Source organism: Equus caballus, chromosome 8 (assembly GCF_041296265.1).
Source record: "Equus caballus isolate H_3958 breed thoroughbred chromosome 8, TB-T2T, whole genome shotgun sequence".
NCBI lineage: Eukaryota > Metazoa > Chordata > Mammalia > Perissodactyla > Equidae > Equus > Equus caballus.
In genome coordinates this window covers 23421638-23492150 of record NC_091691.1, presented here as the reverse complement: position 1 = coordinate 23492150, position 70513 = coordinate 23421638, and the positions used below count along the sequence as shown (strand labels likewise).

The 70513-nt window shown below is 52.4% G+C and overlaps 1 protein-coding gene across 1 annotated transcript; it reads left to right on the top strand.

Annotated features, from left to right (window-relative positions):
• Positions 1-33903: 33903 nt before the first annotated feature.
• On the top strand, positions 33904-69784 carry CCDC63 (coiled-coil domain containing 63). The gene is made up of 12 exons (XM_023647156.2): positions 33904-34142; positions 37972-38069; positions 38462-38631; positions 41237-41426; positions 50463-50582; positions 54378-54559; positions 56068-56249; positions 56983-57203; positions 62642-62716; positions 66185-66377; positions 67807-68010; positions 69562-69784. Exons 2-12 carry the CDS (start codon positions 38061-38063, stop codon positions 69711-69713), a joined length of 1698 nt encoding a protein of 565 aa, XP_023502924.1. The 5' UTR covers positions 33904-34142; positions 37972-38060; the 3' UTR covers positions 69714-69784.
• Positions 69785-70513: the final 729 nt, after the last annotated feature.

The window sequence follows — 70513 nt, the reverse complement described above, 5'->3', positions numbered from 1 at the left end:
CCAGCCTGCGTTTGGCCTTGAAGACTGAATTTCTCTTTCCTTGACTGTCTGGACTCTTTTGGTTACTTTTCATCTTCAGCCTGCGTGGGGCCTTGTGAGGCTGGATCCTGACGGCTGGACCTTGACTTTCTGGGAAAGGCGCTCACTCAGGCGCTGAGTAGGGAGGACAGACCTGGTCAGTTCCAACAACAGGGGAGCCTGCTGAGGACGCACAGCTGCAGTTAGCATAGCTTGTCTCAAAGATTTTTTTCTGTAGGGAAGATTTTCTGACTTCCTCGTTCTTGGTTTCATATATAGGAAAATGGGTAATTCTTAAGTACAGATTGATGAATTTTCACCCATGTTTGTACCACGTAATCAACACTAAGATCAAGGTATGGAACCGGCAAGTTTGGGATCTTCCTAGATTTTTTCCTACTTATGGACCAATAATCATGCACACAGAGATGTATATACTAATATATGTCTGAATATATACAGGGATATGCTCATATGCAATATAATTTTATGTCTATGTAGTTATCTTATTTTTCAAACATAAGATCATTGCTGACAATATTCTGCAATATTCCTTTTCCATTCAACACGGACATTTTTCCATATGGATATGTAAAGATCAGGAGATAAAACACGACCTGGTTCATTCATGCATTTGTTCATTTACTCACTCATTCCACAAATACTTTTTTGAGATTCTACAATATGTTCAGCTGTGTGTCATTGAAGGGATTAAACGGAGGAGTGACATAAAGAGAAACAATAGGACTGGCTTTGCTTTTTAGGTAGATCATTCTGGAAGGAGTAAGCCATCCCCGCTCCTTTTGGTGGAAGAGCAGGGGTGAAGCTTTCCCCAAGGTGGGCAGCAGCTGCATTGTTCTTTTCAATTTTAAGTATTTATTTCTGAATAGGTCATACATTCAAGTAATTCGACAGTCAAAAGGGGCGAAGAACATTTTAGTGAAAAGCCTTCCTTTCCATCCCATCCCTCAACCACTGTTTCTGGTCCAGAGAGAAAACTGCTGTTGCTAACTTCTGCAGCATCCTTCCGCATCCGTGGCGTATACACAAACAGACACATGTGTATGTTATTTCTTTTCAGTTCGTCTTTTCTTACTCAGCAACCTCTCTTAGAGACCCCTCATCTCAGTGCGTAATGAGCATCCTCATTCTTTTTTGCCGATGTGTAGTTTTCTATTGACTGGAAGGACAACGTCTGTTTTCAAACCTCACCCCGGAGCCCGGTGTCTTGTAGTTGCTGGCAGACACCAGGGTGGGCCGGGTGGGAGGCAGGGCTCTGGGAGCTGGGAATGTCCTAACTGGGAGCATTGGAGGCTAGACCCGGGAGGCCCCTGGGAGACATCCTGTGGCCCCAAGGTTAGTCTCACTCTCTCTGTTATTTCAAGAAGCTGCCCTGGCTTGTTTATGGTCCTTTCTCCTGTTCCTGTGGCCAAGTGGGTCACCAGTTGGCCTTAGGGTCCTCCTGCCCACATCTGTCCTTGATCTCCCTCCCACGCAGGCATCCAGCTGTTCAAGGCCTGCCTCAGAGCCCCCAGGCCTGGTCCACATCTGCCTCAGAGCCCCCAGGCCTGGTCCACATCTTCTGGCAGCCGGGGAACCCCTGGTCACGGGATGAATGCAGTCACTTAACGAGTACCTGCCGTGTGCCAGGCTGTCTGGAAGGCTTTTAGAAGTTAGTTCTCGTAACAATCCTAGCATAGAGGTATTGTTGTCCCCATTTTATGCATGAGGAAACAGGCTCCGACTGGGGAAGTCAGAGCTAGCTGATGGCGAATCTGAACCGCAGATACCAGATATCTTGGTTCCCCTTGTCCCTGGGGCTCTCTGAGTCATTAAGCAGCAGCGAGCACTGAATAAATACGTGCTGACTGACTGAATGAATGAATTTGAGAGGTACTTCCTGCGCAGGTCCTGTTTGTCAGGCACTGGTCTAAAGGGGCTGGGGATGGAGCAGTGAACCAGACAGCTGAAAGTCTAGTAGGAAAGACAATCAAACAAAAATACAGTAATTAGATAGTAATAGGAGCTATAGAAGGATCAGAATAAGATGAGATACTAGGCAGTGACTGGAGCGAGTGAGCGTGGGTGGGCCAACTGTAGATAAGGACAGGGTGTGTGACAAGGTGACCTTTGGACTGAGATCTGAATGGCATGAAGGAGCCAGCTACATAAACAGGTGGTAGGGAGGAAAGGATTCCAGGCAGAGGAAACAGCACATGCAAAGGCCCTGAGGCTGGATCAAGCTTGATGTGTTTAGGGAACAGAAAGCATGCCAGTGTGGCTAGAACAGAATACAAGGAAGAGTGGTTGGAGCTGAAGTTTAAGGTGTAGGCAGGGGGTGGATCACGCAGGGGCGTGTCAGCCACATAAAGACGCGGTGGGTTTAAGTAGGGGAATAATATCTTCTCAGGTTTGCATGGCGAACACTGTGGGGTAGCAACAGAGGAAGCCGGGAGCAGAGCAAGGAGGCTACTGCATCCGCCTGGTCTGAGATGGTGGTGACCGGGACCAAGGTGGGAGCTGCGGAGACAAGGAGAAGAAAACAGATTGGGGATACATTTTGAAAGGAAAGCCAATGAAATTTGCTGATGACTTATAGTTGGGTGATGGGAAAAAGAGAAGAACCAAGGATGATTTCTTGGTTTCTGGCTTGAGCGGCCGGGCGGATGGCGATGGAACGGTTGCTGAAATGGGGAAGATGGGGGAGGAGTGGGTTTTGGTGAGGGTGGTTAGGGAGAGAGGAGGAGGAAATGGAGTTCCATTCTGGACGTGGGAAGTTTGCTGTGCGCACTCGGCAGCCCAGTGGACCCATCAGTTAGCAGCTAGATGAGCCTGGGCCCCAGGGGAGAAGGCAGGGCCTAATGAGTCATCATCTCGATGGTATAAAGACCCCAAGACTGGAGGAGATTGTGTGAGGCACGAGTAAGACAGACCCGGCCTCAAGAGACAAGAGGGCGACGGGGATGCATGTCGCCCAGGCAGCAGGGCTGGTCTCCAGAATGGTGACCAGGACATCCAGCAGCTCAGCCTCAAACCCAGAGGGGCGCTGAGGGGCCCGAGGTCGCAGCAGTGTTCTGGACGATGGATCTTAGATGCCATCCACAGGGCCTTTGACCTTCTGCTCTGCCCTGGTTCTGAAGGCCCTCAGGCGGCATTACCTGGATTTGCTGTTTACCTAACACTTTCCTCCAAGAACTCCAAAAGCCTGGCTGGGGTCCTGAGGGAGCCGCTGTTCTTCCCTTTGGGCCTTTAGCAGGATGCAGGCCAGGAAACTGGGACCCTGAGTACCTCATTCAAGGTCGCAAGGGCTGGGGTGAGCTGCCTGCAGAACCAGGCAGGCAGACCCCTCATCCACCCACATCCAGTTGGTTTGTTTTTCTCACAAGGCTTTTGTTTTGCCAAGTGGGATATGAAAACAAAAAAGAACTCCCCAGAATAATAAAGATGTTTAGCAGAAGAGGATTGGAGAAAGACACTGAATTACAGAGCTCGAGGGGGAGAAGTTTAACATAAATGTTTGATGACATTTGGCTCGTACTATGTGATGCAACACCATCCCGGGTCTCCGCTCGGAAACTTCAGCAAAATCTGCTGTGCGCCAGTGCTTTGGGGGTTAAATCTGTGGCTCGGGGCTGGAACAATGTGCCCAACTGGTCTCTGGCAGCCCTGGCGTCTGACCCACATACGGGTTATGTTGGGAGTAGCCTTACGGAGCTTGAGGAATACCATGGAATGCTTCCTGCTCCAGACTGGAGCTCCTGCAGGTTGGGGAACGCATGTGACCCACTTCTTGTCCCCGGTGACCAGCACTGGACATGAACAGAGTAGGGGATCAGGAATGAAGGGATCAGGAGAGGAGGGAGGGAGGGAGGGAAGCGTAAAGAAGGTTATGCACCGGAGAGGAAGGGGAGTGACAGTTTCTGTAGGTTAGAAGTCCCCTGCTCAGGGTCTCACAAGGCTGAAATCAAGGTGTTGGCGGGCCTTTGATCTCATCCGAGCCTCGGAGTCCTCTTGCAAGCTCCTGGGTTGTTTGCAGAGTTCATTTCTTTCTGGTCGTGTGGCGGAGGTCCCGTTTTCTCCCTAGCTGTGGTCAGGGCGACACTCTCAGTTCCTACAGGCTGTTCTCAGGTCGTTGCTAAGTGGCCTCCGCCATAGGCAGTTCATACATAGTTATTTGCCTCTTCTAGGCCAGTAGGAGAAATCTTTTCTTTTTTTGCTTTGAATCTCTATGATCTCTCTCTCTCTCTTTTTTTTTTTTTTGCTGAGGAAGATTTGCCCTAAGCTAACATCCATGCCAAGCTTCCTCTATTTTTTAGTATGTGGGCTGCCAGCACAGTATGGCTGCTAACAGAGCAGTGTGGGTCCATGTCCAGGAACCAAACCTGGGCCACCAAAGTGCAGTGTGCTGGACTTAACCACTAGGCTGCTGGGGCTGGCCGTCTTCTGATCTCCTTTTGTTTTGTTTTGTTTTTCTGAGGAAGATTAGCCCAGAGCTAACATCTGCTGCCAATCCTCTTGTTGCTGAGGAAGACTTGCCCTGAGCTAACATCCGTGCCCACCTTCCTCAACTTTATATGTGGGACGCCTACAGTGTGGCTTGCCAAGCGGTGCCATGTCTGCGCCTGGGATCCAAACCGGCGAACCCCCAACCAGCAAAGCAGAATGTGCGAACTTAACTGCTGCTCCACCGGGCCGGCCCCCGCCCTGAGCTCTTTTTTTTTTTTTTTAAAGATTTTAGTTTTTTCCCTTTTCTCCCCAAAGCCCCCCAGTACATAGTTGTATATTCTTAGTTGTGGGTCCTTCTAGTTGTGGCATGTGGGATGCCGCCTCAGTGTGGCTGGATGAGTGGTGCCATGTCCATGCCCAGGATTCGAACCGACGAAACCCTGGGCGGCCTGCAGCGGAGCGTGCGAACTTAACCACTCGGCCACGGGGCCGGCCCCTCTCTCTGATCTCTTTTAAGGGCTCATCTGATTAGGTCAGACGAGTTAGGGTATTTTCTCTTTTGACTAACTCAAAGTCAGCTGATTGGGGACCTTAATTACATCTGCACAATCTCTTCTGCCATAGGATGTAACATGAGCATGAAAGTGACATCCCATTTATTCACAAGCCCCACACACACTCAAGGGGAGGAGATTCTGCAGGGCACACACCTGAGGGGGTGGGAGTCGCAGGGGCTGTTTTAGAACTCTGCCTACCACAATACCTTTGTGTAGGATTCTCCCACACTGCAGAGGGCTGACCTGTGTAAACAGAAGGATATTGCAGAAACGCTGGTGTGTGAGTTCCACGACTAGGCTTCCACCACACTCTCTGTGTCTCTCTCTCAGATTACTCGTTCTGGAGGAATCCAGCTGCCATGTTGTGAGGATGCACAAGCAGCCCTGAAGATCACGAAATAAACAAAGAGAGAACGTATTAGAAAACACACAGGGCAGCTGTCCCTGGGAGTCTGGCACCCAGAGCTGCCACAGAACAACCTGTAATTGTCAACATCCACTCTCCTGATTAACATGGTTCAGACCCCAGGTAAAGCTTCTCCACATCTCTCAGACTGGCACCTCAAACAGCAGGTCCAGAGGCAGGGAGGGTTCACGGCCCGCTGCTGCCAATGGTGGAGGCGGACGTTCTGGTCCTAGTGCTGGCGCAGGGAGAATTCGAGAGTGGGAAATGTGTAGACAAGAGCAAAGACAAATGAATTCACTTGCCAAATCCTCCCTCTCTCACAGCACAAATGCATGAGGAACCCTCGGGCTTCTCTTTGTGCTCCAGGTTGTGGTTCTGGAGGTACTCACATAGTAGAGCAATCTTTGCAACGACTGCACGTGGAAATGCAGGGGACCGATTCTGAAATGCCCTCTAGCGACTCCGGCCTCCTGGCGTTCACACTCCTGTGTAGTCCTCTCCCCTTGAGTGTGGGCAGGACCTGTGACTTCCTTTTACCCAATAGAATGCAGCAAAGGTGATAGGCGTTCGCATCTGTGATTGCCTTGCATAAGATGCAACTGGTTGTGCGCTGCATAAAGACGCTTCAGTCCGCGATGGATTGCATATGCGACAGTGGTCCCATAAGATGAGTACCATGTAGCCTAGTTGCGTAGTAGGCTATACCATCTAGGTTTGTGTAGGTACACGCTATGATGTTTGCACAATGATGAAATTGCCTAAGGACGCATTTCTCAGAACGTACCCCTGTCATTAAGTGACGCATGACTGACTGTCTTGCTTGCAGGCTCGCCCTGTTGACATTCTCCTTTGCTGGCTTGATGAGGCAAGCTGCCATATGGAGAGGCCCATGTGGCAAGAAACAGAGGGGCGCTTGCAGCCAACAGCCAGCAAGGAGCTGAGGTTCTCAGTCTGACAGCCCATGAGGAATCGAGTCCTGAACCTCCACGTGAGCTGGAAGCAGGCCTGCCCTGGTTGAGTCTCAGATGACACCCCAGCCCTGACCGACATCTTGGTTGCAGCCTTACGAGAGACCCTGAAGCAGAGGGTGCAGCTAAGCCATATCTGGGTTCCTGAGCACAGAAATTGTGAGATAGTAAATCTGTCTTGTTTTGAACTGCTAAATTTATGGTTACTTATAACTAACATGGCAATAGAGGATCATCTTGAAATATTAAATGATTCACATTACTCCTAAATTTGAACATATGTAGATCTAGACGTAAAATGCATGAAGCGTGATACGTTTCTTTACATTGACTACCAGGCACTGAGCCCTAGGATTGTTCATAGTTTTATTTTTTATTATTATTATTTTTTTTGGTGAGGAAGATTGGCCCTGAGCCATCATCTGTGCCAATCTTCCTCTATTTTGTACATGGGATGCCACCACAGTGTGGCTTGAGGAGCGGTGTGTAGGTCTGCACCTGGAATCTGAACCTATGAACCCTGGGCTGCCGAAGCAGGGCACACGACTTAACCACTACACCGCCGGGCCAGTCCCTGTAGTTTTATTTTTTAATATTTATTAGCATTTAATTAAATTTAAAAATTAACATTTGTAGCTTTATTTAAATAATTTATTTGATGAGCCAGCCCTGATGGCCTAGTGGCTAAAGTTTGGTGCTCTCACTGCTCCGGCAGCCCAGGTTTGGTTCCTGATGGCGGAACTACACCACTTGTCTGTCAGTAGCCATGCTGTGGCAGCGGCTCATATGGAAGAACTAGAAGGACCTACAACTGGAATATACAACTATGTGCTGAGGGGCTTTGGGGAGAAAAAAAAAAGGGAAGATTGGCAACAGATGTTAGCTCAGGGTGAATCTTTCCCAGCAAAAATAATAATAATAATTTATTTTAAAATTCCTTTTTAATTTTATGATTTGTATTTTGTCTTTTGATTTTAAAAGATAATTTAACAGAAAAAAATTAACAAAATATTTTAGGAGAAGAATAACTTTAAAAAAACACAAAAGAATTTTAACTTGTTAATTTTTTACATTTACCTTAATTTATATTTCTGATGAAAATATATTCAAACTTTGTGTACTTTGATATAATTCCATTTTGTTTTTCATTCCTTTAGATCATCCCTAACTGTCAATAGCACACAAATTATGTAAAAGTCTTGTTTATAGCAACACAATCAGTGATTTTGCTAAAATGAGGGCAAGAAAATTAATGTTATGGAGTAAATATATTATAATTTATTAATTTTGTATGTCTTCTTAAAATTATACATTTAGACATTGCTGGCATCAATACAACATCCAGACATGCACTGTCATAATTTAACGTGATCTTTTGCAAATTTTCAGACATATCAAAACCACAGCTTTACAGATTTTTTTCATCTGTTGTGATGAAGGTATAGTTGTTAAAATGAGAGGTTAGAAGATATTTTATTTGACAATTTGTATCTTGATTTACACCATGAAGAATTTTAGACACATGGCCTAGGGCCTCCATTTGCACTCTCGCCCTGGGCCCTGTGGATGTCAGGGCAGGCTGGCTCAAGGTTCCTCAGCTGGTAAACTGACCGAGATTCAAACTCCCGTCTGCCTGGACTCCAAGGTTTGGGCTGTGTGAGCTGTGACCTTCCCTGGGTCAGTTCACAGTCCAGTGGGGGAGCTGCCACCCCAGCAAGCCCACAGAAGCCGGCATACTCTGCGGTCAAGGGGAGGAGGGCCACAGAATTTGTGGGGTCCAGTGCAAAGTGAAAATGCTTTATAATCATAATGAATAAATCACGAAGAATTTCCCAATGCCGACAGGAGAGCACAAAAGGAGGCAGGAGGCCTCTCTAAGCACAGGGTGCTGTGCAGCTGCATGGGGTGCATGCCATCGGTCGGGGGGCTTCCTGGAGGTGGCGGCACTCGGTCCCCCTCTCCCGCTTGTAATTGGTAGGATTGGGAGTGGTAGAGAGAACGGGGAGAGCGAATGGGCAAGATGAGGGCCATCTATTTATAGCACTGTCCTTTCAAAACAAATTTATCTAAATAAAAATGTGAGTCATTTCAAGAAAAAAAATTAAGGAAATAAGAGCATATGTGACATGCAGATATGGAACAGACTGTGCTGAGTCATGTGAACGACTGGCGTTCGGGAACGCGCCGTCTGGGTGTGTGCGTCCACAAGCACGTGACTGTGAGAGTGTGCACGTGAGTCTGTCGGTGAATCTCTGAATCAGTGATAACGAGTGTAAGTGTATGTCCGAGAGTGGAGGCGTGATATGTCCGTGGAAGTGTGTCTGAGTGTGCGTACTATCGTGTGAATGTGTGCGGGGAGGTCTGTGAGGATGTGCACATGCAAACGCCTCTTATCCTGAACTTCTGCAAGGAGAAAATAAAATCGAGGACATGCCTGCACTGGACCCTTTTCTAACACCTGCGTGTATGTCAGCCGTGGCCACAACAGCACTGAGTGACAACCACCAGAGAAATGCAGAAAGACAGCTGATGCAACGGATATGTGGTTTCCTTTTGGGGTGATGAAAATGTTCTAGAACCCATCGTGGTTGTACAACTGGGCATATGCTCAAAAACCCCAGTGAACTGTACTATTCCAGTGGGCGAATTTTATGGTGTGTGAATTACGTCTCAATTCAGCTATTAAAAAGCAACTACAACAAACGTGTATTTTCTTGCTTATTCATCCACAGGTGAACAGTAGCCCGGCTGGAGTTGCCTGGACTCGGCTCCCGGCTCCAGCTGAGTTCCAGCACCTCAGCAACAGCTCAGGCACATTCCTTTCGTGGTGAACAGCAGAAGTGCAAGGGGGCGAGCAGACGCAGGTCAAGTTTCTTAAGACCTTGGCTCAGAACTGACGCATCACCTCTGCCCGCATTCCATGGGCTGAGAAAAAAATCGTGTGGTCAAATCTAAGTTTAACATCAACACGGCAGGGAAATATCCTTCCCTCCGTCTCATGCTCTTCAAGGCCACACGGGGGAAAGGAAGGAAGACTTGAGAATGACAATCCAATCTGCCCCACCTGTGCGACAGGTGGCTCCCGTCCCTTTAGAGATCTGGTCCAACACGCACGACCCAAACTCCAGGTCTGTGGCCCCCTGAAGTCTCCCCACAATTCCTGCCGGCTCCTGTGTCTTGTTTCCTCTTGCTTCTCTCTTCCCCATGCTTCTCCCTGCTTAGGGCTCGTGTGCCTGTGTGGGCTACGCTGCTTCCACACTGAGGCAAACCCAGATGAGAAGCCCAGCCTCATCACTGTTTGAGAAGAAATCCAATCACTCATCATCCGGCACATTTACAAGTTCGATGGAGACTTCAAGGCTTACGGAGAAGGACCGCGGGGCAGTCACACAGCCTTCTGCCGTATTCACGGCTCCACCATGCTCCCATCTCTGCCTGGGGATGCAGGGGAGACTTCCTAGAGGAGGTGACATTCCACCAGATCTTGAAGGCCGAGGAAGAGCTGGGCACAAGATTGAAAGGAAAGAACGTTCCAGGGAGAAGGAACAGCATGGATAAAGCGAGGAAACGTCTGGTAGAGTTGAGAAAATGCAAGGAGCCGGCATGGCTGGAGTGGAAGGAAGGAGCTGGGGAGGGGTGGGGGCTGAGGCCGGAGTGTTCTACGGGCCCGTGAAGTGACTGGTGCTGTGTCCAGCTGGGCTAGAACTCCTTCTCCAGAACCACCTTCCCTGGACGGCTCTAGCTTAGCACTGGCCACAAGAGAAATTTGTGCGACGTTTGGAAGGTGGAAGTGAAACTCAAGCCATATTTTTTACGCTCTGAAGGTCGATGCAGGGCCCCAGGCCCCGTGGACACAGGCTCCAGTTGGTCCTCTCGGTTGTCCTTGTGGCTCCAAGTTCGTCCTCCCAGCTGCCGGTTTGTCCTTGCTCTCATTCACGGCCAGCCCTCCTCCTGGACAGCCGATCTCAGTGACGCAGAGACGAGGTCGCTGAGCAGGCTCCTCCACCAGCTCCCACCCCTGCGTGCAGTCTGATCCCTGCAGTCCTCGCTTCTGTGCGTTCACGGTGGGGCTCCGGTTGAACCCTGACTGATACAGCCAGGACCACAAAGACCTTTGTGCGCCACCCCGAAGAGTTTGGGTTCATCTTTTAGAACGGTTTTTTCTCAAATTTCAGTCATTTGAGGGTCACCGTGACAGAAGTAATGCTAAATGTTCACCAAACCCCCTTGTCCTGAGCACATGGCCCCATCGCCTGCCTCCCTTGCGGCTAGGTGGGGCCCCGTGACGAAGTTCTAGCCAGCAGAATGTGGGCAGAAGAGAAGTGTGCACGCCCAGCCCGGCCCCCGCAGCCTTCCACCTGACCCTGCAGACTAGCCGTCACTCCGGCAGTCTCTCAGCTGAACGGAGAAGGTCTCATGGTGGCCTCCAAGGCTGGAGGGTTTCAGAGCCACCCACTGGAAGGAGCCTGTGTCCATGATGACCCCATGGAGCAGAGACCCCCACTGCCCTGCACTGGGCTGTGACTTGAGAAAGACAACTTTATGGGGTGAGATTTGGAATTATTTGCTAGAGTGGGTAGCTGATCTTAATGAAAACAACCACCACCAGTTTTAGCCATAATCTTTTACCATCTGTACCATTATTGATTTAATCACTTAAAAAAACCCAATTTACTCTTTATAACCTTAATTTATTTAAAAAGAGAATTTTGTGTCACTATCCATAAATAGAAAAGTATTACTCATGGTAGAGAGAAGGTAATAGTAAAAAATAAATGCATTGAAAATCAAACAACGATATGAAATTCTTGCTATATCCTGTTCCTGCCAAGGGCTCCGGAGCCTGAGACCTGCTCTCATTCTGCTGTACAGAGAGATGAGTGCGTGTCCGAAAGGTGTTAAAGACAGGCTAGCACCTAACTGAGACTTTCTCTGGAACGTTGAGTCACCAGAGATGATCACACCACACTCTGTGAAACTGCATGAGTGAAAGAAGCGGAACAATTTTAAAACATTTCTTATTATGGAAAATTTCAAACACACGCACATAAATGTAATGAGAATAGTGGTCTAAAGCCCCATGTGCGCAGCACCCGGCTCCAACAGCCGTCAACATTTTCCATCCTTATACATCCACTACCCCCCTCCCACACTTCCTTTTTTTTGCTGGAATATCTTAAAATAGATCCCAGACATCAAATAATTTCACCCACAAATACCTCAGTATATACTTCTAACAATAAGACATTTAAAAAACTTCACAATACTATGATTGAACTTAAAAATCAACAATTCCTTATCGTTTAATCCTCAGTCTATGTTCAATTTTCCCTAATGACCAAAAATAAATACTTTCCAGTTTGTTTGTTTAAACCCAGATTGAACGAGGGCACGCGTTGCACTTGGCCGACAGGCACTGAGTCTCTCCCACCCTGCGCGGCACTGACTGCGCTAAACTCTCCGAATCCACAGCCTCAACAGCGCCACCGGCAGCGTCTCCTGCTAAGGGGCGGGGTCTAGCTCCCCACCTTGGAATCCCGGCTGGAGCACGTGACTTGCTTTGGCCAATAGGATGCAGCAGAAGTGATGCTGAATGACTTCTGGGTCTGTGCCTTGAGATGTCTTGCGGGATTCCTCCTCTTCTCTTGGACCCCTGCCTCAGCCAGGAGAGCAAGCTCGAGCAGATTCTGCGGGGTGAGGGACCACGGGGGGAGGACTTTCCTGGGTGAGGCCATTCCAGACTGGCCCGTCCCCATCTGACCAGTCAGCTGACCACAGAAGCATGAGCGAGCCCAGCCCAGATCAGCGGAGCCTGGCCCGGACCAAAAGGACTGCCCATCTGACCACAGACTCGCGAGAAATAATAAATGGTTATCTTAAATCTCCGTGTTCTAGTGTGGTTTATTACATAGCTTTATTGTGGCTGATACACATTGACATGATCTGTGCATAACTGATGTGCATAACTGATTTGTGTACATAAATGTCTGTAACTGATACAAATCTAGAAAACTTCCCGTCCTCTAAAAAATGTCATTTATTTATTAAAAACACCAGGTCATTGATTCTTTAGTTTCTGACATTCTCGATTTTTGCTAATTACATCCCATGTCATTTAAGGTTAGTCCCCATATTTCTTAAAACCGTGGTTAACTCGAGGCTGGATTTGATTTGGGTTGGTTTTTTGGTGAGAATACTCTCTAGGGCTCCTTCTGCGTCCCGTCAGCAGGCACAGGAGGGCTGGTTATCTCACTCCGAGTCATGTTAAGATTGATTAGCGGGGTCAGTGAACAATTTTAGACGAGGTTGGAATATCCGAGGAGACTTCCTGGAGGAGTTGGGCTTAAGTTGCACCATCTCTGAAGGACAGATGAGATTTAGATAGGCCAGGAAAAGGAGGAAATATTCCAAGAGAGGAGGGAAGTGTGGATGGTGTGGGCCACAGAGTGTTCTGAAAACACAGAGCAAAAACTGGTTAAGCCTTCCTCATATCTGCTTCCGTCGTTATCCTCTGGTCTAGAGGCGAGGGCAGGAACCGGCTTTCGTCTCAGGTTTTGATCCTGATAGTTTGGTAACGGGTACATGGAGAGCTTTCTCGGGATACCTTGTGAAATCACATTCCTGCTCAGCGGCAAGATTGCTGTGATTGACTAGTGATGTCTGTCATGGGTCTGGGATGCTGAGTGGTGGTATGATTGCTGTGAATCTGCCTGAGATGATGACTCTGCCCCCACTTCAGGGTCTTTGACATGGGACCCTAGAAGGAAATAAGGATTGAATGGGATACCTCACATGGATTGTGGCAGAACTTTTTGGTTGCTTACCAACCTCTATTCACCTTTTTGTCTTGGCTAATGGAACCTTAGGTATTGGATGGCAGACATTGACTTAGACATGAACAATGACCATGACCCAGTTCTGGCCAATGAAAAATAAGGGGAAGTCTGTTCCTGGGGCTTCTACAGAAGTTTTATTCCTAAATTAAAAGAAATGTGTGAAGGAATTCTTCCCACTTCCACTTCCTTTGGAGGTGTTTATATGAGAACACGATGCCTGGAACAGTGGCAGCCATCTTGCGACCAGGAGGAGACATGGCCAACATGTCAAGGATGGTGGAGAAGAAATACAAAAATAACTCGGGTCTTTGATGAAGTTGTTGAGTTATGAGCAAACTCTGGAACAACCTATTGCAAAATCTGTTGTTATATAAAAAGTAAACCTCTATGATTTAATCCATGTTTAGGCAAGCATTCTTTTATTTGAAGCCAAAGATAGCCCAAAGGACATGCTGACCATATTTCATGCTTCATAGTCCAGGTTAGCGTTTTCAAACCATAGCTGAGTCATGAAATCAATTTAGTGGGTCATGATCAACATTAAAAAAATGAAATGGCGTAGACAGTGTGAGAATGCACGACTTACAGAAAGGATAAATATCTCTTCTGCGGAACTGTTAGTTACGTGTGTCCCAGGTTAGCTTCTCCAGGGAAGCAGACCCTGAGACAGAATTCAGTGCTTGGGAGGTTTATTGGGGAGTGTGATTGAGATCATCTCCTGTGGAAGGGAGGGGGAGGAAGCAGGGGTGGGCAGGGGGAGAGGTCAAGCTGGGATGGAGGCCCAGCAATGACCTTGACTAACCCCACAGGAAGCCTGGGAGTTAAAATGTCTCTTCAGAATTGTCCTGAGTCGGGCCAAGATGGTCCTGCCTTTCTCCTCCCCTCAATCAACCACTGGACGTGAGCCACCCCTGGAAAGGGGTGTGACCCTGGACAAGGTGGCTCCCTATAGGTGAGGCAGGTGCTCAGCCCAAGGGGCTGAAAGCCTGAGGCTCCCTGCAGACAGCACTCCCAGAAGCAGGAGCAACAAAGCCTTCCTTGGAGGCGGATGGAGCATTTCATACCCATCACTATGTGTGTGTGTGTGTGTGCATGTGTGCATGTGTGTACATGTGTGCAAGAGTGAACCAGATTACGATGCAAATACCTTCTTTATTGTGGGTCCTGGTCCGAGCAGTTCAAAGCCTCTGGCTGGGTGGGGCAGCACCTCCACCTGAGCTGTCTTCCTCCTAATTACCTTTTGGGGTGCAGTTACTTTTTCAGAGGCTCCGCCTGCGAGAGGCCGCCCCATCCGGGTGAGACAGCCCCCTGGATATCTGAGCACCAACGCCAAGCTGAGCTCTTGGGGCCTCTCATGCATTCAAAGATGGCAGCGGCTGCCAATGCCTCTAAGTGAAAACGACTAAGGAGGATTAAAATCAGGTGACGTCATCGTCATCCCTGATGAAACACACAGGCACCCTCTGGTCCCCCGGGGTGCCCCTTTAGCCTGTCTTCGAGGGCTCCTCAGTTTCTTTCTTTTACCTCCCTTCCCCAGCAGATTGTCTGTGGCAAACCGTATTTTAAGCCACGTGATTATAAGTGGGTTAGAGGCTTGGAGCAGGCTTTGCTCTGGCAAAAACCTGGAGGGACCTCTCATGCTGTTGGTTTGCAAAACCCTCCATTAGTAGCGCCTTGATTGTGGCCTGGAGCAGTGGGGAGAGGAGGGTAAAGCCAGAGGGCTGGAGCCTCTGCCCTCTGATTGGCAAAGAAGGCCCCAGCTTTCCACAGAGCTGGAACGACAGTCACGCCTCCCGTGTGCTGGGATCCCCTGGGGAGCTGGCTAAATATGCAGACGCCCAGGCCCGTCCCGGGATCCAAGGAGTCGGCTCTCCAGGGGCATGTGACTCAGGAATCTGCATTTAAAAAAACGTTTCACTTCGAAAGAATTCCGCTCTTACAGGAAAGTGGCCAGAACAGCGCAAAGGATCCACACACACCCTTCACCCTGATTTGTGCCACATTTGCTCTATCGTTTCTCTTTCCACATAGAAACATGCATCTTATTTTTTCCTGTCAGCTGAGCTGTAAACGTGGTGCCTCTTTATCTGCGCTTATCTCCTAAGACAGGGAAATTCTCTTACACATCTGCAGCGACCTCAGGCTGTGGCGCGTTGATGCCGTCCTGCATCTAATCAACAGTCAGGAGCAAATTTCCCCAGTGGTCCCTCCTCCTTTTTAAAACAACCCAGAATCACACAGTGCTTTTGGTTGTCATTTCTTTTAGCCCCGTTTCATCTGAAACAGCTACTCAGCCTTTTTTTTTTTGGTCGTTCATTTTGAAGCGTCTAGATCGGTTGAGGGAGAATGTCCCTCAGTCTGCATTTGTCGGGGGAAACTGTATTTTCAACTTCTCCCTTGACCTTGACCCTTTGGAGCACTGGGCACCCCTGAGATGCAAATAGTCAAAACTCCTCTGTCTCAATAATTTCGATGCCCAAAGGACTGAAGAAAATAGCTTTGGGGACACCAGATTCAGCTCCTCAGTGGGGTTTAGAGTTTGGGACTTTTTTTTAAGATGCTATTTGCTCGGCTCAAATCCGAGAGATTTCTTGACCCTCCTGGGTTGCTAAGCTGGCAGAGTCTGAAGGGTCCCTCTGGGGTTTGAGTTTCTCCGACACCAAACACAGTGGCAGAGCTGGGATCCGAGCCTCCATCTGTCGGACTTTTCACCAACCTCGCTGTAAGTGTGGGGGAGCCATACAACCCTGCAGGACAGGTGCCGCCTTGGTGTGGGGGATGAGGGGCCAGAGGCCACATCATCCCTGATGGGCCTGCTCTGCCTGGCCCGTCTGACGTGGGGTCTGGGTGAGAGGAGGGGCCCCGCGTGAGGATTTGAGGCCACGGGCAGTGGAGGCAGAGGGAACTCACGCATTTGTTTTTCAGATGTTTGCTGAGAGCACACCATGTGCCAGCCCTGTGTTAACGCCGAAGCCTTCCAGGGAAGGGGGTGGGGGGCTGAAATGTGGCCCCAAGTGCCTCCCATCCCTGTTGCTTGCCCCTGGCATTGCGGTCTTGCTGTCCCTCGCGTCAAGAAATGAAGTCCTTTCTCCTGCCCTTGAGTCTGGACGTGGCTGGCTGAATTGCTCTGGCCCGCGAGACATCAGCGAACTCGGTGCAAGCTGGGGTTGGGCAGCGCTGATTCAGCAGCTCAGTGCCTCTGTCAAGCACCCAGGTTTCTCCATCTGTCTGCTCTGTCATCTTCAGTGTATTACTTGTTCCCTAACCTTATCCACTCATGCTGCCAAGATGGCTGCTGTGTGCCCAGGCATTATGTTCTAACACGACAGCATCCCAAGCATGAAGCTGCAACTCAGTGGGTAAGAGCGTTCTTTTTGTGCAGCTCTCCATCAGGTAAAAAAATATTTTCTAGAAGTTTTCACCTTTAGTTCATTGGCCAAAGCTGGCTGCGTGTCCACACCTACACCAATCATTGGCAAAGAGAAATAGGATTGGCACATTCAGCTTTGACTCATCATCATTTGTCCCCTGAGGTTGGTTGGACATATTGGTGCCCAAACAAAGTTGGGGTTCCTCTAGCATGCAAGGTGGGCGGGTGGCTGTTGGGGACGGTTCCTGCAGCAGTGTGACACGATACGAGCAGTTTCTGTGTTTGAAATTGCTAAGTGTGTTCAAGAAAGTGGCAAGCAGCCCCGTGTGGTCGGAGAGGAGGGGGCACCTGACAACCATTTCCCAGAAGACTGAAAAAGAGATTTTTGGTCAAGTCAGCTTGAGAAAGTGTGAGTTGCTCAATGGCCACCGTTTGTGTTGCTGTCGCTGTTACAGGCCTTCTGGGAGGCTTGAAAATGCTAACATGAGCCACGGATTTCCAGACACAGGAGCGAGGGGGCGGACTGTGCGTCTTTTCCTAAACCGGGTTGACCACAGAAGGTTATTTTCCTTAGAGCATCTCCTGGTACCTCCACTCAGGGAACAAGCTGTGGGAACCGCTCAGGGACAGCCGGTGCAGCGGTTCTCGACCAGGTGACGGTGCCCCAGGGGACACCGGGCAATGTCGGGAGGCAGATTTGATTGTCACTGTTTAGGGGGGTGGGGACTCCGGCATCTAGCGAGCGGAAGCCAGGGATGCTGCTAAACATCCCACAATGCACGGGACGCCCCCACAGCACAGAACTGTCTGGCTGAAAACGTCCGTAATCCACACAAAAACTTGTATATGAACATTCATAGTAGCGTTAGTCACGATAGCCAAAAAAGTAGAAACAACCCAAATGTCTACCAGCTGATGAAGAGAGAAACAAAATATGGCGTATCCTGCAATGGAATAGTATTCAGCCATGAAGGGGAGCGAAGTACCAGCACACGCCACAAAATGAATGACCTTTGAAAACGCGATGCTGAGTGAAGGAAGCCAGTACAAAAACACCGTATGCTGTGTGATTCCATTTATATGAATTACGCAGAACAGGCAAGTCCTCAGAGACAGAAAGCGGGTTGGCTGTTGCCGGGGGCCGGGGGAGGGGGTATGGGAAGTGACTTCTATAGGGTATGAGGTTTCTTTTTGGGTGATGAAAATGCTCTAAAGTTGATTGTGGTGACGGTTGCACAATTCTGTGAATACACTAAAAAGCATTGACTTGTACACTTTTAATGGGTGAATTGTAAGGTATGGGAATTACATGCTAATAAAGCTGTTCTTAAAAAGTTGGTGGTGCTGAGGTTGAGAAACGCTGGACCAGTAGGTGATTAGTCTGACAGAAGAAAATTAGGGGATCGGGGGGGGCACCACGCAGGCAGGCTAAGGAGGGTGAACTCTGCTACCACTGATGGGGGACAAGATGAGTGCATTTGTCGCTAGATAGACATCCGTATGTCAAGATGCTTTGAGCACCTACTGTGTGCAGGGCACTGTCGTGTACATCATCCCATGTAACCCCTGCAAGGGATCTGTAGTTGGGCCCGCATCCCACCGTGGAGATGAGTAAGCCGAGAGGTTCATCGCTTGATCGAGGCTGCACAGCTGGTAAATTGCTGAGCTGGGGTCTGAACGCATTTGGGTTTGCCCTTGACCCCACGGGCTTTCCGCTGCTGTGCCCTGCCTCTCAGGGAGCCATCTGCCTCGGCTCTCTGCTGCCGCAGCCCTGGTTGCAGCCTGAGGTCCTGGAGGCGCGCCAGGACGCCCTCCCTGGGGTGCTGACGTTCATCCCTTCTCCTCATCCTCTGCCCAGGCTGCAGGTGGCATCTGGATGGGGGTTGGTTGCCTAGCAACGTGGATGCAGATTCTGCCCTGAGCCAAGGGAACCATCTCTTCAGAGTCTTGGCTGCGGGAACTTCGAGGAGAACGGCCCCAGGAGGGCCTGAGGGAGCCGGGGCCTGGAATGAGTGGGGAGGGCAGGAACGGCTATGCCCCTGGGGGGGCTGGAGATGGGGGCTCGCCTCAAGGGGAAGACTCAGCTTCAGGGGACAGGGAAAGGGAGCCAGGAGACCCGGGTCAATCATATGATCTTATTATTGTGATTATTATTGTTATTTCTTGAGCCCCAGCTGTGGGCGAGGCACTGGGCTAGGTGCCGTACAGTCCGTCATCCTCCCCAGGCTCCATGCAGTAGGTTGCTACTATTACGCCCCTTTTACAGACTGGGAACCGGGCTCAGAGAGGTTAATTGACTGGTCGTGCAACCGGAAAGTGGGGAAGCTGGGATTGGAACCCAAGCCTCCCTGACACCCAAGCTCGGCCCCCATCACAGCTCTGGCTGGGCACTTGGTGCAGAACGTCCACCATGTGGCTCCCAAGGCCCTGTGTGGCCTGCTCCACTCTCCCTGTCACTCTGTTTGCTCCAGAAATACCATCCTGGCTTCATTTCCTCGAACAGTCCAACCTCCTTCCAGCCACAGGGCCTTTGTTCTTGCTGTTCCCTCTGCCTGAGATGCTCTTCCATCCACTCTCTTCACTTGGTTTCCTCCTACTCGTCCTTCTGGTCTCCAGTGGAACATCACTTCCTTCGCTTCTGTCACTGATCCAAGCCTCGTGCTTGGGTGCCTCCCGATGCCAGGGAAACGTTAGGAAACAGCACACACGTAACACCAGCCCTCTCGGAGCTTAGGGGCTGGTGGAAGAGGCAATCAATGAACAGACAGCCAGGGAGATGGAGTCGCAAACTCCACTCCCCGGAAACACTCCTGACTGCCCTGCCCTTCGGCCAGAGAAGACCAGGAAACTCTCTAGATGTACTCACGGTCTTCCACCGCGCTTGGCCCACTGATAATTAATCAATGACTGTATAATTATTTATTCCACGCTGGTCTCCTCTCCTGGGCTGTGGGTTCTATGAGACTAGGGGCTGTGAGCTACATCGTGGTGGTGGGTATCATTATGATCTCCATCTTGGAGCTGAGGAAACTGAGGCACAGAGATATAAGCAACTTGCCTAAGGTCACACAGCTAGTCACTAGCGGAACCGGGATTTGAACCCTTGGCTCCAGGGTTCATGTTTTCAATCAGTGGGTTTATGTAGGTTAGGAAGAGAGGAAGGAAGAACTGAGACCCACACCAGGGGTACGCATCAGTGCTCGTCTTCCGCGGCCAGCCAGCTCTCGCACGAAGCCGTCTGTTTTGGAGCTGCACCCAGCCTCCCGGGTCCCCGCCTTGCCTGCAGCTGTGTGGCACCCCAGGGTTGCACAGCAGGCTGGCAAGCTCCTTGTGTAACGTGCCACCCGCCAGCTAGCTTTGGGCCGCGGGGAGGGAGAAGAAGGCAGCTTTGAATGTCAGGGGGGCCTTTTGAGATCGACATTCCAACCTCTGCTTCTTAGCTGGGCAAACTGGGGTCTCAAGGGTATGCTCTCCCAGCACCTGAATCCAGCCCCGGGTTCTAGAAGGTACCCAGTTACTCTGCCCCGGTGTTCCAGAGGGTGCATTCTCACAAGAATAACCCAGCCTTTCTGCGACCTGCTGTTCTCACATCAAGGAAGGATTCTGGCCCGAGACCCCCAGGGAACAGCGTGTGCGAGGCTGGGGCCAGGGTACAGAAGTCTGGCGCTGAGCAGACACCACGAGCCCAGCAGTGTGCTGAGAATTTCACATGGATCCACGCCCACACGAGCATACAGTGAAGGAGATCTTATTGTTTCCGGTTGACATAACTTTGTTCCCTTTCTTAACAGCTGCATGACCTTGGGCAAGTCCCTTCCTGTTTCGCAGCTTCCATTTCTATTTGACATTAGAAAGATGAAGGGACTTGCCCAAAGTCACACGCTAGTAAGAGGGAAAGCCAAGTTTGTCCATCCACAAAAATTTCCTGAGTCCTTAATTTACGAGAACTTATTACTATTTGGGGGCGGGGAGGGGGCAGAGCTGATTAAGACTCCACTTCTGCTCTCAAGAAGATTGCCCGCTGGAGAAAGCATAGCAAATGTGCTTTTTTTCTTAACAGATTGCCTGAATCGTTTGGTAATGTCTGTTCCCCTGGGTCACTGCCGCCTGGATCTGTGGGGAGAGTGCCAGGATTGATTAGTAATGTCTGTCACAGCATCATATCTGGAGAACTAAACGTCTGCCGTGTGTGGAGTGGAAGACCCCAGAGGCAGAGTTTGGGATGGATTTTGAGGCAACCAGACAGAGCTGCTGAGAGCAAAGTGGGGGTCTGCGTGGAGCTCTGCAGGCACAGGGGAAGGAGTCAGGGAGACAACCCTTTGCACTTCAGGGAAAACTGTGGAGGTGGGAGATATGCCCTGAAGGGAAAGGAGTGGCCTGGCTGTGAAGACACGTGCGGTGTAGCAGCTATCCAGACTGGAGGACGAAAAGAGACTCTGAGTTCAAATCCTGGCTCAGTCACTTATTGAATGTGTGCCCTGGGACATATCCTTTGACCTCTCTGAACCTCAGTTTTCTCTTCTGTGGAACGAGGCGGTTATTGGAATGACTGCTGAGTGCTTACTTTTGCAGTAGTGAACCCTGACAACAACGACCCGGGGAGGTTGTGCTGTCAGTGCCACTCCGCAGGACCCTGGGGCGGCATCACTCAGTAGTCTGGGTTAGTGGTGTCACTCATGCACCAGCATGAACGGTGTCTCCTGGAGTTGTACGACATGGCAGCCTGGAGGAGGAAACAGAGGCCCAGAGAGGTTAAGCACTTGTCCAAGTCACACAGCTGGCACATGGAAGAGGTGGGATTTGAGCTCAGGTCTGTCTGACTCCACAGCCTGTTACCGCCATACCCTCCTGCCCGCCCCCAATTTGCCAAATCTGGAAAGAGTTCACCCATGGCTGAACTTTGGGAGCTTGCTTAAGCTGTGTACCTTCCCCACGTGGATTTCCCTGCAGGGACACGTAGCAAATGAACTCACGCCTATGACAAGCCTGAGCGTTGCGCCTGGTGCACAGTGGAGGCAGCTCAGTGCCGTGAGGAAGGGGGGTTCTGGGAGATGGAGCCCCGCTCTGCAGCCAAGTGAGAGATGGTGACCCTAAGAGAGAGGGGGCAGCTGCAGCATTTTTTTTCTTTTTTTTTTTTTTTGAGGAAGATTAACCCTGAGCTGACATCCGCTGCCAATCCTCCTCTTTTTGCTGAGGAAGACTGGCCCTGAGCTAACGTCCGTGCCCATCTTCCTCTGCTTTATATGTGGGACGCCTGCCACAGCATGGCTTGCCAAGCGGTGCCATGTCCGCACCCGGGATCCGAACTGGCAAACCCCGGGCCACCAAAGCAGAATGTGTGAACTTAACCACTGCACCACCGGGCTGGCCCAAGCTGCAGTATTTTCAATGAAAGGGGAGCAGATGAGTCTGTGGGCCTGGGGTAAAGAGGTGAAGGGGGCTGGGAAACGAGATTTGGGGTGAGAGTGATGCTCTGCCCTCAAAGGGGCTGCTGGTGTTTCCGTCTCTGGGTGTATCTCTCAGTTAGGGTCCCGCACGAGACCCAGGGTGACTGAGGAGCCTTAATGAAGGGACAAGTAACAGAGCTATGGGCAGGGAGAGGGAACCAGCAGGGGACGGTCACACTCCTGGGACTGTTGGGAGCAGGGAGTCGCGGTCCTGAAGGAGCGAGGGCAAAGGCGGTTCTGGAATCTGGCCAGAGCTGCAGCCTGGAGACCGAGCCGGGCTGTCGGTGGAGGGGTGCAGCCCCCGCTGGCCAGGCCGCCTGCCTCCAGACGGCAGCCCCCAAACCTCGTGGACTGGGAGTGGACAAGCGATGAACCTCCAAAGGGGACTGGGGACGTTTTTACAAGAAAGCAGGGAAACTCGCCACACGGTCAGCACGCAGCCCTGACCGGATGACCTCAGAACATTCTGGGTGCTCTCAAGTGCTGTAATTTGATGACCATTGACCTGAGCAGCTTCTATTTTCTGGCATCTCCAATTATGTGGCATTTGGTAGAAATTTCAAATGATGCAAATCCAGGGCAGGGTGGGCAGCTGGGGGTGCCAAGGGGTGCGTGTTTGCAGCCCACCTCAGCCGGCCTCCGTGTTCGAGCCAGAGCAGCTCCCAGATGGTGAGAAGCACACGGTCCCCCGACCCCCTGCTGTCCTTGGTCAGCGCAGCCTCAGGAGCAGGCACGCATGAGCGGATTTTGGGGTCATAGCAGGTAATCCGGTCAGGCCAGGCTGAAACAGGTGACCCGCCTGTCCGCCCCATCCTGAGCCCCTGGATAAGGGGATTAACACAAGTCTCTTGGAGGGGAGGACATTTTCAAGACAGCCTGGGACCCAAGAAGTGGAAGTTGGACTAAGGGACCCCAAGCTTGCTCGCTGGGACCCTTTAGAAAAGCTGCCATTGGGGTTGAGACCCTCCGGATGCAGGGGCAGAAAACAGGGAGCTCAGACGGGCCTGGGGGACCAGAAATAGAAAGTTGGAGCGGGGGCTGGTTGACCTGGGGGTGCATTCCCTTCTCAGGGGCAGTTAAGACCCAGTGTTGGCTGATGGTTACCAGATGGAGCCAGACGGGACGGCCCTGCCTCGTGCTCGCTGTGTGACGTTGGACAAGTCACATCCCTGCTCTGTGCCTCAGTTTCCTCATCTGTGAAATCGGACAATGATAGGATCCTCCCCACAGGGCATCGGCAGATGCCTAGAACTGTGCCTGGTGTGGAGTGAAAAGCACTTTATATAAATGTTTGTTAAATAAATAGGTAATAAGAATGGAGGTCCTTTGTTGCCCGATCTTCCAATCTTTTAAGGGAAGTAAATCTGGAAATCCAAATTTTAGTAGTCGTCTTAGTGGCAACACTCAGTCAGCTCAGAAACTCCTTAAATGCTGACACAACATGAAGTAGAGCCTTTATCACTCCCCTTTAACAGATGGGGAAATTGAGGTACAGCGAGGTCACATGACTTGCCCTAAATCTACACACCAGTGAGTGGTAGCAGGGGGAAGTAGGGTGACCAGCTGTTGGGGTTTTAGCTCTGGAAGTCCCACGTCCCAGGAAGTGCTCAGGCCGGGAAAGCCAGCCACTGCTCTGACCACCCTTCATCCACACCCCCTCAGTCTGGCCCCAGCAGCCTGCTCTTAGCCACTGAACTCTACTTCCCCCTGTGCGAATGCTCCTGATCTCTAAATGTTGGCCGCTGTGGGCCGCCGTGCAATCCCTGAAAGACCCTGACTTTCCGTGGCATCAGACTTCCGCTGGTTAGGGAGACGCGCCTCGGTTTTCCCATCGGTGGAGTGGAGGAAGGATAGCACAGACCTCACCAGGCGGTGAGGATTAAGTGCGTTCCCACGTGTGAGGACTGAGAACCGTGCCTCGCACACAGAAAGTCCCGCATAAATGTTTGTGTGTATTGTTCTTGTTGTTAGACATACACAGTCTCAAGACCCACTCAGACTTCCTGGGTCTGAATCTCCTGGTTTGGGGTCTGGACATCTGTTATTATTATTGTTGTTGTTGTTAATACCAAGTTCCCCAGGCAACCAGGTTTGGGAGTCAGGAACCCTGGGGTCAAGTCTGAGTTCTGCAAGTAATGCACTGTGTGACCTTGAACAAGTTTCTTTGCCTCTCTGTGCCTCACTTTTTCCTTCTTGCCAAGTATCTGTGGTCCAGCCTCTCTCAGAGAGTTAATGTTGAGGGGTTTAGAGGCTTCTAGAACCTCTTAGGAAGGGAAGGCATTTGATATAAGGCAGGTGAGGAGGTAAAGAGGGAGGGAGGAAGCCGCACATTGTATGTGGAGGGGACCTGAGATTCGGGCTTGGGGCTAGGCTGCCGGGTCATTGGGAGAGTCTATGCTGCGCTGCTGCGTAACAAATAGCCCCACTACCCCAGTGGCTGAAACACGCGTTTGTTTCTCACTCCCGCTCCACGTGTCGCTATTCAGCTGCTGTCTCTCAGCTCCCAAGCTGCCGTCTCCCCTCTGCTCCGTGAGGCTGGGGCTGGGACCCTGCCAGCCACGTTCCTGTGTGGTCAGCTGCTCCTGGCAGGCTCTGCCAATAGCGGGCAGCTGGAGGAAAGAGAAGAGGCTTGCTCCTTCCTTCTGTTGTCCTGGTCACTGTCAACCGAGAAACAGTTCTGCATCCCGGCAGGGGCCTTGGTTCTAGTCTCTGTTTTTTACACACACCTTGGAACCAGCCTCGTTGTGGCCCCTCAGAGGTGACAACAGGGGCCGGGCAGCCCACTGAGAGGTCTGGCTCCCAGCTCCGAGCAGGCTCTCCTCCAAGGCTCTGTGTTCTGACACTCCAACCTCTACCTTTGTCCACCGGCCCTGGGGACAGTGGCTGCTTCCTGCAGTTAGCGCCGTTTCACGCTCTCCTCCGTCTTTTCTGTCTCCAGCACCGGTCCTAATTCTCTCTGCTGAGCGGCTGCCATGCTGTCCATTTTCCTGTCAGCTGCCCTGACCGGTACTCCCCACCCCACAGTGGAGCAGGGGCCCTGCTCACTCTCAGACCCAAGTTGAGGGAGCAGCCGTGGCCTGGAGGTTGCCAGGCATCATGGCAGAGAGGAGAGCCTGGCCAATCACAGACCAGCTCTTCGAGCTTCCGCTTGCAGGTGACATGTCACTTCTGTCCACATTTCATTGGCCAAACAAGTCACGTCACCACCTCTGAGCCCAACAAGGGATGGGTGGTGAATATTTGTAACCAGTAGTACAATCTGCCCATGTGCCTTGGAGAGACCCAGAAACCATACTCTGCTGTCCTTTCTGATGTCAACCCTAATCAGGTCCCTAACTCGACTTTCCTGAATAATAACAACAAGCAAGTCATGGTGCCTTCGCTCTGTGCTTAGCCTAAGCACCGATTCAGAGAGTCCAGGAGGCGGGCAGCTGGTACTCCTATTTTTCAAACAACAGGCTGAGGCTCCAAGAGGGGAGCTGACTTGCCTGAGGCTGCAGAGCTGTTAGAGGCAAAGCCAAGACTCGCACCAGAGTCTGTCAGACAGGGGCCCATATCGTTCACCTCTGTGCTCTGTGGGGTGCCCTTCTTGCTCTCATTCTGGACACCTGATGGGGGGGACAAGGAAGAGCAGGTATTTCACCTGGCTCTGCTGCTTTAACTGGCAACTCCCACCTCCCACTCAAGCTTGCAGGTTCTGTGCAGGGTGGCCCGGTGCTGGAACCCTCACTGCGCCTGCCCGTGAGCCCGCTCCCCTGCCTGCTGTTTCCACAGCTGGCCCCGCGCCGGCTCTCACCGTCCAGCTCCTCTGCCCTGCACCATGCTCAGCCCCAGCCCGGCTCCAAGAGCATTCCCAGGAGTGGAGAGAAAGCCCAGGGCTCAGGATCCCACAAGTCTGAGCTCTCCCAGGGCTCTGTCACCTCTCAGCACAGAGGACACGGGGCTGTGCTTGGGGCATTGGCCATGTGAGCCTTTCCCCCACAGACTTGACTTCCACAATTAGAATATAAGCCCTCAGGGCCAGCCCTGTGGCCCAGTGGTTGAGTTTGGCGCACTCCGCTTCAGTGGCCTGGGTTTGGTTCCCAGGTGTAGACCTACACTACTCATCAGCCATGCTGTGGTGGCAACGCACATACAAAATAGAGGAAGATTGGCACAGCTGTCAGCTCAGGGACAATATTCCTCAGCAAAAAGAGGAGAATTGGCAAGAGATGTTAGCTCAGGGCCAATCTTCCTCACCAAAAAGAAAGAAAGAAAGAAAGAATATGAGCCCTTAGAGGTGTGAACTGTGTCTCTTTGGTACCTTCTGCACAATATTGGTGACAGCTGATGCCCTCTGACACCCCAGGCACTAGGCACCTTGTTAGGGGCCCATTTTAAGTGTACCCAGGATTTGTTTTAATCAGGTGTGGTGAGACACACAGCGAGGGACATGACCATCATGAAGGAAGAAGTGTATACTCTCAGATCCCTGGAAACACGAGGCACAGCACACTGCGGTTGTTTAGGAAGAACCCGCTTCTCCTCTTGTGTTTCTTCTTTTCTCTCACACTCATAACACTTCCGACGCCAGATGTGGGGGGTTCCCCCCACCAAGCCATTCTCTGTGACACCAGCTGGGTGCCCTACAATCGAACTCGATTCTGACACTGTCTACCCAGAGACAGCGTCACATCCCACAGGTTAAGGGCTCAGTCCCAGAGACCGCCCCACTTCAGATGCCAGTCCCCAGCAGCAGGCCCCCAGGCTCCCCGAAATTTGGCTACAAGTCAGGGTCCCAGGACCTCCTCCCCGCTCAGTGGTCTGCTGGAACAGCTCGCAGAACTCGGGGACACGCTGACCTGTGTTTCCCACTTGTTATCTGACAAGGATGTAACTCGGGGCCAGCCGGGTGGAGGAGCTGCCACGGGGCGGTGCTGAGGAAGGGGCGAGCAGCTGCTGGCTCCCCCCACCCCCAGCACCCCACCCCTCCCCCGCCCCCCCGCCCCCGCAGCTCCTCCTCGTGTTCACAGCCCGGAGGCCCCTTGAACGCCACACGCTGGGGACTTCTGTGGAGGTCATTAACTCCATCTCCAGCCCCTCCCCTCTCTGGAGGGGGGAGCTGAAAGTTCCAAGCGTCTAACCACGGCTTGGTCTTTCTGGTGACCAGCCCCCATAAAGGAGCCCACCCAGGGTCCCCTCATTAGGACAGAAGATACCCCCTCTCCCCCGGAAACGCCAAGGGTTTTGTAGGAACTCTGTGTCAGGAACTGGGATCAAAGACCACACATTAGAACAAAAGATGCTCCTGGTGCTCCTCTCACTGAGGAAATCCTGGGGGACTGAGAAGCCCATGCCAGGAACTGGGGCAGAGACCGTGTCTGTATTTTCTATGATCCACAGGGGGCCGCGCGGGAGCACGGGGCAGAGAGGAGGCAGAGGGAGAGGGCACAACAGGGGCTCATTCGAGTAATCCCGGCAGGCTCTGGGGTGCAGGTGCTGTCCCCGGGTGTCGGGTACCCGGCCCTGGGCCATTAGCGCAGAGGAGAGTGGCTGGGAGCGAAGAGCTTGGGAAAGGAGGCCGGTAGGGGCGTGGGCGTCAGGCCCGCCGGTCTGCCTGTGACCAGAATGCTCCCAGGCGAGCCGTCTTCTCTCTCGAGGAATTAGTCACCTTGGGAGGAGCCGTCCCTTCCAGGGTCAGTAAGGCCCCAAGATGTCAGCATCCGAAAAGAAAGGCTTGCTCAATACCGCCCTCCAAGGAGGCTCTCACTGGATGCTTCCCGCACATCTGTCGTGTCAGCAGCCAGGAACAGACTGACTCCCAGAGGCTTAAGCAAAAAGAGGTTCGACTCAGTCTGACCTCGCAGTCTGCTCACATGTGGGTGATGCCTCCCCATCGAGACCCAGGAAGCTGCCTCGGCTCCAGGCAGGAAAGCCCGCACAGTAGGGTCCCAGCAAGGAGGACGGGGTCTCCGTTATCTGCTGCTGTGGACCAACCATGCCGAAACCGGGCGGCTACGACAGCGAGTTATTTTTCCTTACACTTCTGCGCGTTGACGTGACTACAGCGGGGTGGCTTTTCCGTCCCACATGGCGCTAGCCGGGGCCAGCCCCTGAACTGCATGCAGCTGGCAGCGGGACGAGGCTGGAAGGCCGTGGAAAGCTTCACTCCCGTGTCCAGGCCTTCGTGTCCTCCACGTGGCCTCAGCGTGGGCCTCCTCCCAGCATGGGTCTCAGAGGAATCAGACAGCCGACACGGAGTCCGGCTTCCGGGGCAGACGCGGAGGCCGCCAGGGGCCTGCAGCTGGCGCAGCGTCCCTTCTGCGGCCTTCTGTCAGTGAAAGCAAGTGGAGGCAGCTCCAACACAGGGGGGTGTTTAAAGTCGGTCAGCTCTTATCCCCAATAAAAGTAAGAAGAGGAACGAAGGAAGGAGAGAGCAGATATGGGGAGGCAAACGGCAGCGTCTGCCACGTTGAAGCTTCAATTTCCCGCCTGACAGGGACAACCTCCCCTGGAGCAGCCGAGCGAGCGGGGCGTCAGGGTGACGTCGCGGCATCCGGAGCCTTCTCTTCCCGCTCGCTCTCTCCCAGCTCAGCCTGCTGCACCTGTACACGGCCTCCCGGTGGGCGTGGGACCGGGACAGGGGCAGGAAGAGAGCACATACGGGGCGGGGGGAGGGCCCAGTTCCCTACTGTGGATGCAAGCATTTGGCACTGCTCCCGATGCCAAATTGAAATTAATGCTGGCTTTCCTCCCAGGCTGGTCCCCATCCTCCCTGGGGGGCAGAGACCCTGCAGCATCGAACCCAGGAAGGTCACTTGCTTGTCACAGGGGACGGCGGCAGAGGGCCCGTGACAGTCAGGGCCCCAGAGGAAAACTGGATCTGACCAGATGGGTCAAGAGACTTTAAAGAAGGGACTTCCCTCAGAGTGTGGGCAGGGTCAGGGCAGCAGAAGAGGGAGCTCAGGCACTGAGAGCCCAGCGACAGAGGAACGCTGTTACTGCAGTCGGGGTGGGAAGGGGCGGGGGCGGAAGCAGTGTGACCGAGGCCCAGCGAGGGCAGGAGCAGGGAGACGGCCGTCTGGGCAGAAGCTGAGCTGTGGGGTCAGCAGCCACCACCAGGCACTATGGCCACGCAAAGAGGGACTCTGGAAGGAATATCCCCTCTCTCCACCTTCTGACCTCCCGCCGGCCCTCTGGGCAGCGAAACCCACCTGGAGGCCAGAAGGTGAGGGAGCCCAGGGGCAAGGTGGACCACACCCTCTGCTTCTGGGGACTTGGGGCAGGCAGAGACGGGCCGAGAATGAATCGGGACAGGGTGGGCAAAATGACACCGGTGTGGCATGCATATGCTCAGGAGATGCGGTTACTTTGATAACAACTTTTCAATACTCCAGAATGTTCTGTATATGCATAATACGTGCACACCTAATAGATACGCCACTGTTTACTTAGCAAATCCTTCTCCCGTTCATCTCTGTAGAGAGTGTTTTATTGAAGTACGACACATACACACATGTATAAAGGGTACCTGTCAAGTGATAGGAATCAGTTTGATGAATTTTCACGAGTTTATCCCTGTAAGCAGATCAAGAAACAGAAGGGGCCCGGCACCCTGGCAGCCGGGTCCCCACCCGTCATCCCTACTCCGACGCCCCTCCCCCAGACCACCTGTGCTCTGACCTCCAACAGACCAGGGCCGGGCTCCTCAGTCTTGCACTTGACGTCAGTGACGTCCTCAGCAGGAGCTTTTCCCAGTCTGCCTTCTCTCACTCCACGTGTTATTTTCTTCATCTTGACTTATTTCCATTTGCCCCTGTAGAGATAACGTTCCAAAGGGCATCTTTGTGTCTACGGTTTGTTTCTTTTTTGCCTTTATTTTCTTAGGGTGAATCTCCAGATTGAGGTTTCCCGGGTTGAAAGGTGTCAATGTTTCTATTGTCTTGCTGTCTGTGGCCACATTACTTTCTGAAGGATGTACAGAGACCTTCTACTCCTGTCTCAGAAGGCTGCCACTTAGGGGCCGGCCCGGTGGCACAGCGGTTAAGTTCACGTGCTTCCACTTCGGGGTTCACTGGTTTGGATCCTGGGAGCGGACCTACACACCGCTTATGTGGGTGTCCCACATATAAAAGAGAGGAGGATTGGCACAGATGTTAGCTCAGGGCTAGTCTTCAAAAAGAAAGAAAGAAAAAAAATCTGCCGCCGCGATTAGAAGTGGTGATTCTGGCTTCAGTGGAAGAGAGGCAGAGGCGGGCAGTTCTGGATCCCATCGGGGAGGATCTGACAGTTATGTCCACAATGCCCACTGACTTGGTTGGCGATGGTTCTGGGTTGCAAACGACAAAATCCTCTCTAGCTGCTTTAGGCAGACCAGGGTTTCTGGAAGGCAATGAGGCAGCCCACCGATTCTCTGGGGGGCTTGGGTCCTGCAGGAACAGAACTCGAATGCCCCCCTGGGCCGGGCACTCAGCTCACACCGTGGGCTCAGTGCACGGGACGTTTGGCCAGCACCTCTGTCCCCAACCCCCCCGTGGACTTCCCCTCACACGTCCCCGGCCGACCCAAGATCTCAGGGGCTCCCTTTCTGTGAGAGTCAGTGCTCTCCACTCAACTCTGGACACAAATCAGGATTTTATTACGAGGAAGATGTGAGGGCGGGGCCTCCTGCAGGGTCAGCCGTTGTGGTCACAGCAGCGCCCCATCCTTGACTTCCCACCGCGTCTTGGTTCGGGCACCCACACCTATTAATCAGTCTTCCCCAGGGAATTTTGTGTCCGAATTCCGTTTCCTGGGAAAGCAGCCCTGACTGGTCTATCCCGGGTGGGGCGTTCCCTTCTCATCCATCAGCCACAGCAGGAGGGAATGCTGGGCGACACCACAGCCACCAGCGTGGAGACCGGGCCTCTCCCCAGGGCTGCAGGGGATGGAGCAGGGCACCCCCTTTTGCTGAGTCCCCCAAAGACAAACGCAGCCAGGACCAAGGGCCCCAGCAAAGTGGGGACACCCCAAAGTATTTTTTCCTAAAATAATTTATTTCATTAAAAAAAGCATTATGGCAGAAGTCAGAATCCTGTCTGACTGCTTGACTCTTATTTTATGGATTAGTACTGTTTTTATTCGGAATGCCATAGGTGGGGTGAAATATTTCACAACTTTTCAGCTTTAAAGTACTCAATTTGGCCCTAGCAGTCTGAAGAAATTAAGGCTCAGAGAGGTCAACTGATTTTCTAAGAGCACACAGCAAATCAGTGGGAGAGCCAGGACCAGAACCTGGATATCTTCACACCGTGTCCATCGTTTTCTCCGTTACACCACCGGGCCCTCCCCGCCTGTGCCCCTTTCACGAGAACGGTTTTCACAGTCCCTGTGGAGGGGCTACTGTGCCACCTGGTCACGGGTCCCTGGCCCACGTGATTGGGCCACTGGAGGACATCAAATCTAGACGGAGTGAACTGGATTCTCTTTCCTGGGAAGTTGAGATTGGGCCAGTGATTTTTTTAGAACTCCGGAATGGGAACTCCTAAGCAGCAAGCTGAGGGGAAGCTGGGAGAGCAGAGAAAATCATCTTTAAAAATAAGAGGCCGAATTGACAGAGCAGGTGGCTCCAGAGAGGGAGCTGCTTTGGTTTCTGACAGCTTTCTATAGTTCTTGGTTCTTGCTCCTCATGGGGGTCTGTCTCCAGCTTACATGCAGCAACCCTAGTATTCACATAAGTTAGCACGCTTTTGGCTGCAAGGAATAGACATCACAATCCAGATTGGCTGAAACAATAAGAAAATGTATTAATTCCTTTAACTAGAAGCACAGAGCCAAGGTGGATTTCAGGCATGGTGTGATCAGAGTTCCAGCTACATTGTTCTGCAATTCTCTCCAGGCTCTTTCCTCCATAATGTGTTGTCTTTCATCTCGCACTGGCTTCCCTCATGGTTACAAGAGGGCTGCCAGTAACAACAGGGGCAAATGCTTCCTTATTCCCATTCATGGAGCTAGAAAAAGCACCTCCCCTCCAACCCTGGACTGTAAGTCCTTCCTTTCTGTCTGATTAGGCCACTGTCAGTTATGTGCCTATTCCTGGACCAGTGGCGGTCTCCAGTAGAATGCTGTGCACAGATTGGCTTAAACTTAGGTTCCCGGTCCAACCACTGGCAAGAAGGATGGGATGGCAGTGAACGGCTAAGAGTCATCTGTCCTGGAGATGTGTGTGAAAGTCAACGTCTCCTGGGCACATAGGGAGTGGAGGGATGGTGACCTGAACAAACTGAGATTTGCTAGGAAGGAGGAAGTGGGAACAGATGCTGGAGAGGCAAAAAAAAAAAAAAAAAAATCATTTTGAGTTATTTCCAGTGGGTTTCTGATTCTTCTAGTCAAAGAGTCACCTGGACAGTCAACTTCCTGGTCTGCGGCCAGATGCCTTCGCCCAGCCTCTCCGCAGCTCGATTCTGATTTCCTCCTCCGTTCTGCAGCCTCTGCTGTTGCCAACATTTCTCACCGCTGGCTCCTCGCTTTGGCAAGCTGGCATCTCGCTCTGCGGCAAGCCCTGCTGATGGAGCCGTGGGTCCTTCGGCAGAATCGATTTTGGCGTGTTCCGATTTAGAAAGCCTTGTACTTCTCTGCACGGGGGCTGCTGAGCTCTGTGCCCATGGAGGCAGAGAGAGTAAATTCATCCGAGGAGAGCCTATTTTTAACAAATCCTGAACCTACTTGAACTTCAGCATTTTCAGTCGTTGACACTTGAAATGTGTGAGTCACTGGGCTATGTATGGCGCTGCGGGCCAAGGGGGGCCTTGCAATCCCAGAGAGATGGCAGCTATCGGTTTCCAGAAGGTCTGTTCAGGTTCAGAGCTATGGATTCATGCAGGGTTGTGGTAAAGCCTGGGGCTCTGGAGCCAGACAGCTGTGGGTTCAAATCCTGGCTCCCCCACTTACTACACAAGTCACTGTTTCTCCAAGCCTCAGTTTCCTCATCTGTAAAATGAGGACGGTAACACTTGCTGCAAAATACTTTGTACGAATCCTCGAGGCCTGACACAAAGCTGCTCATAATCTTTATTTATCTTACTTGGCATTAATGCTATATTCAAATGTTTCCTTGCGGAAATGTTAAGGAATTTGATTTTGATATGTTGCCCAAACCCCATATATAACATGCTGTCACACTAACTTCCCTCATGGTCACAAGATGGCTGCCAGCATCACCAGAGGCAGCATGCTTCCCTGTGTACCTTTCTGAAATCAAAAATATGGTTAAGTTTAAAATACATCTTGTCCCAAGAGTTTAGGGATAAGAGAATGAAGATTTTAGTGTGGCTGAACTATAGTTCACTCAAGGGGCCAGGAGATGAGGGAGAAATCACAGAGAATCAAAATTAGCCCAGAAAACCAATACTCCCCCCACCCATCCTTTCCCATGGGCAGTGTGGCTGCTTCTTGAGTTTACCCCCAGAGGAAGCAGTCGGCTTGTGTTTCAGGGCCATTTGCATGAAAAGATAGTTATCTTTAAGCACCCCAGCTCGGTGAGGCCGGTGAAAAACGCTCACGCCAGGAGTCACAGGCGGCCTGGGTCAGACTGGGGTCCCCCGCGTCTTGCTCACGGAGTGGGGGTGGGTGCTCCGCAAGAAAAACGATGGGCAAATTGCCCCACAGGGTGACTTGCCGCTTAAATTATTTCTCTTTCCTCGCAGAGCAGGAAGCATTGGGTCCCCCCGAGTTGGAGCTGCCAGGTCTGCGCCCCGCAGGGCGGCCGAAAGCGCGCGCGTGTGAGCGGGAGGAAGAGGATGTGATCGCAGGCGAGAGGGGACCAGCCCCCGAAGGGCGGGCGGCGTCCACGGACTCGAGCGGCCACTGGGCGTCGCGAGGGTCCGGCCAGCCGGCACGGGGCCCCCGAGGAGCGCGCCGCGCCCCCGCCCCCAAAGGCGCCCCGCCGGCCGGCTGCTCTGGTCCCCACCTGGGGGCCCTGCGCCCCCGTCCTTCCAGGCGAGAACGCCCGTCTGTGCGGGTCACAAAGGCTCCCGTTCGAGGGTCGGGGGCGCCGGGCGCGGGCTGGGCTGGCGCAGCCAGGGGCCCTGCGGTCGCCGTGGGACACGCGGTCCGGGTGGCCCCGCGCGCGCTCCGGGTGAGTCTCGCCGCGCGACCCCGGCGGGGAGGGCGCAGGCGCGGGGGCCGCCCTTCCAGACCCGAAAACACCGCGGACCCCTGCTTTACGCACAGAAATAAACCGGGTGGCAGGGGACTCCGGGGAAGCCCGACGGACTTCCATTTTCCCCATAATGATCCCAAGGGTTTTTTTTTTAAATTGGTGGGTGTTTCTGCGCCCTGGCTCCGTTTTGCCCGCCGCCTCCTCTCGCAGACCTGGCATTTAGGATCCAGTAGCTGCCGGTGCCAGGGGCCCTGCGGAGCCCGCCGGGGTCGGGCCTGGCCTTCAGAGGCAGCTGGTTAGAGCGCGGCGGCCGGAGGGGCGGCCCCCACCCCCACCCGCTGACTCCCATCGCCGTGGAGACGGTCTCCGCGCTCACTGAGGGTTTGCTGAGAGCTTGGCGGCGCCCAGGCCGCAGATGCTGCGGGGACAGACGGAGGCCGGGGGCCAGAGGCGCTGCGGCGATGCCCCCTGACCTGGGCCTCTGCATTTCGCAGCCTTGCCCATGGCGCACACTGCTCCCCACAAGTGGGCAGCTTTGAGGTTCCTCCCCCAAAACGCAAACTCACATTCCTGCTGGCTCCGGGCAGTGACTGGAAACGTGGAAACTGGGGGGGAGGAGGGTTGGGCAGTAGGGAGGAGTGGAGCCTGCAGCCCGGCCCATGTTAAACTTCTGCCTGCTAAACAGAACGGAAGGCAGGTTGCATCTGCCCTGCGGGCCTGGCGTTGGAGACCCCTGAGTGATGTGCCAGGGGTCAGGGTGCCTGTGGGCTCTCTGGAGGCCCAGCTGTGAGAACGCGGGTGACTCTGTTCCCAGGGAACAGAGGACCCAGCCCAGAGGGCGCAGAGGGGAAAGGCCTGTGTTGGCGTCTGGAAGCTGGAGAGAAGCCGGTGTCCCCGGGGCCTGGCTCTGTGCGTGGGAGTGTCTATCAGCGAAAGGGAAAAGGGCAGGAGCTGATGGAGCCCCAGATCCTGGGGGAAAACACGCAGCACCACGGCTAATTCCAGGGCAGGAGAGACTGACCCCTGGAAATCCAGTCAACGAGCACGCCGCACGGTCACACCCCTGTCGTGTGCTGGGCACTGGGGAACAGCTTCCCATACGTTATTCTATGCTGAGGGCGGGGTGGGTAGGCCGTTCTCCAGATGAGGAGACTGAGGCTCAGAGAGGACAATCGCATCCTGTGTTGTCAGCCACTGTTGTCCTATCACAGCAGCTTGAGAATCATTTGCAAGGTAGTGGATTATGTAAAATAGGAATGCTTTAGGCGGCAGTGAACAAAATGCTTGATAAGAGTCCCTTAAGCAATACTAATACTTATTATTTCACTTAACATGAAACCCAGAGGTAGGCAGTTCCAAGGAGGGAGCAGTGGGAAATAGTGTCAATAAGGACCTAAATTTTCTCCCATCTTTCTTCTTTGCTCTCCTCAGAGTGACAGTGCTATTTCTCCTCATAGACACAGGATGGCTGCCATCGCACCAGCCATCATGCTTCACAATAATTCCCAAAAGCAAAAAAGGGGAACATGAACAAACTCTTTTTTCACAAAGGCATGGGAATAGACTTCTCTTTGTGTCTTACTGGTCAGATCTGGTTCACACACCCATCCTTAGACCAATCATTGACAAAGGGAAGTGGGAACCAATCAGGATTCATCCTCTGGGACTGGGCACATTGAGGAGGGACCAGATCAGAGCCCTGTTAGGAAGGAAGAAGTCGGGGTATTCTTAGAGTCATGGTAGCGGCTGTGACAACTATATCCCCACATGCCCTTGGCTTAACACGACCGAAATCAGTTGCTCCTCTTGTGACAGTTCCATGAGGACGCCCGTGGTCGGCAGGTGATTCTTCTGTAGGTTGATCTGTGGCTCCAACTCCCGCAGATGTCAGGTGGGGAAGAGAGGATGGGAATGTCACATCCACTTCCTAAAAGCCGTGGCCTGCAAGTGCCACCCCTCCCCTCTGCTCACACCGGGTTGGTGAGAATTCGCCACACGGCCCCACCTGGGTTCAGGAGGAGCGGGGACGTGTCAGTCCTGGCCAGGCAGCCACCCAGACAGCACGCTACAGGGAGGGGCAATTAACTGACCCCTTACAGGCTGACCTCATTACCTCCTTGCTTCTCAGGAACATCTGGGCTTCTCCAGACCTCTTTGCCAGTCACTTCCTAGTGGGTGCTGCCACCTACACGAGACCACATCATTCTCGGAACACTCCTGTTACTCACTGCCCTCTCACCCTTTGCCCAGACAGTTCTCTTTACCCAGAATTCCTTCCCCCCTTTTCTTCTCTGCTTGGTGAACTCCTATTAATCCTTCAAAACCAAAATGAAAAGTCACTTCCTCTGTGGAGCCTTTTCCACTATTTTAGCCCAGGCAAGATTTATAGCACCTTGAAGCCTGACTTATCACTGAATTCTCTCCGATGTTTAGCACAGAGTAGGTGCTTTGTTTGTGCATTAAATGAATCTTAAGTACTTCGGGCTTGAGAACTCATTTGGTTGCAAGTGATAGAAAACTCATCTCAGACTACCTGAGGAGAATATGTTGATTCATGTAATTGGACATGACCCAGAGGTACCTTCAGGCTCGGCTGTATCCAGGGGCTCAGATGTCCCTAAGCTTCCATCTCTCTCCGTTTTGTCTTCTCTCCTCCACGTTGGCTTTATTCTCAGGCTCCTGCAGTGGCAGCAGCTGCCAGCCACTCCCGACCTCCTTCACCCAGGTTCAGATGCAGCAGGAAACAGTCTCTCTCTTCCCAAGTGTGCAAGCTTCAGTGCCCCTGTTCACACTGCATGGACAGCAGGGTCATGGCCCCATCCCTGGACTGATCCCCCAGGCCAGGGGGCTGGATTATGCAGATTAGACAGGGATGTGGCACTGTGATGGGCCCATCCAGAGGCATTTGTTCCAATCCTGAAGCTGGCGGGCAGGGTCAGCCCCAGGGGGGCAAAAGGTGACCAGGAGGGAGTGGGGCGGGGTGGCCGGGAAAAGCCCGGCATCTTCCAAGAGGCAGAGGAAGGTGGACCCCTCGGGCCTTGTCCACACCCACTGCACCCCACAACACCCACTTCACGCTACAACACCCCGTATGGCACCAGCCACGGCTGACGCAGCACCTGCCACGTGCCAGGCTCAGCCGCCTGCAGGGCGGCCTCTAGAATGTCTCCCGTTTTCTGGGTGAGGAAACCAAGGCCAGAGGACTGAATTGACTCTCACGAAGTTAATAAGTGGCCAAGGAGGCATTTTTGCTGAGAGCTGACGATCGACACAACCAATGCTTTCAAGCACGGCCCGCAGGACCCCTGGGCGGGCGGCAGAGCTGGGATTTCCTCCTTAGGGAGCCAGCCCCTGGGTCCCGGCGTCAGACCCCCCCAGCCCTGTAGGGCTTGTAGGGTGAGCACGTCGTCCCCTCCTCTGCAGGCCCAGGGCTGGACGAGGCTCACGCTGTGACACAGAGCACAGCCTCAGTACCAGCGGCCCCTGCCCCAAAGGGGGCCGGGCACAGCTGGAGCCCCATCAGGGGACGCCCTGCCCTGAAGCCACCTGTCCCCTCTTCTGTGGGAACAAAGGGAGCAGAGGGTGACCGACACGCCGGAACCATCTGCCCGGCTCCTAATAATAAATCGTGAGGGGAACAGGTTTCAGGCAAATGCTGCTTTAAAAAAAAAGGCAGCGTCTTCTCACACCGGGGCAGCCATCTGCGTGTCCCCCTCCTGGGCCGAGCTGTGCGAGCAGGGACTGTGGGGCCGGACAGAGACGGTGCCCCTGCTCACAGGCCTCTACCCTTGGCCCCTGTGGACAGGACGTGACCGAGAGAGAAGGGAGCACTCACTGGCTTTGACTCTCTGGTACGACGGTGTCTGAGCAGAGGAGGAGCACAATTCCTTCAGGATGCCGCTGGTAGGTAACAGCTCCCGTGTCCCCCAGCGCTTGCTGTGGGTCAGGCACTGTGCTGGTCACTGTCCCCATATTAGCTCATCTAACGCTGACAACAAAGGTAGGCACACCCCATTTTATAGATGAGAGACCGGAGGCTCAGAGATGTTAAGTGACTCGCCCAAGGTCACACAGCAAGGCCGCCTCTTCCGCATGCAACAATGAGGGCCAGGCTCCTCTTCACGCTGGCAACTTTGGGCGGGTTTGCCATGTAACAGATGAGCAGCTGACATCACCCAAGAGTGGTCTTCCACCTCCAGCCGCGCCCCAGACACCCCCGCTGCCCTCCGCCCTCGGGCTGACATGGGGCCTTCTCTGGTTCCCTAAAGCGTTGCTCCTGCCCCTGTCTCCCGCAGTCGAAGAAGTTCAAGAGGAAAGGCTCCGAGACCCCCCAGGAGCCCTCGGAGAAGGCCCGGGAGCAGCTGGCCGAGGCGGAGCTGCGCAAACTCCGGCAGCAGTTCCGCAAGATGGTGGGCAGCCGCAAGTCCTTCAACTTCCGCGCGCAGCTCAGGATCTCCGACCAGCAGTGAGCGGGGCTCCCCCGGGCCGGGCGCTCGGGGTTGGCCGGCCAACCGTCAGGGTCCTGCCTTCTGGGGGGCGGGGCCTCCGGGCCGGGACCCGCCTCCGAGCGCGGTCTGGGGGCCCACGTGGGACAGCTGCAGGGGGTGGGGGCTTACTCTCATCCCAAGGCCCAGGAGCGGAGACTCTCGCTGGCTCCTCTTGGGTCCGCTGTCTTCTCCTGGTCCATCCAGCTGTGGCCGGGGTTTGGGCCCCAGGACAGAAAGTGGCCGTCGTGTTGTCCCCGTGCTTCTGGCAGTGGGCTGGGGACTTCCCAGAGGAGAGCAAGTCTCCCTGCCCGGAGACCCCAAATGCTTCCAAGCTTATGTGTCCTATGGGATCTGCAAAATAGGATATTGGAAGTTGGGTTGCCCTGGAAATTCTGGTGCGTCTGGTTTCTTTGGGCGGCAGAAAGGTGTCCCCGGGTTGAATAAACAAACGTTGAACAGGATTCCCCCAGGGGAACGTACTTCCTTAGCTACGTCCACATGTTTATACCGGCAGAAACTACCCCTCATTAGAAAGATGGTTTTCCTGTTAGATGATGCGTGACGTTCAGAGGATAGGGAAAAGGAATTCTTTAGATTTTCCATGGATCTCGCTCACTCAGAGCCACCGCTAGTCCATATGGGATCTTCACGTGAGTTAGGGAAAGGCGCTCTTTCTCAAGACCCTCTACTGCCATCTGTTGGAAACATTATCACGACGTGGGGATTTTATCAGAAGACGACAAAGTGTCTCCCAGAAAACTGTAAAGAATCAACAAATCAATGACGTTTTTTCAAGCAGATGGTGCTCCCTAGGGCTGTGCAGTCCACAACCTGCACACCTGTGCCTGGTGACCCTGATTCACCCGTGGTGGGCATCAGGAAATGCCTCCTTCCTGATGTGTCTCTGACAGCTTTTCTTGAATCTTCCTCACCCTTCTGCACCCTACTCTGCTCTACCCCAGTCCACTTGCTCTGGTTTCACTGTGATGGAGCTGGAGGGCAGGGGGGTGGAAGCGTGGCGATTTTTGAAAGTTCTTCAGAGTGAAGCAGCTCTGAATGGGGCCAGTACTGGGGGGAGGCGGGTGAGGTGCCCGGGGCGCAGTGTTTGAGGAGGTGCTTTCTCCCAGGGCTGCCCCTGCACTAGAGCACCCTGAGAATGGAGAGCTCCTTCACGTTTTGGGCGCCTCACCCCTCCTGGCAGTCCCAGCCCTGCCTCCAAGACGGAGGAACCTTCCTCTTGCTTCTACGACCCCCCTGCGAGCCTAATTCTGGTGGGCTGTTGTGTTCTGTCTTTTTTCTCTCCCCCTTAGCAAAGACCCCCTCCCAGGCGGGGCTTGAGACGGGAGAGCCCGGCTGCCAGGTTGAGAAGACCAGCTGCTCTAAAACTGGGTGTGCACTCCGGTGGCCCCTAGCCACACAGGGCCGTTTGTAGTCGCAATTAATTAAAATAAGGAAAGTAAAAAATTCCATTCTTTAGTTGCGCTAGCCGCATTTCAGGTGCTCCATAGTCACACGTGCCTGGTGGACGCTATGGGATAGCGCAGACGGAGGACATTTCCGTCACTGCAGAACATTCTGTTGGACAGAGCTGCTTCAGAACACGGCTCGGCAAACCGTGGCCCACGGCCTGCTCCGGCTGGCGGCCTGTTTTCATCAATAAGAATTTATTGGAAGACGGCCAGGCCTATTCATCTATGCCTTGCCTGTGGCTGCTTTGACGAGCGGTTGCAACAGAGACCGTCTGGCCGGCAAAGTCTAAGATATTTACGTTTTGGCCCTTTATAGAAAAGGGTTTGCAGACCCCTGTTCTAGAACATTCTTTGCTGTTCTAGAGTGGTGCTTCCAAACCTTAATGTGCATACGAGTGACTTGAGGGTCTTGCTACAAAGCAGATTCTGATTCCATAGGGGCCTGAGCACCTGCATTTCCCCAAGTTTTCGAAGGATGATGAGGCAGCTGGTCCACAAATGGCACTGAGCAGCGGGTGTAAGGTGCCCAGATTTTGCCAGAAACCCAGCCTATGGGCCGTTTCCCGTTGTTCAGTTCCGAGCCTTCCTTTCTCTTTTTGGAATCCCTGTTTGCCTGCGCCCCTCTTCCACCCCCGTCTCTTCTCCAGAGTAGACAGAGGGAGAACAAGGAGGAGAGATGTCAGCCGATTTAATAAATCATTAGCACCCCGAGGAGAGAAGCTGGTGGAGGTTAGAGGTTACCGTGCATCTCTGTGTTGACACAAAATTGAAAAATCCTGCCTGATGGGTTTGCCTCTCATTAGCAGAGATAATTGGCTGGAAAGAAAGTCTGCAAAATCAGACAGACACCAGGGAGCCACGGGCGGAGAGAGCTGGGGCTCGGGAGTGGGTTTGACAGGCCCAGCTGCGGACGGTTCCCTCTTAGAGAAGGCGGGCCGGGCGGCCTGGGTCCTGGACCCGGATGGAGACCTGAGGCCGGCCGTTCCCCTCGCTCTCGGACGGGAAGCACCTCTCCGCGTCGCCTTCCAGGACGGGGCGGGGGGGGGGGGCCTGGAGCGTGCGATCGAGGCAAACCCAGGGCGTTGGGGTTAATCTTGAGCTGCTTTCCCAACAGCAAGGAAATCAAGACCCTGCAGGACGAGCAGGATGAGATCACGCTGCTTCTGAGTCTCGTCAAGTCCTCGAGGAACTTGAATCTGAACGAGAAGAACTACACGGAGCTGCGCTTCCTGCTGCAAACCAAGGAGGACTACGAGGCCCTCATCAAGTCCATGAAGGCGCTGCTGGCCGAGCTGGACGAGAAGGTGCGGGCCCTCTCGGACGCGCAGCCAGGCCGGGGCAGGAGAGGGCTGGGGGCGGGGCCCTGGTGCCTTGGCCAGACCGACACCCCCGCACCCACCGCGTGACGGTGCCCTCTCTCTCTGCCACCGTGGCCCCGAGACTCCCAGCTCTGTCCCCGTCCACTGTGGTCCCAGTGCCTCCCCAGTGCACTTAGAATACGTCCCACGTCCTCAGTGCGTCAGTCAGGAGGTGTGAGGGCACGCTGCCATGACAGACATCCCCCCAGCTCAGGGGTTTGAGACAATAAGGCTTCTCCCTCGTGCGTGCTTCACGTCGCTAGCGGATTGGCTAGAAGCTCTAGGATCCCATCCCGGGGCCGGGCTGACGGGATAGCCACCGTCTTGAACATTGCCAGGTGTTACGGCGGAGGAAAGGAGAGTTCTGGAGGGTCCCGCACTGGCCATTGAATGCTCCGATGACGTGGGTCCCTTCTGCTCATGATTCATTGGCTCAAAGTAGTCCACCAAACCCGTGAATACCCCAAATACCCATAGCCATGTTCAAGTAGTAACTCTATCCACCCACAGGAGGGTCCGGGAAGTACGGCCCTTGCATGAGTCCAGAAGGCAAAGACCTAGAGACACGTCCTGGACAGCATTGATAACAGTGTCCCTTACTATGGCTTGAAAGGCTCTGCGTGATCCAGCCCCTGCCTACCCCCTGGCCTCATCCCATGTCATTCCCTCCTTAACTCTTCTCACCCCAGCTGCAGAAGACTGTTTTCCACCTATGCCACGCCTTTTCTCACCTCAGGGCCTTTGCACATGCTCCCCTCCTCCAGCTGCTTGTCCTTTTGATCTCAACCTAAATGTAGCTTCCTTGGGGAGACGTTTTCCGTGCCCTCGCTCTGGTGGGAGGTAAATCCACCTTGTACGAGCCAGGCTCCTGGCCAGGACAAATAGCATCCTCAGTAGGGCACTTGGAGAAGAGTTTTGTGAAGGGACGATTTACAAGGGTGTGAGCACCAAGTAGGGATGTTGAAGCACTGTAGGGTTAGCCACAGCGGGCAGGGGGAACATTCTAGAACCTGGAGACAAGGAGCAAGCCTCGGGGAATAAATACGCCCCCTTCTCACCCTTTGCTCCCCAGTGCAAGGGAGCCGTCATGGGCTCCCTCCTGGTCAGCCTCCTGGGGTGCAGAGCAGGCGGGTGGAGCAGGGTGGAGAGTGGACGTTGGGGGCAAATAGATGACGCCAGCACCCCGTCATCCTCTTTCATGAAGCTCCCTTGTAGACTTCTCACAGTGTGACATGGGCCTCACTCCCGGTGTCATCTGCCGTCCCCCTAACCCTCACCTCCACCAGGGCAAGGACGACGTCTGTTTCGTCCTCCCTCCAGCCCTGGTGCCTATCCCAGTCCCAGCACACAGTAGGTCCTCAGTGAGTATTTGCTAACTGAGTGAATCTGGAAATCTCTTTACATCTTTCCTCTGCTTCTCACTCGTCAGTCATTTCCTGTCGTTGTGACAAAGGCCAGGCCCCCCGTGGGGTTTGCGGCCCTGCTGCCTCGGCGCCTCCTGCCCCTCCCGCCTGCCCTCCCGCCCCCTCCTCCTCTGTGTTCTGCCCACACTGGCCCTTCGTGGATGCAGGCGCTGCCTCTCGCTTCCAGGCCTTCCCACACACTGCTGCCTCCTGCGGGAGTGCCCTGCCGTCCCTCTGCTTGGAAGCCTGGTCCTCCTCCAGGCCTCAGTGTGTTCTCTTTGTCCATGTGTTTGTTTAATGTCCACATATGAGTGAAATCATCTGGTGTTTGTCCTTCTCTGTCTGGCTTATTTCACTTCACATCATACCCTCAAGGTCTATCCATGTTGTTGCAAATGGCACGATTTTGTCCTTTTTTATGGCTGAGTAGTATTCCATTGTAGATATGTACCATATCTTCCTTATCTAATCATCAGTCGATGGGCACTTGGGTTGCTCCCACATCTTGACTATTGTGAATAATGCTGCAGTGAACACAGCGGGGGCATAAGTCTCTCTGAATTGCTGATTTCATGTTCTTTGGATAAATACCCAGTAGTGGGATAGCTGGGTCATATGGTATTTCTATTTTTAATTTTTTGAGAAATCTCCATACTGTTTTCTGTAGTGGCTGCACCAGTTTATCTTCCCACCAGCAGTGTATGAGGGTTCCCTTTTCTCTACATCCTCTCCAACACTTATTTCTTTTCTGGTTAATTATAGTCATTCTAACAGGCACAAGGTGATATCTCATTGTCGTTTTGGTTTGCATTTCCCTAATAATTAGTGATGCTGAGCATCCTTCCATGTGCCTGTTGGCCATCTGTGTTTCTTCTTCGGAAAATGTCTATTCACGTCCTCTGCCCATTTTTTGTCAGATTGTTTGTTTTTTTTGTCATTGAGTTGTATGAGTTCTTTATATATTTTGGAGATTAACCCCTTGTTGGATATATGACTCGCAACTATTTTCTCCCAGTTGTTGGGTTGTCTTTCCGTTTCCTTTGCCTTGCAGAAGCTTAGTTTGATGTAGGCCCATTCGTTTATTTTTTCTTTTGTTTCCCTTGCCTAAGTAGACATGGTATTCGAAAAGATGCTGCTAGGACCAATGTCAAAGAGTGTACTGCCTATTTTTTCTTCTAGGAGTTTTATGGTTTCAGGTCTTACCTTCAAGTCTTTAATCCATTTCGAGTTAGTTTTTGTGCATGGTGTAAGATAATGGTCTACTTTCATTCCTTCACACGTGGCTGTCCAGTTTTCCCAACACCATTTATTGGAGAGACTTTCCTTTCTCCATTGTATGTTCTTGGCTCCTTTGTCGAAGATTAGCTGTCCATAGATGTGTGGTTTTATTTCTGGGCTTTCAGTTCTGTTCCGTTGATCTGGTGTCTGTTTTTGTGCCAGTACCATGCTGTTTTGATTGCTATAGCTCTGCAGTATGTTTTGAAGTCAGGGATTGTGATCCTCCAGCTTTGTTCTTTTTCTCAGGATTGCTTTAGCTATTCAAAGTCTTTTATTGTTCCATATAAATTTTAGGTTTCTTTGTTCTATTTCCGTGAAGAATGTCATTGGGATTCTGATTGGGATTGCACTGAATCTGTAGATTACTTTGGGTAATATGGACATTTTAACTATGTTTATTCTTCCAATCCATGTGTGTGGAATATCCTTCTTTGTGTCTTCTTAGATTTTTTTCAATAATGTCTTATAGTTTTCATTGTATAGGTCTTTCACCTCCTTGGTTAAATTTATTCCTAGATATTTTATTATTTTTGTTACGATTGTAAACTGGTTTGTATTCTTGAGTTCTCTTTCTGTTAGTTCATTGTTAGAGTATAGAAGTGCAACTGATTTATTTTTGGAGGAAGATTAGCCTGAGATAACATCCGCCACCAATCCTCCTCTTTTTGATGAGGAAGATTGGCCCTGAGCTCACATCTGTGCCCATCTTCCTCTACCTTCTATGTGGGATGCCTGCCACAGCATGGCTTGATAAGCAGTGCCTGGGTTCGTGCCTGGGATCCGAATCAGTGAACGCTGGGCCGCCGAAGCAGAGCACACAAACTTAACCACTGTGCCACCGGGCCAGCCCCAAAATGCAACTGATTATTGTAAGTTGGTTTTGTACCCTGCAACTTTGCTGTAGTTGTTGATTATTTCTAATAGTTTTCTGATGGATTCTTTAGGGTTTTCTATATGTAGAATCATGGCATCTGCAAACAGTGAGAATTTCACTTCTTCCTTGCCAATTTGGATTTCTTTTATGTCTTTTTCTTGCCTAATTGTTCTGGCCCAAACCTCCAGAATTATGTTGAATAAGAGTGGTGAGAGTGGACATCCTCATCTTGTTCCTGTTCTCAGAGGGATGGCGTTCAGTTTTTCCCCTGTGAGTAGGATGTTGGCTGTGGGTTTGTCATATATGGCCTTTATTATGTTGAGGCACTTTCCTTCTACACCCATTTTATTGAGAGTTTTTATCATAAATAGATGCTGTATCTTGTCAAATGCTTTCTCTGCATCCATTGAGATGATCATGGGGATTTTATTCCTCATTTTGTGAATGTGGTGTATCACGTTGATGGATTTACGGATGTTGAACCATCCCTGCATCCCTGGAATGAATCCCACTTGATCATGGTGTGTGATCCTTTTAATGTATTGCTGTATTCAGTTTGCTAGTATTTTGTTGAGGATTTTTGCATCTATGATCATCATTGATACTGGGATTTAATTTTGCTTGTGTTGTCCTTGTCTGGCTTTGGGATCAGGGTGATGTTGGCCTCATAGAATAAGTCAGGAAGTGTTCCGTCTTCTTCAATTTTTTGGAATAGTTTGAGAAGGATAGGTATTAAATCTTCCTTGAATGTTTGGTAGAATTCTGCAGAGAAGCTGTCTGGTCCTGGACTTTTATTTTTTGGGAGGTTTTTGATTACTGTTTCAATCTCTTTACTTGTGATTGGTCTATTCAGATTCTTCTTGTTTCAGTTTTGAGAGGTTCTATGAGTCTAAGAATTTATCCATTTCTTCTAGGTTGTCCAGTTTGTTGGCATCTATTTTCATAATATTCTCTTATAATCGTTTGTATTTCTGTGGTATCTGTGGTAATTTCTCCTCTTACATTTCTAATTTTACTTATTTGAGGCTTCCTTCTCTTTTTCTTAGAGACTCTGGCTAAGGGTTTGTCAATTTTGTTTATCTTCTCAAAGAACCAGTCCTTAGTTTCATTGATCCTTTCTACTGTTTTTTTTTTTTTTTTTAGTTTCTATTTCACTTATTTCTGCTTTAATTTTTATTATTCCCTCCTTCTGCTGACTTTGGGCTTTGTTCTTCTTTTTCTAATTCTGTTAGGTGTAGTTTAAGATTGCTTATCTGAGATTTTTCTTGTTTGTTGAGGTGGGCCTGTATTGCTATGAATTTCCCTCTTAGGACCACTTTTGCTGCATCCCGTATGAGTTGGTGTGGTGTATTTTCATTTTCATTTGTCTCCAGATATTTTTCGATTTCTCCTTTAATTTTGTCATTGATCCAGTGGTTGTTCAGTAGCATGTTGTTTAGTCTCCACATATTTGTCACTTTCCCAGCGTCTTTCTTGTAGTTGATTTCTAGTTTCATAGTATTCTAGTCAGAAAAGATGCTTGATATGATTTCAATCTTCTTGCATTTATTGAGGCTTGCCTTGTTTCCCAACATGTGGTCTATCCCTGAGAATGTTCCCTGTGCACTTGAGAAGAATGTGTGTTCTGCTGTTTTTGGATGCAGTGTTCTATATATGTCCATTAAGTCCATCTGGTCTATTTTTTTATTTAATTCTGCTGTTTCCTTGTTGACTTTCTGTCTGGATGACCTATCCATTGATGGAAGTGGAGGGTTGAGGTTCCCTACTATTGCTGTGTTGCTGTTAATGTCTCCTTTAGGTTTGTTAATAGTTGCTTTGTGTGCTTTGGTGCTCCTGTGCTGGATGCATAGATATTTGTGTGTTACGTCCTCTTGATGGAATGTCCCTTTTATCATTATATACTGCCCCTCTTTGTCTCTCATTGCCTTTTTTATCTTGAACTCTGCTTTGTCTGATAGAAGTATGGCAACACCTGCTTTATTTTGTTGCCATTAGCTTGGAGTATCGTCTTCCATCCCCTCACTCTGAGCCTGTGTTTGTCTTTAGAGCTGAGATGTGTTTCCTGGAAGCAGCATATTGTTGGGTCTTGTTTTTTAATCCAACCAGCTGCTCTGTGTCTTCTGATTGGGGAATTCAATCATTTACATTTAGAGTGATTATTGATATATGGGGGCCTAATGCTGCCGTTTTATCACTGATTTTCTGTTTATTCTATGTTTCCCTTGTTTCTCATGTTATGTATTTCTCACTGCCAGTTCAGTTTGGTGGCTCTCTATGACAGTTTTCTCAGTTTTCTCTTTATTTGTCATTTGTTTCTCTGGTCTGATTTTTGTTCAGGGGTTACTGTGAACTTTGAATAGAAGATCTCATAGATGAGATAGTCCCTTTTCTGATAGCCTCTTATCTTCCTGGCCTAAGCAGCTTCCATCCCTTTCTTCTTCCCCGTCTAAGTTATCATTGTCACAACTTATTCCATTTTGTGTTGTGACATTGTGATTAAAATGAAGTGATTATCGTTATTTTTGATGCTTTCCTTCCCTTTATCTTTAATGTTATAATGTGTCTATTTATCTCCTTACACCTTTGTAAACATTTTCTCTTTTTTGTTTCAGGTGTGAGGGCCTTCTTGAGCATTTCTTGGTCGGGGGCGGGGGGTGGTCTTGTGGTGATGAACTCCCTCAGCTTTTGTTTATCTGGGAAAGCTTTTATTTCTCCATTGTATCTGGAGGATAGTTTCACTGGATAGAGTATTCTTGGCTGAAGGCTTTTGTCTTTCAGTATTTTGAATATATCCTTCCACTCTCTCCTAGCCTGTAAGGTTTCTGCTGAGAAATCCACTGAAAGCCTGATGGGGGTTCCTTTGTAGGTTATTTTCTTCTGCCTTGCTGCCCTTAGTGTTTTTTCTTTGTCATTGACTTTTGCCAGTTTTACTGATATATGCCTCGGAGAAGGTCTTTTTGCGTTGATGCAGTTAGGAGTTCTGTTGTCTTCATGTGCTTGTAAGTGCAGTTCTCTCCCCAGGTTTGGGAAGTTCTCAGCTGTTTCTGTGACCAAGCTCTCTGCTCCTTTCTCCCTCTCTTCTTCCTCTGAAATACCTATAATCCTTATGTTGCTTTTCTTAATTGAGTTGGATATTTCTTGGAGGATTTTTTCATTTCTTTTTAGTCTTAGTTCTCTCTTCTCCTATTTCTATATTGCTGAAGCATTTCTATTTTTCTCTCCTCTAAATTACTTATTCTGTCCTCCATAATGTCACCTCTGTTTTTTTAAGGATTCTAGATTGTTTTTTTCTCATTCATTATGTTCTTCATCTCCAGCATTTATGTTTGTTTGTGATTTTTTAAGTTTCTTTGGTGAAGAATTCCCTCTGCTCATTAATTTTATTCCTGAGTTCATTGAATTGTCTTTCTGAGTTTTCTCGTGACCTGTTGAGTTTATATATGATGGCTATTTTGAATTCTCTGTTATTTAGCCTGTAAATTTCTGTGACTTCAGGATTTGTTTCTGGATGCTTGTCATTTTCCTTCTGGTCTGGAGTGTTAACACACTTCTTCTTGATATTTGATGGGGTGGACTTTTGCTGTTTCATAGTGGTAGTATCTTGTTGCAGATTCCACCTGCTACTGCTGTGGGGGCGGGAGCTGTGTTTTCTGAGCCCACTGCCTCCCCTGGCAGCTGTGCCCATCTGTTGGAAGCTGTGACCATAGGGCTGTCTGCATCTGGCTGCCGCTGACTCACACACACAGGTTCAGGGCCCCCTGCCCTGGCCGACCGGCCGAGCTGCTGCACCAGGCGGGGTGGGGGCAGGGGCTGCCTCCTTTCCTGCCCGCGCTCCTGCTCTGCACTCACTGGCAGGCTGCCCGGGCTGCTCAGCTTGGTGGGGGCACCTGCGTGGAGACTGAGCCACCAGTGTGGAGCGTTCCTGTGGGCTGAGGAGCAGCTTTGAGAGTGAAAGCATTCCCGTGGAGGGCCACCTTTCCCCCGTCTCCTCTCAGAGTCGTGCGCAGGCTGCTGTGTGAGGCCCTGTGCCCTAGATCCCTGCCGCTGGGGAGGGAGAGGTGATCAGCTCACCTCCTTCCACTGCCACCCGGGGGTCCAGCACCCCCCCCTTCAGATGGATGGCTGAGTGGATCTCTCTGTCTGTTGTGTTGTGTGGATCTCCTCTGTTGGTCAATTGATGTCCTTTTCATTGTATCTTAGGGGAGAGAGACCAAGGCAACAGCTCACCCCGCCATGATGCTTCAATTATTTTTAACAATCTTTTGATGTTAGAATCACTTTAAATGTACAAAAATGTTGCGAAGATAATGTAGAGTGTTCCCACATATCTTCCACCCAGTTTCCCCCCGTGAACATCTTACTTTACTGTGGGACGTTTGTCAAAACTAAGACATTAACATTGATACAATACCCTTAAGTAGTTCATTTGATGGACTTTTCCCAGATTTAAGCGGTTTTCCCATTAACTGTTCCAGGGTGCGGTCCGGGGAGGCACATGGCATTTAGGATATTTAGCTCTGACTTAGCAAGAAGGCCTCTGGACGTAGGTGTCCTCAGCGTTGTTCCACCTGCCTTAGGAGATCGTGGCAGCCATGCGTCCTCCTGCGCCTCAGCCCTGCGTCCTTCCATCTCGGCCCGGTCTGCAGGCCTCGCGGGAAGAGGTGCCCGCGGTGCTTCCTCTGCAAGGCCACCCTTGGCCCCTCCCTCCGTGAAGACCTGGCTCCGTCAGTGGCCATCCTTACTGCTCTCGTCGTCACACCCTCTTTCTACAAGATGTCCTTCTCTTGTCTCTTTTATCTCAAAAAAAAAAAAAAATCTAAAAACCGAACATAAACAGAACAAACACTCCTGTGGTTCTGAGTTACTGCCAGCTCCTCCCCCTTCTGGAAGTGTCTAGAAGGAGTTGTCTGAATTCCCTGTCTCCCTTTCCAGGGTGGGCACTGTCTGCACTACCGCTCCCAGCGATGGAAGCAATGTCTCCTCCACTGGAACTGCCCTCTCCAGGGTCAGCAACGACCTTGGCCTATCCAAACCCAGCCTGGCATCTTGTGACCCAACCATTAAGTGCCCCTATCGTTGCCAGACCCCAAAAATACTCCACGTGACCACAGGGGGCACCCGGGGGGACAATGCTATTTCTGTTGGAAGCCAAGGCTTTAGAGTAAGGTCGAATTTATGCTCCCAGGTGAATGAAATTTACAGGCACAAGTGAAAGCAAAAACTCTAAATTGCCTCATTTTACCCCAAACCACCTAAGATTAAGTTGAATTGAATGTGCATCCAAGAAAGAAATTAAAATTCCATTATTAGAAAAAGAAAGAACACTCCAGTGTTTGTTTCAGCACATCTGAGTTACTGAACTGTAAATTTGCACCTATACAGATATTAACACAGCTGGGGTTTTTTTTCCTCTCTCTTTTTTTTCAGATTGTTCAGATGGAAAAGAAAATTATAAACCAAAAACAGATCTTCACAAAAGTGCAGGAGGCCAATAACCCTCGGAAACTGCAAAAACAGATCCACATTTTGGAAACCCGTTTGAATCTCGTATGTAAGGTGCTCTCTGCAGCTTTGCTCACGGCTCTGCCCGCTTTGCTCAGCGAGGAGCTGTCTGCGGAGCTGTTGGCGGCGTTCACCCCGTTCCGCTGGTTGACTTGGGAGAAGGTGAAGTCAGGGTGCACAGCCGGGCCAGGCAGCCCTTTAGACACACCAACCACCCTGCTCCACCCACTCTGTTCACCCGCTTGTTGGCCTGTTTTTGCCCACGGTGCCTTTCTCCGTCCTGCTCCCTGCACCTTAGCACAGGCTGTTGTCCCCCCACCTTCCACCCCAACCCCCCACCCTCCGGGGATGCCTATTCTTAGTTCCTTGCCTCAAAAACTTCTGCTTATTTTCAAGAAGCGGCTCAAAGGTTACCCTTCACAGGCAGAGGTAGTGAGGACTCCCTCCCCCACGGCAGTCTACTCACGCCTCTGTTGGAGCTAACGCCTTTGGGTTACTGTTGATGTTCTCTCTAAGAAATACTAGGCATAGACACGTGTAACTTGATAGAGAGAAAAGTCGTGTGTCCTGATCACCTTAAATTTACAGTGACTTTGGCGTTAGGCAGGATCCTCTAAATTGCAAACTGGCTTAAGCGAAAAAAGGGAATGTATTAGTTATAGAATTGAAAAATTCAGGAAAAGTAGGGCCTTCAGGCATAGCTGAATCCAGGTGCTCCAAACATGTCTTTAGGACGCTTTCTCTATCTATCTCTCCTCTGGGTAGAGATGACTTCATTCTTGGGTAGACCCCAGTGTCAACAAAGGCCAGCGGAAAAGGAGCATCTCTTTCCTAATTGTTTAATCGCAGTCCCAGGGAGGGTTCCCACTGGGCCAGCTTGGGTCATGTGCCCATCCCCAAACCAATCACTGTGGTCAGAAGAATGGAATACATGGCCTTGAGTCACGTGACTACCCTTGGACCGCCCCCCTCCACATGTCAGGGGAGGGCAGCGCTATACACTGTGTGGGCTGACTGTCGGGGAGAAGTGGTTCCCCTGGAAAAGCAAAGAGAAGGGGAGAAGAAACGCTGGGCAGGTGCAAACACATCCCAGTCTGGGTGTGAAACTGCAGCCCCCACCACACGAGCCGAGAGGGGGCGAGTAAATGGATGTGGAGGGAAGCCTGTCACTGCCTCACTGCACAAAGCTCTTAGCAGCCCCAAAACTCCCACCACCAGGTGCGGTCGAAGCTGGTCGGTCCTGATCTCTGTCTGCCTCCCCTGGTAGCCTGGGAGTGGCCCGAGGGCAGGGCGCTATCTTTTTAACAGCCACGCGCAGTGACTTGCAGCCACACCTCAGAATGCCTAGGATGCGTGTTAGGATGCAGATTCCTGGGCTGCCTGCAGATTCACTGCATCCTAACCCCCGGGCTTAGAGTGGCACTGGCACTATGTCAACAACCCTGGAGGTCCCCTTGGTTAAGAGTCACTAATGCCTGGCACAGTGCGAGGCTCAGAGCAGGTACTGAGCAAACATCTGCTGACGGACGGACTGAATGCATAAATGCACAATTCAAGGATGGCTTATCTGTAGAGGTTCGCGTTTCTGCTCTGTTCAGATTTTCCATTTCTTCTTGAGTCATTTCAGTGGTTTGTTTCTTTCTAGGAGTTCTTCCCTTTCATCTAAGTTATCCTAATTTGTTGTTGTACAGTTTCCTTACAATTTTTTTTATTTCTGTAAGGTCTAGAGTAATGTCTCCTCTTTCATGTCTGAGAAATGTCCCTTTTTGCATTGCAAACTGGTCCCCTCTTCCCTCCCTCCCTGACCAGGTCTGGCTGTGTCTTTTAGTAGATTAGGTAGCCATCTCTAAAGGTTATTTCGGGGTCTCAGAATACCCCATGACCCTAAAGACTCCTCCACCCACACAGTGAGGCCTGACAGTCCTCCCCGTGGGTCAGACCTTTATCCCACAATCAGAGGATGGGTCGCATGCCAACAGTCCTGGAGTAAAATTCACACTAAAGTGCAAATGGCTGATAACTAATATCTTCCTAAGAGTGAGTGGAGGACATAGAAGTAGAATAAGAATGCTGTGCTCCTGGGCTCCCCTCCCTTGTGTGGGGGCTCCTGACGCAGTCCACAGGGGAACCCAGGGCCGGGGTGGCAAGCAAAGAGCCAGAGGCACAAGATTTAAAGAGACGCTCACTCCAGGCTGTGGAAATGCAGCGTCGGCCTGATGCAGTGAGCGCCTCCTTAAATTTTGTGCCCTAGCTGCCTCACTTGCCTTACCCCGATCTTGGCCCTGCAGAAGCCTATGGTTTCTAGAACATGCTTTGAAAACCCCTGATCACATCCACTCCCTTACTCTTAGGAATATTTTTTTGTAGTTATTTCTTTTCCGTGTCTACGGGAGCACTTTACCTTTTTTTTTTTAAAGATTTTATTTTTTTTCCTTTTTCTCCCCTAAGCCCCCCGGTACATAGCTGTGTATTCTTCGTTGTGGGTTCTTCTAGTTGTGGCATGTGGGACGCTGCCTCAGCGTGGTCTGATGAGCAGTGCCATGTCCGCACCCAGGATTCGAACTAACGAAACACCGGGCCGCCTGCAGCGGAGCGCGCGAACTTAACCACTCGGCCACGGGGCCAGCCCCAGCACTTTACCTTTTTTAAAAAAAAGTTTTTTATTAAGACAGAAAAGTTGACTGAATAAAAAATAAAACCCACATACCTATCACTTAGATTTAATAATTATTAACATTTTGCTGTATTTGTTTCACCTTTTTTTCCCCTGAAATATTTTAAGGTAAGCTGCAGACATTGTAACATTTCACCCCTAAATACTTCAGTCTGCATCTCTAAAAAGCAAACGTTTTCCACGAGACCATCATCATGCCTTACAAAATTAATCCTATTTCCTTAACATTGCCCGGATTCATATTTCTCTAGCTGGCGCCCAAGTGTCTTTTAAAGTTGGAGCCAGTCAAGGTTCACGTCATTGTCAGCTCTCCTAAGTTTCTTTAATGACAACAGTGGTTCTCAGTCAGGGGCTATTTTGCTCCCAAAGGGACATTGTCTCCAAAAGGAGATGACTTTGGTGGTCACAACTGGGTTGGGGAGTGTGCTTCTGGCGTCTAGAGAGTAGAGACCAAAGATGGTTCTTTAACACGCTACAAAGAACCGGACAGCCCCCACCACAAAGAATCACCCAGCCCAGGGGCTGGCCTCGTGGTGTTGCAGTTAAGTTTGCGTGCTCCACTTTGGAGGCCCGGGGTTTGCAGGTTCAGATCCCAGGCACGGACCTGCACACCACTCATCAAGCCACGCTGTGGCAGTGTACCACACACAAAATAGAGGAAGATGGGCACAGATGTTAGCTCAGCAACAATCTTCCTCACCAAAAAAAAAAAAAGACACACAGAATCACCCAGCCTGAAATGCCAGTAGTGCTGAGCTTGAGAAGTCCTGCTCTAAAATACCCCTGTCCAAACTTTTTTCATGCCACCAACTTGCCGAGGACTCCAAGTCAGTTGTCCTGTAGAAAGTCCTACCCTCTGCCTTTGGCTGATTGTTTCTTTGTGGTGCCATTTACCTTGTTCCTCTTTCCCCTGTAATTGCTAAAAACTGGAAATTAGGTATAAGAGTAGTTGAGAAATCTGAAATCCAGGAAAATAGAACTTGCCACAGACTACTTAGCTAGTTGGTGGCAACTTGAGCCTCTCACCCAGCGCTCCAGCTGCTGTTCTGTCTGTGGGCCTGGGGTGGGAGGTAGGGGGAAGACCTTCCAACCCTCTGGCTGCCTTCCGGAAGCTTCTCTCATGCCCCAGGAGCGAGCCCTGTACTGAAGCACAGCCCTCCTCACAGATCACCGTTCACTTTGACAAGATGCTGACCACCAACGCTCACCTCCGGAAGGAGATCGAGGACCTGCGGTTCGAGAAGGCTGCTTACGACCACGTCTACCAGCAGCTCCATCGGCGCCTGTTGATGCAGAAGAAAACCATGAATGTGGCCATTGAGCAGTCTGCTCAGGCCTACGAGCAGAGGTGTGTGGGGGGCAGATCCTGGGTAGAGATGTCTCTCAGCCCCCCGCTAAGCATCTGGCGTCATACTCTGGGCCACCTCTGTGCCCGCTGCTTGTTGAGGAACCTTAAGGCATCATCATGATGACTGAGCACTGACCGTGTTCTGGGGCTCTGGGTGCTATTCCAACCCTCACAACTGCCCTAGGAGTCGTCATGCCCATTTTACAGGCCAGGATATGGGTGCTTAGAGATGCCAGAATGCCCAGCTGAGATCCAGCGGATGTGGTGGAGCTGAGAGTCCAGCCTCTCTCGAGTACCTTCTCCTCCAGGTCCCCTGCCTCTAGCCGTAGGGCTCTCTCAGTCTGGATTATCTCCTGCCTTCACACTCACAGGGGCAAAAGGCATATAGTTGGGCTGTGAAGAGCACAGGTTTTGGAGTCAGAAAGATCTGGGTTTGAATCCTGGCTCCGTCTCTACTACACTGTTGTAGGACCTCTTTGGGTGGTAGTGAAAATTAAATAATAAATGTATATAAAGGAGTGACTGGAACATAGTAATTGGCAAGTTTTGATGATGATGGTGATGGTGATGGTGATGGTGGTGAGGGTGATGGTGATGATGATGTGTGACAGTGATGATGATGGTAGTAATGATGATGATGATGGTGGTGGTGATGGTAGTAATGATGATGATGGTGATGATGTTGATGGTGGTGGTGATGATGGTGATGATGTTGGTGATGGTGATGATGATGGTGATGATGATGGTGATGTGTGACAGTGATGATGATGGTAGTAATGATGATGATGGTGATGATGATGGTGGTGGTGATGATGGTGATGATGTTGGTGATGATGATGGTGATGATGATGGTGATGTGTGACAGTGATGATGATGATGATGGTGATGATGATGGTGATGTGTGACAGTGATGATGATGGTAGTAATGATGATGATGGTGATGATGATGGTGGTGGTGATGAAGCTGTAGGTGATGATGATGGTGATGGTGATGATGGTGATGATGATGGTGATGATGATGTGTGATAGTGATGATGATGGTGGTGGTGATGAAGCTGTAGGTGATGATGATGGTGATGGTGATGATGGTGATGATGATGTCTGATAGTGATGATGATGGTGGTGGTGATGAAGCTGTAGGTGATGATGGTGGTGGTGGTGATGAAGCTGTAGGTGATGATGATGGTGGTGGTGATGAAGCTGTAGGTGATGATGGTGGTGGTGGTGATGATGGTGATGATGTGTGACAGTGATGATGATGGTAGTAATGATGATGATGGTGATGATGTTGATGGTGATGATGATGATGACAGAAAAATCATTTCCTGGGAGTGTCTAAAGCCAGTAGCTGCTGTCATTAAGGTAAGGAGGGTTGTTCCTCCACCCCCAGAAACCTCCATGATTAAAAGAAGAGATGGCCATTGGCAGTAAGTCCCTCTGGACTGGCAGGGGGAGGGGAGGAGAGGGAGGAGCATGTGGACACTCAGGCTCTGCGTCCCCTCACCCAGGCTGGAAGCCATGGCTCGAATGGCTGCCATGAAGGACCGCCAGCAGAAGGACATCTCGCAGTACAACCTGGAGATCCGAGAACTGGAGCGTCTCTATGCCCATGAGACCAAGCTCAAATCCTTCCTGCTCACCAAGCTGAATGACCGCATCGAGTTCGAGGAGCAGGCCAAAAAGGAGGAAGGTACACTCTCCTGAAGGCAGAGGGGACCAGACCTTAAACCACGCCGAGAAGCTTTAGTTTCATCCCAAGGACAGCGGGGAGCCACAACATGTAAAGGGGTCATGTAGCCAGATTGTGCCTGGAAAGGTCTAGAAAGATCCCTATGATTGCCATGTGGAGGCCCAATCAGAGAAAGACAACTGAGCTCAGGAGAGTTGGGGCCATTGCACGTATCAGGCTAGAGACAACAAGGCTTGGAGAACTTTCTTGCATCTAATTCCTTGCATTTGCCAAGCTCTGAGTCTGCCTAAGGCCCTCTGCCAACAGGGCTTCCCTGACCTTCATCCTGCTCAAGTGTCACCTCCTTAGAGAGGCCTTCCCCGGCTACCAGCTCCCCCGTCACGGCACATGAAGCATCTCCTCCATTGCCCGGGCCACAGTGGTAATTGTTGGATTTCTTTTTCTGTTTACTAGGATATTTCTTTTTCTTTTCTCTTTTTGTCTGATTCCACCGCTAAAAGCTCCATGGGGCAGGGATTTTCTGTCCGCAGAGCCCAGCATGGTGTCTGGCACATAGCAGATGCTCAATTAGGTATTTGCAAAGCAACTGAGGAGTGCAGCTCCTGCCCCATCTCCTGGGAAGGTCTTCTCCTCCCCAGGGCACGATAATAGCAACATGGAGCCACTCTCTCTGCTGGCGCTGCTCTCAGTGGCTCCTTTTCAGACTCACTGTTGATGCTGCTTCCTTTTCCAGCTCTCAAGGCAAAGAAGCATGGGAAGAAGAACAAGGGTGAGAGTTTCGAGAGCTATGAGGTGGCCCACCTCCGGCTGCTGAAGCTGACCGAGAACGGGAACCTGAACAAGCTCATTGAGGAGTTTCTGGCCAAGGAGGAAAAGAACTTTGCTCGGTTCACGTACGTCACGGAGCTCAACAACGACATGGAGACGATGCACAAGAAGACCGAGAGAATCCAGGTTGGGGCAGCCCTTCCCTCCCCAGGCCTGGGACCCACCCGCTCCCCCAGCAGCCTTTCCCTTGAGATGCTCTGCGGAAAAAAGGGCCTCAAGGCCAAATCACTTTGGGAAGCACTATATTCCCCCACGGTTCCCCTCTACATTTCACCCTTTCTGAAATTGGTGTTTGTCTCTCGATTATGTATACACTTAATGTGGTCACCCCCCCCGACCCCTAAGAAGTCACGTTTATAATCCACGGCATGTTTTACAGTCTGGGCTTCAGTGAGCTACAGTGACAGCCGGATATGACCCATGGCCTGTTTTTGTACAGCCCATAAGCTAAGAATGGTTTTTCCATGTTTAAAGGGTTGTAAGAAAAAAAATAAAAGAGGAATATGCCAGACAGGCCATCTGTGGCCTGCAAAGCTTAAAATATCTGGCCCTTTGCCTTTAGAGCTTGCCGACCCCTGTTAATCACCAGCTTCATAGAACGGAGGAGAGAGGGTCCATTTATCTTGGAGAGACTTGATGTCCATGAGCAGAATCAAGGCTCTGACAAGTCCTGCAGCAAAGCAACCTGTTTACCTTTGTTGAACTCATAATTTCCCAAACTTAATCAGCTCCCTGTGCTACTGACTCCCCAGAACACACACAAACTGCCTTTGGAACCATCTGCACAGGACAGAGGCCAAACTCCTTAGTGTGACACTGCAGCCTCTTCAAGATCTGACCTCAACCTGCTCTTGCAGGCTCAGCTCCCATCATGACCCCCAGTGCACCCTCTGCAGCTGCCAGGCCCGGTGCCACATGCATCTCCCTCCTCCAAGGCTTTCCTTGGGCTGTTCGACACACACACACACATGCACACACACACACACCCGCCCCCTGCTTTTCTTCTGATGCAATCAATACCTGCAGAAATGTCCCCTCTCTGGGAGTTCATCGCTCCCCCGAGGTCCCTGGGCCCCTTCCTTGTGCAGTGTCACTCTTTCCTGGGTGCAGGTTTGTGGATGCTGGCCACATGTAAGCAGATAGTAGCTAAAACATAAGTGAAACATTTTAATTTCTTAGTGATGAATTAATTTTAATGAGGATTAGGAAAAATATAGCTTCCCGAGCAAACTTGTGATTTTGTGGATATGATGACTTAGGGTGATAATAATAACAGTAAACAAACAATGATAAACATAATAACATTGATCAATTGAAAGAAATCGATTTATTAGGTAACAATAGAGAGTGATAGGTAACAGGACTGGCGGCACATGAAAATGGCAGAAATGGAGGTGTTTGCAAGAGGAGACAGACGGCTCCCCCCAAAATGGGTAAACTGAGGACAGTTTTTAAAAAGGGACTATTTGCAAAGCTCTAAGAAAATTAAGAAGGGAGAGTACAGGACCAGCAAGAGTGGGCTCCAGAAGGGGGTGCGGGGTGGGAGGTGGGAGAGGTTCCTGGAAGGGGGGGGCGGGGAGGGGCGAGGGGGCGGAGGTGCGTGGAGAAGGCTGTCTCTGCATCCTTCCTGGAGGGGTGTGGCCGGGCCAGTGACCTGCCAGTGGGGTGGGCTCCAGCCCCAGCCTCACTCCCCCGACCCTCTAATCCCCACCCGGCGTCTCCCATTGGCTGGGTACAAGCAGAGCCCGAGGGCAAGGGAGCCCAGGGGCCGGCCCCTGCAGCCTGGGGCAGGGCAGGTGGGATGGGAGGTGGGAGGATTGGGGCAGTGGGGCAGGCAGAGGATGTCCAGCTCGGTGGGGTGGGGTGGAGGAGAAGCTTGAGACGCCCTCTGTGTCCTTTCTGGAAGGTGCTCTTCCCGAGGGCGGGCCCACGAGCCTGCTCCCTCTGCATCCCAGCGCCCAGGCCGGCCCTGCACCATGCGAGGCACCAGGAAGCCGCCCCGGGCGAGGACTGACCCTGACCTTGCCGTTCCTCTCTCGAGGGCGCTCTCCCCTCCTCCTTTGGCCACACCGCCTGTCTCTGGCATTAAGACAAGCGTCGGTTGAAAGATGGCCTCATCCTGCCCTTTCTGGCCTCAGTCTCCCCATCTGTAGAATGACACATTTGGACGAGGGCCGTAGTTTCCAAACTTTTATAAAAAAGCCGTGGAACATTTTTGCTGAAACCAGTTAGGAGGAAACGCTGGTCTATAAGGCAGAGAACAGGGAGCCGGCCCAGATGAAGGGGGCGGGAGGGGGGGTGTTTGCAGGGGTGCCCAGGACCTCACCTTTTTGCTTCTTGTGGCATCTCTGCTCACAATGGGGTTCAGGTTTAAAAAAAAAGTTAAAAACAGTTAGGATTCTAACATCTGACTTCCCCCCTCGCTGGAAGCTGGGGCCCAAGGCAAACTGCTTGAATCCAGCCTTCGTTCTTCTCTTGCCCGGCCTCCTCCACCCCTGCGTGTTTCAATCGATTAGCTGACAACGTTTAAACACTCAGGATATTCCACGTGAAAATCTGCATTTCTGGTTTCTCTTGGAAAGTGAGATCTGACAGCTCCGGCCCGCGGCCCGCGGGAAGCCGAGGGCGCTGCCCCCCGAAACGGGCCGGGCCTCGCTCGGCCGCGCTCCCCGAGACCGGCGGTTCTGATTGGCTCGCGCGTCCCCGGCCCCCCGAGGTCCCCCGCGGCCCGAGGGTGCGGCCGGGTCCCGGCGCCCCGCCCCCGCCCTCTGGCGGCCACCGGCGGCACTGCAGGGACGGCCTCGGAGGCGGGGATGGGCGGGACGGTCCAGGCGGCCCGGGGCGCCGGACTCCGAACTCTCATTCTCGGGGGGGGGGGGGGGGGGGGGGGCACCTTATGTCCCAGAAGCGGGGTGACGGCGACAAGCCATCGCTGAAGGATGTGAGGACGCCGGTCGGAAACTGACCCGACCGAGAACTGATTCCTGAGCAGAAGTGGCCTCGATGGTCCCATTTGCGCGACGGTCCCCGCTGCTCCCCTGGCTCCACAGCCCGTCTCTGGCGTTAGGGCGGGAAGGGAGGGCGAGCCCCTGCCCTCTCCGGGTTTCCCCTCGCAGCTTCGCCATCTGTAGGACCATATTTGGACCAGAACAGTAGCTTCTGAGGTCTGTTGTTAAGTTTCAGATCTGCGCCTTTTGGGGCTTAAATAGAGCTGCAAACACCTATTGAATAAGTCCTGAAAACACTCGTTTCCAGTGGGAAGGCTGAACGTTTTAAAAATCTTATAAGAGAAAGATGTGCTCGTTGTAGAAAATTTGGGAACTACCTAAGGATAGAATTTGTTGCCTAGAGACAATCATTGTTGATATTCTGATATATTTCCCTCCGAATTCTGTGGGGTTTTTTTGGTGATGCTTTTAAAACTTAACACAGTGATTATCATATAGTCTATAAAGTCATATATTCTGATTAGAAAAAAGCTCCTTTAGTTGCTTGTTCATCCTGCCAGTATAGACGGAGCCCTAGGATGTGGCAGGCACTGTTCTGGACACTAGTGACGTGGGGGTGAACAAATGGGCCCAAAGACCCGCTCTTGCGGGGCTTCTGCTCTGACAGAGAGAAACGGACAGTAAACAGCAGCCTAGTAAATACGGGAGTTATAGTGTATATTAGAAAGTGAGAAGTGCTATGGATAAGAGATGAGTGGAGCAGGTTAAGAGGGTTCTGGAACCAAGTGACGGCCCGGGCAGTTGAGAAGTTGAGATCTGAGCAGACTTGCAGGTGAGGGAATAATCTGTGCAGATCTCTGGGGGGGGGGGGGTGTGTGTGAATGTTCCAGGCAGGGGGAACAGCTAGTGCAAAGGTCCTGAGGCAGGGAAGTGTCAGCAGGCGAGGGGCCAGGAGTGGAGAGAGAGAGAGACGGCAAGGGGAGGAGATGGCGTCTGGGAGGCAGGGGTGTCGTGGGAGTTGGGAGCACGTTTCTGGAAGAGTTCTTGGAGGTTATTCTGAGAAACAGAGTCTGTGGGAGAGTTCAGAGGAGAGGAGGAGCAAATCGGACCCAGGTTCTCCACGCAACTTGGCGAATACTAAGTGTGAATGTAAACCTGGAATCAATCAGATCCCCTCCCCTGGGCGTAGCGCTGGTTGATCTTTTGGGCAGAGTTCCTTCTGGGCATTTTCTTCTTCCTTTAAAGATCGGAAGGCTCACTTCTTTTAAGTCTTTTTCCAAAATAAAATAATTATGGTTCTGATTGCAGAGATAATGTCTATGCCTGTGGGAAAACGTAATTCAGAGAAACCTAAAGAAAAAGTACCGGTCACCAATATCACCACTTGGACAAAATGCCCATTCAGATTTTGGTGACATTGTTTTATAAAGACAGTGTGTGCTTGCTCTGGCGCACACGCACATGCACATGTGCACACACGCACACACACACACACAGACACACATTCACACACACACCGAGATGCCCGTTTCTAATACCAGGATCATACGAGAGTTCATGCCGTTTTGTAAACTTTTTTTTCCCCGACCACGCCTGCTCGATGCCTCCCCACGTCTTCTTTGTGCTTCTTCACGGCTCCTGGGGACCCTGCAGGCTCCGCGGTAGAATCACAAGATGCTTCTTTAAGACGCAGGTTCCCCAGGCCCCATCCCATCCCCGCAAACCCGGATTCCCTGAGAATGGGCCGGGAATCGGCATGTTCCCGTCTTTTTATTTGAGCCGTTTTTCCCCCATGAGGTGAAGGTACCATGGCTGGTTGAACTGATCCCCCGTCCGTGGACATTTAGGATGTCCCTAACTGGGGGACGTTACAAACAACGACAAAAGGGCCAGCTGCGAGCGGCGGCCTGTGCCCCGTGTCCTGCTGTCTGCAGGGCGCCGGTGCCTGGGGGTGGGGTGCTCGTCCGAGGCGCCTGCCTTGTGTCCGGACGCCCTGCTTTCGCCCAGGGGTCCTCGGGTCCGGTCCCTGGACCTGCAGCAGTGGCGGCATCTCCGGGGGGCTTGTGAGAAACACACATGCTCGGGCCCCCGAGCTCCTGGGAAGCTGGGAGCGGCCCCGCAGTGGGTGTTTTCCCGAAGCTCCGGGTGAGTCCGACCTCGGGAGCCCGGCTCTGGAGCTGCCCGTCCCTCACAGGAGCCTCCAGCCACACGCAACCCTTCAGGTTTCAGCTAACTGAAATTAAATAAAATGGAAAAGTTCGTTCCTCTGTGGCACTAGCCACATTTCGAGTGCTCAGGGCCCACGTGTGGCTGGTGGCGGCCGTGCAGGATGGTGCGTGTAGGACATTGCCACCATTGCAGAAAGTTCTCTTGGCCGCGCTGTTTTAGACACTTCTCCAGACAGGATGACCGCCACGCGCCATGCCCTTATCCTCCTTTTAATTAAGAAACATCAGAAAGGGCCTCCATGGGCGTAAGAGGGCCCCGGGGTCCTGGGCTCCTGGAAACAGAGACCTCAAACTGTCCTCAGCTCCCTGGGCCTGGGCTTAGTTTTAGGGGGGTAATGGGGGGGCTTGGGCACCCACTTTCCTCATGGTGCCGTCCTCTCCCGAGCAGAACGAGATCATCCGCCTGCGATCCCAGCAGAAGTCCTCCCATGACAACAGCCGCTCTGTCCTGAGGCAGCTGGAGGTAAGACCAGGGTGGGCGGGGCTCGGGGGCTCCGACGGCTGTCTGTCCGTCTGTCAGGCGGCCTGTCGGTCGGTTCCCAGAAGGAGTAAGGCCTCTGCCCTACGAGTCTACTGGCCTGGGTCATGTCTGGACGTGTCCCGACGCTTTGTCACAGGTGCCTCTGTCACAGACACTGCTGCAGGGTCTTGCCCCCGGCGCCCTGTTGTCCGTTCCAAGGCCTCCCCCCTTCAGGGAGCCGGCCCGGGCCCTCGCGCCTGGTGTGTCGTCCCCGAGGCACATTCCAGACCCATCCCTGCCTCAGCCTGTTCTCTCCCTCATCCTGGCTCGGCCTGTCCTCCATCAATGATGGTCATTGCGAGCAGTTACTGTGTCCCAGGCACGGGGCCACGCGCTCTGCCCACACGATCTCATTTCCTGCTCACGGCAGCCCTGTGAGGGAGCTGCGCTGATCTCTCCGTTTTACAGATGAGGAAACAGGTTCAGAGGAAGGCCCCCTGAGCAGCATCGTGGAGCTGGGGTGCAGGATGAGCTCGGCACTGTATTCAGCCGCTGACAGCAGGGGCCCAACGTGACAGTGGCCTGAGCAAGATAGACGTTTATGCACTTTGTCAAGAAATGAGTCGGGGGGCCGGCCCCGTGGTTGGGTTCGGCACAGTCTGCTTTGGCAGCCTGGGTTTGTGGGTTTGATCTCAGGCGTGGACCTACATGACCCATCAGCCATACTCTGGCAGCGTCCCACATATGGAGTAGGGGAAGACTGGCACAGATGTTAGCTCAGGGCTAATCTTCCTCAGCAAAAAAAAAAAAAGGAAGACTGGCAACAGGTGTTAGCTCAGGGCTAATCTTCCTCAGCAAAAAAAGAAAGAAAGAAAAAAAGAAAGAAGTCTGGAGACAGGCACTTCAGGGCTGGTCATGATGTCATAGGTGACCCTGGCTTCTCCTTTCTGTTTTGCCATCTTTAGTGTGTGGCTTACATTCCCAAGGATGCCTCATGGTTGTATTACAGCTGCCAATGGTCCAACCACATATACATTCCAGGCAGGAAGTGAGGGAGGCAGGAAGGCCTTGCTAACTGAGTTAGCAGCATGAAAGCTCTTTCTCTGAACTCGCAGCCAGTGGCTTCTGTGTTTGCATCTCACTGGCCACCCCTATTGCAAAGGAGGGCTGGAAACAGAACTGTGAGCCGGGTGCACGCCACCCCGAATGCAGTCAGGGTTTCGTCAGTAAGGTATAAGGGGAGCGTGGATAGCAAACGTCTGACAGAGCGAGGAAAGCAGAGGGTCGGACTGCAAAGCCCGTTCTGATCAGACAGTTCGCAGCTCGGGACCTGCTCCGGCTCGTTTCCCTTCCCCGAGCCTTATTTCTGTTCTCCGGGCCGCCCAGCACCCAGGTGCCCCCTTGGGGTGGGACGGGGGCTACTCTGCACCTCGGCCTGAAGGCCTCCAGCAGCTCCCTGTTCCCCTGGCTTCAGCACGGCTTCCCTCTTTTCAGACTCAGATCCTCTAAGCGGAGAACCTGCCTTCACAGCCCGGCTCACAGAGCCCGTTTTCTCGCCCTCTGTCGAAGCTCACTTGCTCACTTCCGTCAGCTCTGTTCTGGGACCTTTCCCCACGCCTTCCGTCTCATCATCTCCTGCCCCTCTGGGAGAAGCGGGAGCCCAGGCCCTTCACAGGAGGGGTGCAGCATAGGAGTTAGGAGGCCCTGGGAACAAACGCTTGGGTGTGACTCTCAGGAAAGCTACTTCAAGCTGTGTGACTTTGAGGCAGTGACTTAACCTCTCTGAGTCTCTGTTTTCTCACCTGTAAAAGGAGCTCATAATTCTCAGTTAGGGCTGTGAAGGTTGAGTACACTCACGCAGCGCACACTCGGGGCGCCACCGGGCCGGGAGCTGTATGTGTGGCCACCGTTTCTCTTGTGGATCCCAAGCCGCTAAAACCTCAGGCCACCGCCACCTGGTTACGGAATAGCCGCCCGAGGACAGAGCTGACCCCGACGTTGGGGCTCAGACCTCTCAAGACGTGGGAGCCCGGGCGGGGTGGGGCGCGAGGATAATGTGGGTAAAGCACCCAGGACGGTGGGGCGCAGCCGCTGGTGTGGCCGGTGCACCCGGTTCTTTCCTCTAAGCCTGCGCATCTAACGCGGTGTCAGGAGAGGGCGGGTGATGCCGCGGGGACGGAACATTCCAGCAGTTGGACCGAGGCAGCCGCCTGGTGTGGTGGCTGGAGACGGTGCCAATCCGGGCCTGGGAGCCTCAGTTTCCTCACCTGGAAAGCAGGGCAGTGCACAGGGCTGCCCCTCTGTGTCCTTATTTGGGACGCTGCGTGCAGAGCCCCGGGGACGGGCGTGGTCCTCACGGCCCAGCCGAGGCCTGGGGGTCGGGGCCCCACCCCGGAGGGGACTCAGGGTCCTGGGGCCACTGCGTCTCCATCTTGGAGGCTGGCCGGGCACACGTGATCAAGGCTCCCGGCGACGCCACCGTGGAGCCGAGATGGTCTCAGAGGGGCTCTCAGACTCCACGGGGTCGGGGTCACCGCGGGCTCATTAGGACTCGGCCCCCGCCCCCTCGAGAGCCGAGAGCGCGGCTCCCACAGTCCCCAGGAGGCCGGCGCCGCCGTGCTGGGACCCCACGCCCAGAGCCCCCAGGCTGGAGCAAGACCTTTAAATTGCGGGTGAAGTCGGTTTGTCGGATTGCAACCAGCATTTAAAGATAACAAGACAGAACAGAACAGAATAGAAAACACTGGAACACACAGTAAGAATACTGATTTGTGAAACTTTCATTTGATTAGATAATATATATAAACACACACACACGCACCCACTTATGTAGGTATGTGTGTATTATTGGACTACAATGTAAATTATATTTCTTTCTGTGGGTCACAGTTTTTCAAAAAATGAGACACCAGTATTTTAAAAAATATTGCAATCCGGGGACCAGCCCAGTAGGGTAGAGGTTAAGTTCAGAGCACTCTGCTTGGGTGCCCTGGGTTCGCAGGTTTGGATCCCACGGGTGGACCTACACCACTCGTCACTCACATACAAAATAGAGGGAGATATGCACTAAAGTCAGCTCAGCGCTAATCTTCCTCAGCAAAAAAAAAAAAAAACAAACAAAAAAAACCCACACACACAACCATAATCTGGTACATATGTAGACACACCTACATATAGATGTAAGTGAAACGAAACGTACATTGAACAATATTTACCCTCACTGCTTGCAATGCATACTAGTATTTTCTCTTCCTTTCTTTTCTGTTCTGTTCTGTTTCATTTTTCAAAAGTACCGAGTGAGGCCCATTAAACTGATCTTCGCCCCCGTAGAGGTTAGAAAACTTGCAGAAATTGGAGAGTCTGGCTCCAGAGGGCCCCGAACCCTCATTCCGGCTGAGAGTCCTCGGGGCGGGGAGGGCCCCCCGGGGGCGGCCTGGCTGACCTGGGGTGGGCCTCCGGCTCTGCCCCCAGGAGAAACTGAAGAGGACCACGGAGGAGGCGGACGCGTACGAGAGCAGCTACCGGGAGATCAGCAAGACCCTGGAGCAGCTCAGGAGCTCGGTGGAGAATCTGTTCAAGAAGATCAAGTGCGATGCCACCGAGATCCTGGTGCATCTGGGGGAGACGGGGGCGGTCACCGACACCAACCTTCCACAGTACTTCGGTGAGTCGTGGGGCCGCGGGCTCTTAGGAGCCGTTTCCAGAGTTTTCTGTGACCAGGCACGGGGACTTGTTCCTTTGGAGGCAGTGAGCCTGGCGGTGAAGCACCTGGGCACGAAGGCCAGCCTGCGGGGTGCAAATCCCGCCTCTACTCTCACTAGCTGTGTGACTCTGGGCAACTTTCTGAACCTCTCTGTGCTTCAATTTTTTCATCTAAAAACAAAAAATGGGGGGGGTAAACCCAGTATTTACCTCGTAAATTTGTTGGGAGGATTAAATCAATCCATAGTTCTTAGAGAAAAACTATATGATCATCTAAAGAGGCGCAGAAGAGGTGTTTGAGAGCAGCATCCATTCATGATAAAAACTGGACAAACGAGAACTGGAAGGGAAGTTCTTAACTGATAAAGGGTGTCCACAAAAACACTGACCCTCCCCCCCCCCAGCTATTGTCCTACTAACATCCCCCCACGAAGTTCTCACTCTGAATCCAGGAGGCTCTCGAGATCCCATAGCAAGTTCCAGATGCAAATGCGTTTGGCCCTGACTTTCAGACAGATGAGCAACGGTACAGGCACTGGGACGTTTATTAAAAAAATCATCCGACTCCCGTGGTCCCTGAACGCACCTCCTGAGCATCCAGACGGCGCGGAGGCACGGCCGGATTCGCTGAGCTGGTCCTTCTCTCCACGCCCCCCGGCCCCACAGCTTGCCAGCTCCCCCAGGGCAGGGCCGCCCCGTTGTGTGTGGCTTTTCCTCTCTGCATCGGTGGCCCCGGCACAGTGCCGGGCAGGGTGGGCGTCCTGCCATCATCGGTGGATGAATCAGTGACTGAATGAATGAGTGACTGACTCTGGTGACTGCCTGGGGCTCTGAGACACAACGGGAAGGGCAGCTCCCCGACGTGAGGCAGGTCCAGGAGACACTCCTGCAGGTGGGGCGACCTGACCCGAGTCTCCAAACACCAGTAGGGGCCACTTGGCGAAGGGTGGAGGAAAGGCATTTTGGGTGGAAGGAGCAGCATGAGAGAAGGCCTGGAGGCCTGAGGCAGAAAGGGCGCTGGGCCAAGTCGGTAGTTTCAGGCGTGGCTGCCAGTGGCTCCCAAGCCTTAGTGTAACCGCTGTTTCTCCACCTTCTTTCCGTTATCGCCTCCTGAGGAGCCTTTTTGACATTCTTTCCCCATGAAGTTTTACCGCTGTCCTAAACCGTATAGCTGTCTACACTGCGTGGACCTCTGTGCTTCAGACCGGAAAGAGTCAGGCATTTTTGCTTCTCAAGAACCAGGCTTGGCCCCTAGGGGTGATGCTGCCCCATTGAGGCGGCGTGGTGTACCCCGAGAGAACCCCGTCCTCCCAGGGTCTGGAGACCCCTCCAGCAGGGCGCCCCGGGGCCCGGGCCCAGCAGCCAGCGTGGCCCTGCTCGCTTCTTTCCAGCCATCATCGAGAAGAAGACCAACGACCTGCTGCTGCTGGAGTCCTACCGGCGGCTGCTGGAGGTGGAGGGCGCCGAGAGCGAGGTCCCGCCCGCCTTCGTCAACCCCTTCTGGGGCGGCTCCGCCCTCCTCAAGCCCGCGGAGCCCATCAAGGTCGTGCCCCCCATGCTCGGGTCCGACCCCTTCGGCGACAGGTTGGATGACGGTGAGCTCTCCTTGCCGGGTCTGCGCGGGTCTGTGTGGGTCTATGCGGGTCTGTGCGGGTCACTGGGTGGGGTCCCGGGGAGCCTGTGCAGGGGCGTCGGCAGGGCTGCTCTGTCCCTGTGAGTCTCGTGGGGCGTCAGTTCCCGGGGGACCATCAGCTCCAGGGGCGTGGTCAGTTCCGGGGGGCTCGGTCAGTTCCGGGGGCGGTCAGTTCCGGGGGGCGGTCAGTTCCGGGGGCGGTCAGTTCCAGGGGGCGGTCAGCTCCGGGGGCGCGGTCAGCTCCGGGGGCGCGGTCAGCTCCGGGGGGCGGTCAGTTCCCGGGGACGCGGTCAGTTCCGGGCGCGGTCAGTTCCGGGGGGCACTGCCGGCCGGCCAGTGGTCCTCCTTCCTCCTGAGGCAGAAGCTCGGGAAGGGCGGGTCACGGGGCGGGAGGGGCGGCCCTGCTCTCGGGGGACGGGGGCACCGTCGGCCCCTGGCTTTGGAGGGCGCTTTGGCAGCGCACGGGGGACGCTGAGGAATGGCACCCCAGCTCAGCGCGTCGCCTCACCTGACGGAACGGGTCCCTCAGGAACCGCTTCTCCAGGGTCACAGACGGGACCGACCCATATGGACACACAGGACGGGGAGGGGCGTGGGGAGGGAGGGGTATCCTGATTCCGCGTGGAAACAGGGTGGAGGCTGGCTCCCAGCCCGTAGTTCCGGGTGCCGGTCTGCAGAGAGCTTCGCATTTCTAAGTTAAACAATTCTGTACCGTTGACAATGACCTTGCGTGACGAGCAATCAGAGGAAAAAGTAGACTTTTTAATAGTTGCCCCGCTTCTCTGAGCAGCATTTCAAGGGTGCAGGTGTGCCACGGATGAAGGGAGAGTGCACGTGCACCCACACACGTGCACCCACATGCACACACGCACACCCCCTGTTTGAGTTGGCGACTGAAACTTGGCAGGGCTGCGGGCGGGGTCTGGTTTCAGCCCCCGCAGCTCAGCTTCCCTTTGGGCCCCGGAAAGAGGAGGTGGCCGGCACAGCTGCCGGGAATGCTGTCCTCACAGGGACAGGACCTCCAGACGGTGTCTTCACTTCTGTTCAAGGCGGTGTGGTTCTCTCAGTCCACTAGCTCCTCTGGCTCGCATGTGTGAATTAGAACAGGCACCCTCTCTGGGCTGATTAATTCGGAGAAGTGCCCCTCTGTGTAGACATGGCTTGGCAATCACCCGGGGCTGGATTTCAGCCCATCCATTCACCCGTCTCCACCAGGTGTCTTTGTGCAGTCTACGTCCTGAACAACTGCACATGGTGGCCCTGTCGCCTTGAGATTAACCCAAACTCCCCTTTACATCCTCATCTGGGAGGGAAACCGTTATCATGGGCATCCCGGAGCGGTGCCTCTCTGCGTGTCCTCCCGGTCCCTGACCTCGAGCTGCTCACAGCCCACCCTCGGGCACTGCGGAGGGACCCACCCCAGGCTGGGCCTCCTTGCTGGCGTCCCGGGGCGGGGCAGCGGCGCTGGCGTGGTCTCCCGCCTCCTCACGCGCCGTCTCTGTCTCCCGCGCAGTGGAGCAGCCCCTGGACCACGGCAGCCTGCGGCAGATGGTGCTGAGCAGCTACACGGCGTGCGAGTCCCGGAACCGCGAGCGGGAGGCGCGCCTGGAGAGCGTGCCCGAGCGGGCCGACGAGCTGCGGCCGCGGAGGAAGGCTGCCGCCTGAGCCCGGGCGCAAATAAACGCTTTGTTCCTGACCCCGCGTCCCGCGCTCCTGCTCACGGACAGCCCGGGCGGGGGGCAGCCGGCGGGCTCGAGCCCGACAGGGACCACCGGGCCACCCTCGCCGTGGCCGCCGGAGTGCCTGTGCCGCTCTGTACCTGTGTGTGTGTCTCTGTCTCTGTGTGTCTCTGCATCTGTGTGTATCTCTGTGTGTGTCTCTGCGTGTGTCTCTGTATCTCTGTGTGTCTCTGTATCTCTGTGTCTGTGTCTCTGCGTGTGTCTCTGTGTCTCTGTGTGTCTCTGTATCTGTGTCTATCTCTGTGTGTGTCTCTGTATCTCTGTGTCTGTGTCTCTGCGTGTGTCTCTGTATCTGTGTGTGTCTCTGTATCTGTGTCTCTGTGTCTGTGTGCGTCTCTGTATCTGTGTATCTCTGTGTGTGTGTCTCTGTATCTCTGTGTCTGTGTGAGTCTCTGTGTCTGGGTGTGTCCTTCTCTGTATCTCTGTGTCTGTGTCTCTGTGTGTGTCTCTGTGTCTGTGTGTCTGTGTACCTGTGTGTCTGTGTCAGTGTGCGTCTCTGTGTCTGGGTGTCTGTGTCTCTGTGTGTCTCTGTGTGTGTCTCTGTGTGTGTGTCTCTGTGTGTCTCTGTGTGTCTCTGTATCTCTGTGTCTGTGTGCGTCTCTGTGTCTGGGTGTGTGTGTCTGTGTATCTGTGTGTATCTCTGTGTGTGTCTCTGTACCTGTGTGTCTCTGCATCTGTGACTCTGTGTCTCTGTATCTGTCTGCGCGTCTCTGTGTCTGGGCGTGT

Bases quoted from the DNA above. Each gene is read 5' to 3' on its own strand.
- CCDC63 (XM_023647156.2), top strand. The intron at 38,632-41,236 runs GTGAGCGGGGCT...CTTTCCCAACAG, and splicing joins CTCAGGATCTCCGACCAGCA to CAAGGAAATCAAGACCCTGC. The intron at 56,250-56,982 runs GTACACTCTCCT...TTCCTTTTCCAG, and splicing joins GCAGGCCAAAAAGGAGGAAG to CTCTCAAGGCAAAGAAGCAT.